This window comes from Octopus sinensis, linkage group LG16 (genome assembly GCF_006345805.1).
Source record: "Octopus sinensis linkage group LG16, ASM634580v1, whole genome shotgun sequence".
NCBI lineage: Eukaryota > Metazoa > Mollusca > Cephalopoda > Octopoda > Octopodidae > Octopus > Octopus sinensis.
In genome coordinates, this window is record NC_043012.1 from 57,023,847 (window position 1) to 57,095,935 (window position 72,089).

Below are 72,089 nucleotides of genomic sequence, written 5' to 3' on the forward strand. Positions count from 1 at the left end.
GACTTATTCTTTTGTAAGCCCAGTACTTATTCTATCAGGCTCTTTTGCCGAACCGCTAAGTAACGGGGACATAAACACACCAGCATCGCTTGTCAAGCAATGCTAGGGGGACAAACACAGACACACAAACACACACACGCATATATATATATATATATATATATATATATATATATATATATATATATATATATACATATATACGATGGGCTTCTTTCAGTTTCCGTCTACCAAATCCACTCACAAGGCTTTGGTTGGCCCGAGGCTATAGTAGAAGAAACTTGCTCAAGGTGCCACGCAGTGGGACTGAACCCGGAACCATGTAGTTGGTAAACAAGTACTTACCACACAGCCACTCCTGCACCTATATATATATATATATATATATATATATATATATGTATATGCACCTTCTGTCTGTTATTTTTTACTTGTTTCAATTATTGAACTGCAATGATACTGGGGCAGTGACCTGAAGGGGTCAGTCAAATAAATCAACCCCATTACTTATTTTCAAGCCTGGGACTTATTCTTTTGTAAGCCTAGTACTTATTCTATCGGTCTCTTTTGCCAAACCGCTAAGTAACGGGGACATAAACACACCAGCATCGATTGTCAAGCAATGCTAGGGGGACAAACACAGACACACAAACGCACACACATACACACACACACACATATATATACATATATATATGTATATATATACATATATACGACGAGCCTCTTTCAGTTTCCGTCTACCAAATCCACTCACAAGGCTTTGGCCGGCTTGAGGCTATAGTAGAAGACACTTGCCCAAGGTGCCACGCAGTGGGACTGAACCTGGAACCATGTGGTTGGTTAGCAAGCTACTTACCACACAACCACTCCTGCACCTATATTATATTATATTCATAGTATATTATGTTAGAATGTAAATAGATAATTGGATTGTCCTTTGTACAGCTTTCCTCAGCCATTCATAGTACATGACCATACTTTACTTGGTATTATACTAGGCTACACAGGTTTCTTATTTCTTTATTGCCCACAAGGGGCTAAACATAGAGGGGACAAACAAGGACAGACAAACGGATTAAGTCGATTACATTGACTCCAGTGCGTAACTGGTACTTAATTTATCGACCCCGAAAGGATGAAAGGCAAAGTCGACCTCGGCAGAATTTGAACTCAGTACGTAATGACAGATGAAATACCGCTAAGCATTTTGTGTGGCGCGCTAACATTTCTGCTAGCTTGCCACCTTGCTAAACAGTCATCTCACAGGTACAATTTAGGCTGTGAAGCTCTTAAATTTTGTTACTAATCAGCATATATTCACTGAAAATTAAATTAAAAGTGTGTATTTTTATTAATATAAAAACATTTAAGATCAACACTAATTAAATTTCAAATAAAATGCCTAAGAACATAACTAAGAAAATCACAAAATTCACTGAGCAAAATATCAACACAATCTTTCAGTATTTGATCTAACTTAGGTTTTGTTTTTGACTTCTAAAAGTGTATTATTAGTTTGAAAAAAAAAATTAAGATCACAGTTATATGATGATATGTGGAGGCACAATGGCCCAGTAGTTAGGGCAGTGGAGTCGCAGTTTCGATTCCCAGACCGGGCGTTGTGTGTGTTTATTGAGCAAAAACATCTAAAGCTCCACGAGGTTCCAGCAGGGGGTGGCGGCGACCCCTGTTGTACTCTTTTGCCCCAACTTTCTCTCACTCTCTCTTCCTGTTTCTTGAGTAATGCTGCGATGGACTGGCATCCTGTCCAGCAGGGGGGGGGGGGGACACATATGCCATAGAAACCGGGAAACTGGCTAGGCTTGAAAAGGGTATATAAATAAAATAAATAGAATATATGATGATATAGTAAGGATAAAATACCTGTAAGAAAAATTAGCTTTAGTTTAGGAATTTTAAATTAATTTAAACATACAACTTCTCACAACAAAAATGAACACGTGACTGTGCTGTCAAAGCTGTCACACACCCATTGTTATTAATTTTTTGCCTTTTCCCCATTATTCTATGATATGCCTGGTACTATATTATGATACAATGAGCTGAGTTGCACAGTGCTATTTCAGGATACATGCCAATTTCAAGCAGAGGTATAACAAAAATTTTCCACTATGATTTATGATTAAATTAATAAGTAAGATCAATGTTCATAATGAATTTACCATTTTCGATGATGGTGCAGCGCACACCTAGAACATCCAGGATATACACCCCTGCTCAGTACGTTCTTTCTACCAACCATGGCCAGATGTTTCCCTCATGCATGTTTGGATGCTGAAGAATTTAACAAAGTTTTCATTCCAACTTCTGCATAATCTTTCATTTCATTTCTTCTGTATGTGGTGTCCACTCTGTCAATTTGCTATTCCATTTATTGTCCTTTCTTTAAAACACATATCATCATCATTGTTTAATGCCCGCTTTCCATGCTAGCATGGGTTGGACGATTTTGACTGTGGGCTGGCGAACCAGATTGCTGCCCCAGGCTCCAGTCTTGATCTGGCAGAGTTTCTACAGCTGCATGCCATTCCTAATGCCAACAACTCCGAGAGTGTAGTGGGTGCTTTTTATGTGCTACCTGCATGGAGGCCAGTCAGGCGGTACTGGCAATGACCCTGCTCAAATCTTGTACACATGCCACCGGCACAGGTGCCAGTAAGGCAACGCTGGTAATGATCACGCACGAATGGTTCCCTCTAGCAATGATCACGCTCGGATGGTGCTCTTGGCATCCTACTAGCACGGGTACAAGTGCCAGTAAGGCGACGTTGGTAACGATCACACTCGAATGGTGCCTTTTATGTACCACTGGCATGGAAGCCGGTTAGCCGCTCTAACATCTGCTTTCCATGCTGGCATGGGTTGGACGATTTGACTGAGGACTGGCGATCCAGATGGCTGCACCAGGTTCCAATCTTGATCTGGTAGAGTTTCTACAGCTGGATGCCCTTCCTAATGCCAACCACTTTGAGACTGTAGTGTGTGCTTTTACGTGCCACCAGCACGAGGGCCAGTCAGGCGGTACTAGCAATGGCCACACTCAAATGGCGTTTTTTTCATGCCACCTGCACAGGAGCCAGTCCAGCGGCACTGGCAACGACCTCACTCAAATGTTTTTTCATATGCCACCGGCACAAGTGCCAGTAAGGGGACGCTGGTAACAATCACACTCGAATGGTGCTTTTTACGTCCCTACCAAAAAAACCATTTCAGAATTTTTTTTTTTCCAGGTAATATCTGTTAAATCTGTTGCTGCTCTTATCCTGTTGATTCTCCACTTATCCATTTTTGTTAATCTTTAGCGTTCTCCTTTCCATGGTTCTTTGTGTTGATCTTAATTTATTTTCAAAACTTTTGCTGGTAGTCTATGTTACCATAAGCAAAACACACTGGCTGAAGACCTTTCCTTTTGAGCATAGCAAAATTACTGCTTATGATTTGATTCAATGTACCAAAAGCTGCACATCCCCATAGTATTTGTTGTCCACTTTCTTTAGGTATGAGACTAAACTGCATTCTGCTGCCAAGTCATGTCAAGTTATTGTAGCAGAGTAGACTCATCAAACCAGTGTGGTCTTGAACCTGAAGTCAAGGCCTCCAGTTCTCAGCAGCACTTTTGATATAAACCATCAAATTAGGAATTTTTAATGACCAAAGTGGCATAGATGCTGTCTTCAGATCGAGATTGGTACTTTGTTTTAAAAATAAACAAAATTTAATATGAAGAAGTGATTAGGCACATCTGTGGTTATAGGTGCAGGTGTTGCTGTGGGGTTGACTATGTGGTCTCAGGTTCAATCCCACAGGGTGTCGCATTGTGCAAGTGTCTTGTACTTTGGTCCTGGGCCAACCAAAACCTTGTGAGTGGATTTGGTTAACAGAAACTGAAAGAAACCTGCGTATCTACCTACCTGTCTGCCCCCCCCACCCGACCTACTTGCTTATCAACGTACCTGCCTGCGCACATATGGTTGTGATGCATGTGCCCAGTGTATCCTTATCAGACGGATAGTCATGATGGGTATACTGGGCTTTGTATATTTTACCCCAGTGTTACTTTGATGGCATGCACCACTATCTCACTCAATAATAATAATAATAATAATAATAATCCTTTCTACAATAGGCGCAAGATATCAGATTTGTTGGGAGGGACCAGTCGATTACATCAACCCCATTACTTGAGTAGTACTTAATTTATCAACGTTAACAGGATGAAAGGCAAAGTGAACCTTGGTGGAGTTTGAACTCGGAATGTAGCGATGGGTGAAATCAATGAACAGTAATGACATGTTTGCAGGGTGAAAGCAAAAGATTGCCGATAAACGTTAGAAAAGCAATTCCTTCCTTTTCGCGTGCTGTGTTCAGCTCTAACTTGTTCTTTGTAAGCCTAGTACATCATCGTCGTTTAACGTCCGCTTTCCATGCTAGCATGGACGATTTTGACTGAGGGCTGGCAAACCAGATGGTCTTACCAGTCTCCAATCATGATATGGCAGAGTTTCTACAGCTGGATGCCCTTCCTAACACCAACCACTCCGAGAGTGTAGTGGAAGCTTTTTATGTGACACCGGCATGGGGGCCAGTCAGGCAGTTCTGGCAACGACCTCGCTTGAGTCTTTTTACACATGCCACCAGCACAGGTGCCAGTAAGGTGGCATTGGTAACGATCATGCTTGAATGGTGCCCTTTTACGTGCCACTGGCATGGAAGTCAGTTGGCTGCTCTGGCAACGATCACACTTGGATGGTGCTCTTGGCACCCTACTAGCATGGGCACAAGTGCCAGTAAGGCGACGCTGGTAACGATCACACTCGTATGGTGCTCTTTGCACCCTGCCAGCATGGACGCCAGTCATCAAATTTGATTTTGATTTTGCTTTTGATTGGTTTGATTTGATTTTACTTGCCTCAACACGTCTTCACAAGCAGAGTTTTAGTGACCAAAGAAGGAAAGGTTATGCACAAGTGGGCTGGTTACGCCCCTGGCATAGGCCATGAGATTATGGTTTCATTTGGTTTGCCAAGTCTTCTCATGCACGGCATATTTCCAAGGGTCTCGGTCACTAGTCATTTCCTTGGTGAGGCCTGAAGTTCGAAGGTCGTGCTTATATATATATATATATATATATATACACATATATATGTGTGTGTGTGTGTGTGTGTGTGACTGCGTGTGTATTGTTGGCGATTTTCTTTTTCTGTCTTCCCTTCCTTGGACCTTTCCTCTTTCTGCTTCTGATGAAGAGCTCCACTCGAAACTTTAAATCCTCCTCCTTTCTTTCCTTCCAAATAACACTATACTTGTTCCCCGTCCTTGCGTTGTTGTGTTTTCTCTTTGTTCATGTTCGGATTAACTATATATATACATATATATATATATATATATATATATATATATATACATACATATATATATATATATATATATATATACTAGCAGTATAGCCCAGTGTTGCTTGAGCTAGTTTTCTTTTCGACCCTTTAGAATTGGAATTTTTGAAAAGTAAAAATTTTGCATTATGTAGCTTGTTATTCTCTTTAAGTGAACATTTTTCTGGTTGAAATACCCCGAAAAATGACGACACAGCAGTCAAATAATCGTAAAAAATAGGGATTTTCATAGAAAATATAGCACCTTTTTGATGTAAACAAGCTTTGGTGTTAACAAGGTCCGATTTGAATTTTTTCTTCCACAGACGGAAGAGCAAGCCTTATTCTATCATACACTCAATTTTGGTCAACTTGTGCCGCAGGGTCTCGGAGGAGATAGTGTTAGTTGAAGGCTACCAAACCTGCCACACACAGACAACTTCAGCTTTATATATATAGAGATACACACACACATAAATGTGTGTGTGTTTTTGTATGTACGTTTTTGTATATATTTATACATTTGTGTGTCTAGATAGCTAGCTATCTATAGACACACACACACACACACATACACGTATGTATATGTATTCTTTTATTCATTTCAGTTATTTGACTACGTCCATGCTGGAGTACCGTCTTAAGTCGAACAAATCAACTCCAGGTCTTATTCCTTGTATGCCTACTACTTATTCTATTGGTCTCTTTTGCCGACTGTTAGGTTATGAGGATGTAAACACACCAACATTGGTTGTCAAGTGATGGTGGGGGATACAAACACAGACACACACAAATATACACTCGCAGAGATACCCGGCCTTCGTGGGATTAAAATGGCATAGATTTTTATTGTTTTACTTGTTTCAGTCATCTGACTGCGGCCATGCTGGAGCACCGCCATTGGTCAAGAAATCAACCACAGGATTTATTCTTTGTAAGCCGAGTACTCATTCTGTCGGTGTCTTATACCAAACTTATTTCTTTACTACCCACAAGGGGCTAAACACAGAGGGGACAAACAAGGACAGACAAATGGATTAAGTCGATTATATTGACCCCAGTGCGTAACTGGTACTTATTTAATCAACCCCGAAAGGATGAAAGGCAAAGTCGACCTCGACAGAATTTGAACCCAGAACGTAACGGCAGATGAAATACGGCTACGCATTTCGCCCAGTGTGCTAACAACTCTGCCAGCTTGCCGCCTTTGCTAAGTTACAGGAATGTAAACACAGCAACACCAGTTAGCAAGCAATTGTTGGGCTACAAACACAAAACATGCACACACATACACATATACACGACAGTCTTCTTTCAGTTTCCGAGTACGAAATCCACTTACAAGGTTTTGGTTGACCTGAGGCTATAATAAGCATATATATATTATATATATAGTAGCTGACATACCCCATAATTTCCAGGAAAGCGGGCTTATCCCTTAGTTCTGTTCTCATAATTGTTTTGCTAATTCAGTAACAACAATACAAAGTATGTAGCCCTTAAAGTATGTAGCCTTGAGAATACCGAACTGTCTTACAAAGGATCTTGTTTTTTGGAATTCCCAATAAGTTATGAATACTCAAATTGTGAAGTCAGTTATGTAATAACATGAAATTTATTACCCTATAGTAAGAATTCAAATAATGTAGCCCCGAAAAGGGCTTTAATATGTTCCCAGAGTATATAGATTTTAGGAGGAAATACTAATAAGGTATGTATACTAAAATCGTGAAACATGTTACGTAATAACAGGCTAATCAGATATGAGATAATAAGAATTCAGAGTAATTAACTGTGAAAAAATGCTTTTGTGCGTTCCCAGAGAATATTCCCCTCAGCAGCGCTAGTGTTGCTATATTTGTGAATAAGTCACTAACCGAAATAAGTGGATCTATTGTTTAGGAGAATACTATTTACTTGTTTAAGTGTTGTCTTGGATAAAGTGAGAAAATAACTAAAACACTTCAAATACTAAGAAATAAGCATAATGAAAATGAATGGGTTATTTCCCTTGATGGTTATTTCCAGGGGGGAATGGGTTATTTCCCTTGGAAGCTTAAAATAATTACTCACACCGTTCACTCATGCCCAAATGTTATTCCTCTTGCTGTTTACCCGAACATTTTTTCGAAATCAATTAATACTTAAAACCTCCCCAGATACATAAGGAATGTACGTTTGAAGTTTAAGAAAAATTGGTCAAGCCATTTTGATGCATAAACGAGAACATACCGATACACACACACACGCACAAACACTTTCAGTTTTAATATATAAGATTACAGGCTTCTTTCAGTTTCTGTCTACCAAATCCACCCACAAGGTTTTAGTTGTCCCAAGGCTGTAATAGAAGACACTCGCCCATGATGCCACGCAGTGAGACTGAACCTGGAACCATGTGGTTGGGAAGCAGGCTTCTTACCACACAGCCATGCTGTGACTTACATATATATGTGTGGATATATGTACACATATATACAAAAAAGATGTATGCATATGAATTTATGTATGTATGTGTATATGAAATATAATGAGTGTATGTGTGTGCTTGCGTGACCAACTAGAAGTACATAGAACTGAATAAGGCATGCAAAAAGTAAATAAAAAAAATTTTGTACGTAAATTAATGAACAATCAAATTTTGACAGTTCTGAGGGATATACCGAAAGAATGTCCGTTTAACTTTTATATTTTTCTTTGTTTCAGTTATTAAGACTGTGGCCATGCTGGGACATCGTCTTGAAGAATGTTTTTACTTGTATGAATTGATCCCAGAACTATTTTCTTTTTTCTTTATGTCTGGAACTTATTCATTAGTTTCTTTAGCCAAACCGCTAAGTTACAGAGATGAAAACACCAACACTGGTTGTCAAATGGTGGCGGGGGGGGGGACAAACACTGACACACACACACACACCTGACAGGCTTCTTCTAGTTTCCATCTACCAAATCCACTCACAGGGCTTTGGTCGGTCCAAGGCTCTCGTAGATAATGCATACCCAAGGTGCCATGCAGTGGGACTGAACCCGAAACTATGTGGTTGGGAAGCAAGCTTCCTACCACACAGTCCTCTTACAATGAATAGATATGTAGCAGACTCTCTCTCTCTCTCTCTCTCTGTTATATATACATGAGTACGGACGTAGTAGATAACAGCTAGCCTTTGGCCGCTGTTTTGCACCCTGTTGTGTCCACTACTTTGATTGGTTGGTATTGGCGCACTTTTGTCTCTTGCTCTGTTACACACCAATGTGCAACCCAACCAATCGAAGCCTTCTATCAACCGTGTAGTGTACTAAAGGGGTCTTTCTCGTCACCTCTCCTTCGCATGGTCGTTTACAGATAATACAGCTGACATCCTGTCTGACATGTACGGGACTTAAATAGGAAGATCGCATCGGTTTTATTTAAGTTCTATCTTTATGCCATCTTTATTACCTCTGGCATTTTAAAAGCTTTATATAATACAAAGCTCTCTCTCTCTCTCTCTCACACACACACACAGTATGTGAATTCGAAACGTCTGTGAGAGAGTGTGCATGTGAGAGGAAGAGAGTAAAAGTGAGAGGAAATGTGTGTGTGTGAGGCAGAGAGAAAGAGAGAGAGAGAGAGAAATGGGGAGAATGTGTGTGTGTGTGAGTGTGTGTTTGAAGGCGCGGAAGAGACAGATTGAATGCGTTTATGTATGAAAGAGAAAGAGAAGTATTTCAGTGAAAACGAAGCAGCTCCTTAGAAGTTGCTCAATTTGCACGAAATAGCAGCCAATTCTTTTGAAATCTCATCCTACCGTCTTAAATAAAGAAATACACGCAGGACTATGTTATCCTGTATATATGAAAAGGCGCATGCATGGAGCAGGTTTGATCATAGGTGTCGCTCGATCAGTGTTGTCATGGAGTTGAGAGAATATAAACAGATGAAAAGCAACTGAGAAATTATAGGCACAAATCAATTAGATAAGAAAAACAGTGATTTGGTCACTCGACAACAGTTATCGCAGTTCAATAAAAACACATTTTAACAACTTCCTATAGCAAAGAAAATGTAATTTCACTGACCCGAAAGAGTTAAATATGTAAGGGAAAAAAAGGATAAAGAAAGGTTGAAAATCAATGAAAATGGATTAATTTGGGGGGAAACCGTTGAATAAAACAAAACGATTTATCATAGTCGAAGTAGATATCTAACAATTTTTTATGTATTTATCGAAGTTAAAGTAGATATCTAACAACTTCTTGAGGCAAAAGAGGCGTGACTGTGTGGTAAAAAGCTTGCTTTCCAATCACATTGTCACGGATTCGGTTCAACTGCGTAGCACCTTGGACAGGTGTTTTGCACTGTAGCCTTCGACCTACCAAAGCCTTCTGAGTTTGTTTTTTTAGAATGGAGGATATGAGGAGTGGGTACTATTTAAAAAGAGTGGTCCCGGTGCGCGCACTCGTGTACTCGCGCAACAGCGCTAGCTAGTCGTGACTAGTCGATCCTAAAACGACTACCTAGCAAAGTAAATAAAACACAAAATAGGAGTGGCTGTGTGGTAAGTAGCTTGCTAACCAACCACATGGTTCCGGGTTCAGTCCCACTGCGTGGCATGTTGGGCAAGTGTCTTCTGCTATAGCCCCGGGCCTTGTGAGTGGATTTGGTAGACGGAAACTGAAAGAAGCCTGTCGTATATATATATATATATATATATATATATATATATATATATATATATATAAAGTGTGTGTGTGTATATGTTTGTGTGTTTCTGTTTGTCCCCCTAGCATTGCTTGACAACCGATGCTGGTGTGTTTACGTCCCCGTTACTTAGCGGTTCGGCAAAACAGACCGATAGAATAAGTACTAGGCTTACAATGAATAAGTCCCGGGGTAGAATTGCTCGACTAAAGGCGGTGCTCCAGCATGGCGGCAGTCAAATAACTGAAACAAGTAGAAGAGTAAAAAGAGTAAGAGTATATGTGAAGCGAGTGTCCTACTCATCTCTTTCCAAAAGCATAAAAGTCCGTACGTTTTACGCATGCGTAGATTTCACCTGAAACAGCAGACGACAAAATATGAAGCCCTCACCAGAAAACTCGATATGCTAGAAATAACAGCTAAACGTCCGAAAAATATCTTTTCCTCAGCTTAACGCCCTTTTTTCTTTCTTTTTTTCTTTTCTCTAAATCTTAACTCTCCGTATCTATTTGAATCTTGTTGCCATGCTACAAATTATCTTCGTGTTGTGTTTATAAAGAAATAGTAAATAATTCGTACCGAAAATTTTGTTAAATATGCGTATTTGTATCAAGTTGAACTGCAACGAACCTGTGTGTGCTGCTACAGCCAATGCCACCATATTTCAAGCAGGGGTATTAGAAAAGTTTTCCATTACAATTTGTGATTAAATTAATAAGTAAGATTAATATTTATAATGAATTTGCCATTTTCGATGGGTGTGCACCGCACACCAAGCACATCCAGAATATACGCCCAGCGTGTGTGTGTGTTTCCTAAGAAAATTTGAAATGAAAAATTCTTTTTGGATCTTTTCTTCTTGATGGACGGAATTTTCTAGTTAACTAAAAAATTTGAAACTTCGTATACTAGTAGAATGTGTCAAAAGAAAACATTATTGGATCCTTTTTTTTTTCCATATTCATAATCACCGTATGTTTCCAGGAGGATTAACCAGAAAAAAATATGTTTTAAAACTGAAAAATTTTAAAATTGGGGTGGAGAAGGGGGGGGGGTTTAAAATTTTGAAAACGTGTTTTTATTTAAGCAAAGTCGCTCGTAATCTCCGATTTCGAAAACGTAGGAATCCAAAGAAAGTTATGAAAAATAAATAAAAAAAAGCTTGCACTTTACCCCCACCAAGAAACCGATAAAATATGTGCTAGGTTTTAAAAATATGTCCTGGGGTCGATTTGTTCGACTAAAACACATCAAGGCGGTGCTCCAGCATGACCGCAGTCAAATGCCTGAAACAAGTAAAAGATAAAAGGTACCCATCACACAAGTGCGTCTCCCACCCGACATCGACGGAAGCTGTATAGTGACCAAAATTACTTTGTCGATTCATTCGACTAAGATTCCTTAAGGCGGTGCCCCAGCATGACCGCAATCAAATCACTGGAACAAATAAATGATAAAAGAAAGGTAACAACTGGCCCCATGGCAAAATAACGGGTTAACATGCAGTTTACAGATGAAAAAAGAAAATAGTGTCAATATAAAAGTGAAAGCGAATTGCAATGAAAATTAGAGGCGTCAATATCGCCATCCTATAATTTCAAGTGGAAAATATATTTTCGTAGACAAGGGCGGAAAATAAGTCCGAATTTAAAAATTAAAAAGCATTTCCCAAATAATGAATATAAATCATTTATAGAGAAAATAAATATTGATTATGTCACTTGTCAATGATGATCGAAGTCCAATATAGATGTTTTAGCAACTTTTTACAGAAAAGTAAAAGCAATATCACCAACTTCGAGGAAATAGATTTCAAAAAGGGGTAAAAATACGTTTAAAAGCAATAGAAAAACTAATGAGCACAAACCAATTATAAGAAAAGACAGTTGGGTACTTGTCTATTGTCGTGGTCCCGGTTTCTCACACGCGAATTCGCGCGCGCGCCAGACACAGGGACTCGATACTCGAGATCCTACGAGGTGACTTGCGCATGCGCAGTGCAGAATTCGCGCATGCGCGTTACCCCCCCCCTAAAAAAAAAAGGTGTTGGATTTCACTAAAAATATATGTGTGTGTGTGTGTGTGTGTATATAACATTTTCAATTTTACACAAAAAAATTACATAGTCGCTTTCCTCGCGGATTTACAGATAAATGAATTAATTACTATTTTACAGAATAAAATTAATGAATTAATTATATAAATTAAATAATTCTTGAAAATTAATTAATATTAATAATATTTTTTGAACAAAGTAAATAATTTATAAAACTTGGTTAATAATTTTTTTTACACAAACGCGAACGTATATAATTTGTGAAACTTTTTTTTTTTTACAGACGTATATAATTTGGTAAACTTAATGAATTAATTTCTTCTCATCATCATCATCGTTTAACGTCCGTTCTCCATGCCAGCATGGGTTGGACGGTTCGACCGGGGATCTGGGAAGCCAGAAGGCTGCACCAGACTCCAGTCTTATCTGGCAATGTTTCTACAGCTGGATGCCCTTCCTAACGCCAACCACTCCGAGAGTGTAGTGGGTGCTTTTTACATGCCACCCGCACAGGTGCCAGGAGACTGGCAACGGCCACGGTCGGATTGGTGCCAGTCGAGGCGGCTCTGGCATCGGCCACGATTCGGATAGTGCTTTTTACGTACCACCAGTCCAGGGGTCCTGGCATTTGCCGGGTGCCACACTTGCCCCAACATGTCTTCGCAAGCAAAGGGGGTTGGCGTGGGTGCCTGTCGTGGGATGAGGTTCGATATCAACTTCGCTTGCCTCAACAGGTCTTTGTGTATAAATGTATAAATTTTTCGCACTAAATTCTTTCCGTAGAATTTATCAAAAAACGCGCAAAATTATTCCGTAGAATTTATCAAATTAAAAAACGCAAAATTAATATAATTTTTGAAATTGCAAATTATTTAGAATATAAAACAAATGAAGTTAAATTTTAAAAATAAATGTCATATACTTATACTCTGTAAGGTGCTGTGTTCACACTTCAATTTACTATTTTCTAGAAATGTTGCTTTTCTAATTGAAACAATTTTTCTCAATCTCCATTTAAAAGTCCATAATGCCTCTTGACCATTATGAGAAACCGGGACCACGACAATAGACAAGTACCGACCGTTGTTTAGATTAAGTCATTTGTCAATTATCACGGTCCATGAAGAAGCTTTAAAATTATCGCAGTAAGTTGTTACTTACCTGTTGAGAGAAATAAAAGGTGAAATATGTCTCGTTGATAAGTTTAAAGTTTATAATTCAAGAGGATAAAATAAACAACGAGTATATATCCGGGTTTCTTTTCTGCCAAAAGAAATTGTACGAAACGGAACTGCGTATATATGAAGTGGAAAGTAATCTTACAGATTGGTTGAATATCTTAATAGCTTAGAAGTTCTGTTCTCCACGTAAAATGCATCAACAGAAAAGTACGAGCAACCCGGTTAAGCAAGAAACGTAAATTTATTAATAAAACAAATTTTAAGTATAATACCAAAGCAGATGATGAACCAGATTATATAATGGTGCGCCACCAACAACAAATTAGACGGAGAAGGGGAGGACGAAGAGAGAGAGAGAGAAAGAGAGAGGAGGCGTGGGAGAGGCCAGCAACGCCCATCAATGCATTTATATTGACAATTACGAAAACCTCTTTCTACAACCACTTGGGACCTCTTGGTGTTCAATTGATATTTTTCTTACTTTTTATTTCCTTTTTTCTCCTCTTCGCTCCTGTTTGTGTTCGGTTTGGATTTGTATTTTAATGTGGTTTTATGTCATATATATATATATATATATATATATATATATATATATATATATATATATAAATAAATAAATAACGTGAAATACACGAAGAGACGAACAAAAAGACAAATAAGTCATTCAAGCCTTTATTCTTCAGTCAGAAACTGATCCCTCATCGCAGATTTCGGCTGTTTAATTCTGAGATCCGCTCTGAATCAGCCAGCCACAGAAGGAAAGAATGAAACGCAACAGAGACGAACAGGAAACAAAAAAATCTTTTTTGGGGACAGTAACGATTGAAAACATGAATGACACAGGCGCCCTACGGCTTTGAGACAAACAGAGAGACACAAAAATAATAATAATATGTATATATATATATTCCTCTTTATATATATAGTGATATACTACAATAAACATATTTCGATTGGAAAAACAACAAAAAATGAGGAATGTAAAAACTAATTGCGAAACGAAATAGTTTCATTTGGTGTAAACGGATGCAATATGTATCCTTGTGTAAATAATATTATCATAGTTAAACCAAGCTCTGAATAAGCCAAAGATTTGGTGTTGGTGTTGATAGCTAATCGTATATCTCTTGTGTGCCATGTTTGTCATTGTAGATTCTGTGATCAAATCCTGGAGGGGGTTTCCTCAATGCAAGGGGTCTATCCTGCATACATTGTAACGTATAGTCTGTTATTCAATTACTTTGTAACGTGAAAGGATCTATCATCGAAGCACTGGCAGGGTGTCGATGATAGATCCTTTCACGTTACAATTGGTGACCCTCTCTGTTGAGGCAGTGACAGCCTTTGAGTCCATTAAGAAGGAGCTGGCTTCTGTTTCTTTGCTTGCACATCCAGTTCCTGGTGCTTCTCTCTCTTTGACTGTGGACGCATCGGACACTGCGATTGGCGCTGTGTTACAACACACAGTGGATGACCATGTTCGACCTCTAGCCTTCTTTTCCCGTCAACTGCAACCAGCTGAACGACGATACAGCACCTTTGATCGTGAGCTCCTAGCGATCTACCTATCGGTTCGTCATTTCCAGCATCAACTTGAAGGGCGAGATTTTGTGATCTATACGGATCACAAGCCCCTTACGTTTGCCCTGTTTTCAAAAACGGACAAACTCTCACCCCGTGCTTTTCGGCACCTGGATTTTATCTCTCAATTTACTAGCAACATTCGACACATACCTGGAAAAGAGAACGTTCCTGCTGACGCTCTCTCTCGCCTTCCAGTTTGCGCCCTTTCGTCTCCTGCTGCTATCGACTTAGCTGCCATATCGCAGGAGCAGCCACCTTTGGCGTCGTTAGATTTAACTTCTCCCAAGTTCTCCTGTTGCCAGTTTTCCTACCTTCCGCTTCCGTCAGCCGAAGGCACCATTCTTTGTGACACTTCAACTGGATCTCCCAGGCCACTGGTGCCTGAGACCCATCAACGCTCAGTGTTTGAAGCACTGCACTCCTTATCACATCCTGGCATCGCTGCCACCCTCAAACTAATCACTGCTCGGTTTTTCTGGCCGAATATGCGTCGCACAATTACTTGTTGGACACGCACCTGCTCCAAGTGTCAACGATCCAAGATTCAACGGCACGTTCGTGCCCCGCTTGGACAATTTCCCCCCACGGAGGCCCGTTTTCGCCATGTCCACATCGATCTGGTTGGACCATGGCCTGTGAGTCGCGGGTTCTCTTATCTATTAACTTGTGTCGATCGTTTCTCCCGCTGGCCAGAAGCCATTCCGATAGCAGACATTTCTGCTGAGACTGTTGCGCGAGCTTTCGTTTCAAACTGGATTTCTCGCTTCGGAGTCCCGTCCCGATTGACAACTGATCGTGGACGACAGTTTGAGGCCTCGCTATTTCGCGAATTGTCGCGAATTTTGGGTATGCACCATATCCACACCACAAGCTACCATCCAGCGTCTAATGGATTGGTTGAGCGGTTCCATAGACAGCTCAAGGCCGCTCTTCGTGCCTCTTCGGACCCACAGTCCTGGATCGAATTTCTGCCCATTGTGCTTCTCGGCTGTCGGACTGCTGTCAAGGCAGACCTGGGGTTTTCTGCTGCAGAGCTGCTGTATGGTACCACACTGGCATTGCCCGGTACGATGTTGGTGCCAGACACTTCCCCGCCCCATGATCCGGCGACCTATGTCACCAGACTGCGGGAATATTTTTCAAACCTTCCGCCCATGCTTCCCAGAAAGCAATCTCCACCGTCCCATCTTCCACCGGATATGAACACCTGGTCGCATGTTTTTGTTCGGGACGATTCTGTGAAGGGCCCACTTGTTTCTCCCTATAAAGGACCTTTTCGTGTGCTTTCTCGCACACCAAAGGTTTTCACGATTGAGATAAATGATCGTTCGGAGACCGTTTCCGTGGACCGTTTAAAAAAGGCACATTTTGAGACGTCTTCATCTTTTGATGACAACCTTGACACACCCACCTATGCACCTTTAACAACACTTTCACCTGCACAAACGCCTTCACCTGCACAAACGCCTTCACCTGCACAAACGCCTTCACCTGCACAAACACCTTCACCGGCTCCTACAACACCACCCTCGCCGTCAACGGGTGCCCCGAGCACACCGTATGTTACAAAATCGGGCAGAACAGTGCATTGGCCCAAGAAACTTTCAAAAACAATTTACATTTAACTTTAAAATGTTTCTTATTGTATAATAGTATGTACCAAGTCTTCTGGGGGATCGGCAAGCCTTCTGTTTTCTGCAGCACCACCACAATATTCTGGTTGCCGTACTTCGCACTCGGAGGGGAGCCCTGTAGTGATGCTACAGTGTAGGGTTCGGCGCGCATGCGCAGAATGGGACTACTTCCGGGTGGCCACCGGAAGTCTTCCCCATGCGCATGTGCGGGAAAACATCTCTCGAGCCCGCGAACCTCAAATCGCTCTCTTCGGCTCAAGACAGCACTGCGATCGGTCACGGTTTTCCTGGCTCTGACAGCCACACACCAACTTCAACCAACTTCAACCAACCTCAACGACCAACACCAGCAGTATATCAGAGGCTGTCTATTCCCCCATCAGACAACGTACAACCATGAATCAATAAACCAAGTTGTCTGTTCACCTTTAACCTGAGTTTCGTCTGTTTGTTTTCTACAAGAATTTTTGTATGTGACTAGAAAGGATCTCGACACCCTGCCAGTGCTTCGATGATAGATCCTTTCACGTTACAACTTGTTTTAATTATTGGACATCTGCCATGTTGGGGCACTGTTTTCAGAGGTTTAGTTATCTTTTCGCTTTGACCGGCAGATTTTAAAAATAATTTCTTTGTAACTAAACACTTTTAAACTTCGTATACCGGTAGAATGTGTTTATAAAACATCTTTTTCTCTTGGCTTTCTTCAGAGAATTATGTAGTTTGTAAGCTATTTGTTGTTTAATTTCTTGCATTTCGGCAATTTCAACCAATCAATGACGTCTATTGAGGTGAATTTTTTTTTAACCCAGAAATACTGTAAATGTGTGTGTTTCTTTTGATGAAAGGGTGTTTTAAGAGAGATTTGCTATATTTGTAGTAGCTCAAGTTACCAGACACACACACACGTGTGTGTGTGTGTGTGTGTGTGTGTGCATGTGTGTTTTGTTGTGGGGAAAAAAATACTTTCCCTCGGAATATTTTGCACGATAATTTTTAAAGAAATCTGGTCATCTTTCTTACTGCCAACCATCCCACTTCAGATTACAATTGTTAATTGTTGGAAGTCAAGTAGACTGAGATGCACATATACTGTTACCGTATAGAGTGGAAGTTCAATACGAAGTCTTGAACTCATTATCCTGTGGTTAGTAACCCATTACCTTAAAGTTGAAACCATTAAGTCTTTAAACATTATTTTGTTTGGTTTTCTTTCGACTGTTGCCATGATGATGTATCGCCTTCAAAAATTTAATTGATCATACTGACCTCAATACGTATTTCAATCTGGCATTTATTTTATAGATCTCTGCTTGATGAACTTCTAACTTGGAGACATAGTGGGACGAATGACTGTGTAGTTGAGAAGTTTGCTTCCCAACCATATGGTTCCATGTTCAGTCGCTTTGCATAGTAGCTTGGGCAAGTGTTTTCTACTATAGCCCCTAGATCAACCACAGATATCTGACTGAATTTGGTAAACGGAAACTGCAGGGTTGTTAATCACAAAATGACCGAAAAGCATGTTCATAAGGTAGAGTTGTTTGCTTCATGTTCCACGTGTGCTAATTCTGCCCGTAAGAAAGAAACAATGTGACTGTAGGTCATTACACCTGGGCAACTATACACCTAAAACCACACTAATAGCTTAGGAGTGAAATTTAGGATTTCACAGTTTTCTGTGAATTGATTTTGATAAAACTTTTCCCAGCTGGTTTGCACACTATAGCAACACTATTGTTTTGTTTTCATTATTTTGCGTAACGTCCTTTCATTTTTTTTTATTTCAGATTCTTCAGTTTTTGGGTGTACCACACTAATAACTTTTAAATGAAAATAGTCTATCTAGACATTTTTCCAGAAAGTGAAGGGGGATCTTTACCTTTTGACTGACAGATTTTAAAAATAATTTTTTGTAACTAAACACTTTCAAACTTCGTATACTGGTAGAATGTGTCACATAAAACATCTATTAATCTTGGCGTTGTTGAGAAAATTCTGTATTTTGGAAGTTACTTCTTGTTAAAGTTGTCGTATTTTGGTAATTTCAACCAATCAATGACGTGTATTCAGCTGAATAAAATTACTGCTGTTGTTTGTTAACTACAACTATTGGCGGTGTTTGTCACTGTTATTTTTGACATTGTTCATGCATTTGTACTGGTTTTAGCTTTAAGGTGTTAGGGTTAGGATTTTAGGGTTAAGGTTTTAGGGTTAGGGTTTTAGAGTTAGGTTTAAGGTTTTAGGGTTAGGGTTGGGGTTTTAGGGTTGGGGTTTTAGGGTTAGGGTTACGGAAAAAAATGAAAAATGAAGCACGAACAATTATGGTGGTGCTATAAAGTAAACATGCTTCAGATACACTCGTTTATTCATACAAACGTAACTGAGATTAAATATGTCATAAATAAAACGACAAACGAAATATACACTGCCGGAAGTTGTTGATAAGAAACAACAGCATTAATTTTATTCATCTGAATACACGTCATTGATTGGTTGAAATTACCGAAATATGACAACTTTAACAAGAAATAACTTCCAAAATTTGAGAATTTTCTGTGACACATTCTTACCAGTATACGAAGTTTGAAAGTGTTTAGTTACAAAAAATTATTTTTGTTACAAAACTTTACAACCATGATATTTAGGGTTCAGTCCCACAAGACAATACCTTCAGCAAGTGTCTTCTATTATAGCCGAGAGCAGACCAATTCCTTGTGAGTGTGTTTGGTACACAGGAACAGGGTGGAGGCCCATTTTGTGTGTGTGTGTGAGTGTGTTTATTATACCTCCTCATAATTTAGCTGTTCTACCATAGAGACTGATGGAATAACTACCCAATTTTAAAATAAATGAGTTTTGGGGTTGATGTGTTTAACTAAAAAATGCCTTTTAGGTTGTGACTTAGAATGGCTGCAGTCCAACGACCAAAATGAGTTGTGGATAAAAGACGGGATATGGTATACACATAGTTACATTAAAATTCCGATTCACAAAACGTGTACAGGGCCAGAAATGTGTGTAGAGTATGTAATTGATTTAATCAATTTTATTTCTTAATTGGCCATTCTTTTATGGACATCAAAAGCATAAAAAGCAAAGCCAAGATTGGTGACTATTGCACCTACAGCTAAAAAAAGAAAAAAATCAAATAATTCAGTTCCATGCAGAGTTAAATGTTCAGTACTCAGTTTGAATGTCTTTAAACTTCATATATTCATATTGCACACAGAAAATAACACAAGTTCAATAAATATAAGGATTATGGTTTTATATTTTATTATATTTTACAGCTGTATAGATATATAAAATATTTGTTTATTGATCTGTTACAGGAATTAGCTGAGTAAAAGTAATGATATACAAGTTAAAATGTTAAGGTATTTTTCTCAGTTATACAGTAGTGAAAGTCTTAAAATATGAAATAAACAGAAATTGTTAGGCAACCATTTTGTTTTTTATGAAGTTTGTAGCTTTTTCTAGTAACTTCTCTGAATACAGTGGTTGTATATTCTGAGATTCCAGCCACACAATTGCTTTCTTTTCAATAAATTCCCATTCACAGTGCTGGGAAGCTAATTTTTCTCTTAGTACAGCAACAACAAGAGCTGTAGCCCATACTTTATCACTAACAGATGGATTCTCATCGTTCAGATCCTTAAGAGAAATATTGAGAGCTTGAGCCAATTGATCATCTAGATTCCAGAAACCAGAGAAAGCTTGTAGATCAACCAAACCTGTTAAAATGTCCTTAATTGTTCCCTTTGAAGAGGTTAAGTCTGAGTGAGGTGACTGTCTTGAATTCTCAGCATTTATACTTAAGGAATTATTTATGGAAGCATACATTCCAGCTATATCTTCTCTCGGACGTACTGGCTTTGGCATAGAGTGTTGTAAAACTCTGTTGTAAAACTTACGGAACATTCTTACTATTGCAGGAACATTCTTACTACGAGAACGCGTGGCTTTAAATGTAAATGCCATAGTGACTGTTTGAATAGCATCTGGAACATGTTCATCCAAACCAACAAAACTTGTGTACTTTGAAACTAAATTAGCCATTGTACCCAAATCGATAATCTCTGATTTTATTTCATCACCTTTACCCAAATCTTCATTTAATTCCAATTCCTGTATTTTCCTTTTCACACAAAGACGGTGTATTGTCATTTCCTTATTATTCTGTCCCAACAACCTTGCTTCAAAATCAAGTGAAAAGTCTGATTCACCAATTTTACCACAAAGATTCAATTTCACATTTTTGCAACTAGTCTCAGCTTCATGCAAAACTAGATAAAGGATTAATTTTTCTTCACTGAAAATACATGGCAGCCTTTCTGGAACTGAAATAAAGGATAATTCTTTATTGTTTTCACCATGTTTAGCAGAGAGACAAACCGAAGATACAAATGGTTGCATTGACAATTTTAATAAACGCATAACTTTTGCCTTAAGGTTGTCGTTTGTCATCACAAACTCTGCTTGTCCCTTCCCTGCGCGGGCAATACCTTTGACCAATTCTGTAGAAGCTCCAGAACCAATACCAATTGTGAAGTATCGTGTGTTGTTTACTTGTGACTTGACCAATTGAATGACATCGTTTGTGCTGTAGACTTCACCATCAGTTATTAAGAATACTTGTCGATGGAAATTTTGAAATGGTTTTTTGTCAGAGAGTGATTTCAGTGCACTAAGAATTTCTGTTCCTCCTGAAGCATATAGATTTTTCTGGAATTTCAATGCTTCATTCAGAGAATCTTCACTATATTCTTGGCTTCCTTCTTTGAACAGAAATTCAAAATCATTATTGAAGCTGATAGCATTAAATGAGCAACCCAAAGGTAAACTTTTTAAGAAAAGTAACAAGGTATCTTTTGCTGCTTCAATTTTCTCTCCACTCATGCTTCCTGAGCAATCAATAACAAAAATATAGTCATTAGCGGCAGATTGTTTTACTTGCGGAAGTTCTGGAAACACATTTATCATCATAATATCTTTAGAAAACATTCCTTTAGAATTCTCATCTCCTTTCTCTAAAATTACTTGTGGTTTTTCTACATCTTCATAGTACACTTGCAGAAGAAGGTCTTTCTCAAAATTGAATTCCTTTGCCATTCTCACAGTAGCATGACACTTGTTATCCTGATATTCCACCTTAACTGGATGTTCTGATTTGATGTCTTTGATTTGTGAATTCCAGTTGACGGAGGCATTGAAACTAAACTCTTTTGGTTTAGGTGCATTTTGATAATTTTCATCTGCAGGTTTAAGACCATATCTGGGATTAAGCACAAATGGCATATGAAATTTCACTGCCCCATCAACTTCACAAGAAAGTTCAGAAACAAGGCATATTTGTAAATGGATCTTTTCATTTGCTGGAATATTACCTAAACTATACTCAAAAATATCACCAGATGTACTTGTCTCTCGCAACAAAATGGCAGACTGACCTTTATCTACAGCTTCTTTGTATTCCTTTTTGGCAACATCTTTGTCTTTAGATTTGGCAACTAAATGGACATCACCAATTTTAGCTTCGAATTTATATACGGCACTGTCTTCTTCCACAGGGAAAACAAACTTAGCTTCTGTTTTGTGTTGGCTTTCATTTATATATTCAGCCTCGATGTTGACGTGTGATGTAAATCCATTAATGGAAATTGTATGTGTGGCATAGAGAAGAGAAACCTTTGTTTTATTTTCACAGATGATTCCAAATACCATTATACAATCCATATTGTATTTAAAATACCTGTATAGAAAAAAAATAAACAAAAATTAATGCAAAAAACCCCCAAAAATGGAATTATTGAGGATCCTGATGATAATTACATGTAAAGATCAAAATAGGAAAAAAATTCATATATAAATATGGCATGTTAGTCATGATTGCCACTTGTAACATGTCACCTAGTACAGTCTGTACCATATCTGAACTGTCAACGACTAAACTGGCAAAAACACCAAGAGTGCTTGGTGGGTAGGATGCTATCTGGATGCATTGAAGGATGTAAAATCTGTCAAAGACCTGCCAAAGGTTTGGTGAAGTGAAGAGAGGCACAGGCCATTCAATTACATAAAATTTATATACATTGATCCCTTGCTACTACGCAGTTCAACTATCGCAGATTTTTAAAATATATATATATGAACACCTAAAATTTTTCATTTAATCCATTAAAATATTAATAATAAATATTATTTACTAGTCTAGGAACAACAAAACAAGCATAAAATAGCAAAAAAGCATATACAGGGGTATTTGAACTTAAGACAGGCTGTGATTGGTGCAATGGAGAGAGATGACGAATTGCAGCTTCCTATTTTGTAATCTGGCCTGTGATTGGTGCTTTGTCTGACGCTCAGATCTGCAGCATCTTCCCTTTCGCGGCCATTTCGCTTCAGGCTTTCTCGCTTAGTGGTTTACTGTACTATTTTACGCTGTGCAGTGTGTAATTCTTTTTGTTTCTTTGTGTTGAATTTTGCATTTTCATCCCCTGCAATGGCTCCCAAGCGTGCTGCTTCTTCCAAGGCTCATACTGAGCCTAAATGCAAACGAAGAATGATGTCGATTGCTGAGAAGGTGAAACTTCTGGATATGTTGAAGGAAGGGAGAACTTTCGCTGCCATAGGCTGCCATTTTAGTGTGAACAGAACCACTGTTCACTACATCAAGAAGGACGAGGCTAACATTAGGAAAATGGCTGCCATCACCTTTAATATGTCAGTGAAGACATTTGACTTTGCTAACACTGAATATGGATTCCATAAGTTTTGTGATAAAACTCTTCCAACATATTCCTGTGTCTTACAACACTACCCAACAAGTTGTACTTTTGGTCTTTAGTGTTTGTTCTATATTATCCCATGATGAAACTAAAATGGATTCATCTTAAGTTATAGATATCCTGTAACCGTTCTTTTCGTGGTGATATTTTCACACTAACAGTATGAGAGGTATCTGTAACATCTTGTATTAATGGTGGCCGTCTGCCTTTCGAACTGGAACATGATTGAGTATGCTCTGTGTGGTCAGAGGTTCACCCTGAGAAGGACTAGAAGCAAAGACGAACTCTGTGGTCAGAGGTTCGCCCTGAGAAGGACTAAATACCTAAGATGAACTTTGTGTGGTCAGAGGTTAGTTCTGAAAAGAACTAAAACCAAAACGAACTCTGTGGTCAGAGGTTTAGCTCTGAAGAGAACTAAAAACCTAAGACGGATATTTGTCTGAGAACACTTCTTTTATAAGGTTTATGTGGCTCAAAACTAACTTCAGAAATAGAAAGCTGTGATTGGCTGCTTGGAACAATGGCGCGAAAATAAGCGGAGGCAAATCGCGTCACGTGACAACCAGCGGTGCGAACGTAGTAGAGACCACGTGTCAGCCAATCGAATTAGAGTTTACAACAATGTTAAACTAGCCGAAGATGTTTGTAATCTCGAACGAGATTATTCTTAATACTCTTCTCAAACAGTGAAGATAGCAATGAGTGTAACGATATCGCTACATATAACCTCTTGCCAGACGTTTTGTTGTAGACAAAACGGCGATAAAATTGATATTATTATATATATATTTTTTTGTTTTTCTTATAAAGTTCCTTCTTCAGCGTTCTCGTGTCAGTTCCGTAACTAATGGTTACCGTTGGCCGCGCAGGATATCAGAATGGCTGCGTATTAAAGGGGGTCACCAGTATAAGAAATAGTGACCAGAGGAATAACAATGGAATTTGGTTCACAGTTCATGTTGTTGGTATCAGCCTAGCAACAGGTAGTAGCAGTAACAATCGCATATCTCTAAGTTGAGCAGCAGGTGGCCTAAGTTCTTAGAAGAACTAGAACTCAAGAACAGATAATTGATTTACCGTTTATGACGTACACGGAGTGTAAGCGTTCCATATCAAGATGTTGCGTGTCGTAGTTGAGATTAATTGAATCACTTGTTGTGTTTTAGCTTTCTCTTGATATGAATGTACTTTCAGATATATCAACTGTAGCCGTTTTTCCCGTGGTGATATTTTCACCTAACCGCTTTAGTTGAATCTGTAGTTGTCTTGTGTACAAATTAAACCTTAGTAGATAGAGACGATGTTTGGCGATGAGTTGTGTCTGTCGCTTGGTTTTTGCTGCGTCTTCATTATATATTCTGTTTGGTTATTTTTCTCTAGTTATAGATATCCTGTAACCGTTCTTTTCGTGGTGATATTTTCACACTAACAGTATGAGAGGTATCTGTAACATCTTGTATTAATGGTGGTCGCCTGCCTTTCGAACTGGAACATGGTCGAGTATGCTCTGTGTGGTTAGAGGTTCGCCCTGAGAAGGACTAGAACCAAAGACGAACTCTGTGGTCAGAGGTTCGCCCTGAGAAGGACTAAATACCTAAGATGAACTTTGTGTGGTCAGAGGTTAGTTCTGAAAAGAACTAAAACCAAAGACGAACTCTGTGGTCAGAGGTTTAGCTCTGAAAAGAACTAAAAACCTAAGACGGATATTTAAAATAATAATAATAATAATAATTGTGTACAGTGCTCAGGTGCACTACAACTCATCTAAAGTGTATATATAATCAGGTGTAGTTTCGGCGGATTTCGGAAAGCATGAGGGCCTTAAAAGATGCAGTGTCATGGCAGTCAACAACTGACGCAGGCAGTTTATTCCATGCTTCAGCAACTCTGAGCGTGAAAAAATGTTTCCGAAAGTCATGGGAGCTGTATTGTTTTCTGACTTTGTAGGCATGTCCACGTGTGTTAGACACATGGAGATCAAAAAGGTGTTCAGTGTTGTTGTTGGTGAGGTGGTTGATAACTTTGTGGGTGTTTACCAAGTCCGTCGCCAAACGCCGGAGCTTCAGTGAATCCATGCCCAGGGAAACAAGGCGCTCAGAATATGGTAGGTGTCTGATGGAGGGTATGCGTTTGGTTGCACGTCTCTGGACAGATTCCAGGAGGTCAATGTTCTGTGCAAGATAGGGGTTCCAAACTGATGATGCGAATTCCAAGTGTGGTCGTACCATAGCTGTATACAGTTTTAAATAGATGGCTGGAGAGCGGCTAACAAAAGACCTGCTGAGTGATGCCAAGACACCCTCGGCCTTCCTGACAATCTTAGAGATATGCTTTGACCAACGCAAATCACTGCTGACAGTGATGCCTAGGTCACGCTCGCAAGAGGATTTCTTGATATCAGTGTTGTGGAGGGAGTAAGTGAACGCAGGGTTTTTTCTCCCAAAATGCATGGTGGTACACTTGTCCACAGCCAGTTTCAGTTGCCAGTCTGTGATCCATTGCTGCATTGTGTCTAGGTCTGATTGCAGGAAAGAGTTGTAGACATCAGGATCTGTCCTCTTGATTTCAAGGTACAGCTTGATGTCGTCTGCATATTTCAATACTGTGGCATTCTTTAAATTGGCATCTATGTCGTTAATGTATGCCACAAACAAGAGGGGACCAAGGACAGATCCCTGTGGTACACCCGATGACATCTCATATGGTGTAGAGTGCTGTCCTAGAACTGTGACTACCTCCTTTCGGCTGAGGATGAAAGATTTCAACCAGTTAAAAAGGTCATCCCCCACACCCATTGCAGAGAGTTTCACCATAAGCCTTTTGTGTGGCACAGAGTTGAAAGCCTTAGCAAAGTCAAGGTAGACAACATCCACCCATGAGCCACTGTCAGTAATCTGAGTAATGTCCTCAAGGAACTCGACAAGCTGGTCACTGCAGCTGGAGTTAGGGACAAATCCATATTGTGAGGGTCGGATGAGACTGTGAGAGCTCCAGAAGTTCCAGAGTGTTTCTCTGACACACGATTCCATCAGTTTTGCAATACAGCTAGTGAGACTGACTGGGTGATAGTTGACAGGTGATGTGCGGTCGCCCTTTTTGAACAGAGGAATGACACTGGCAGTTTTCCACTGCTCCGGAGTAGCACCATTGTTGAGACAGTACCGGAAGAAAATAGAAAGCTGGTGTAAAAGGAAGTGCCTGCCACGTTTGAGAAGCAGGTATGTAACTCCATCGAAACCAGGGGAGGCATAGTTGCGCTTATTTTGAAGGTGACGTCGCAGCATTGCAGGTGTAAATTCCATAGTTGTTATGGAGTTTGCTGTTAGTGATGGTGAAGATGGTACATTTTGACTTTCAACAGTGAATATGTTTGCATAGTACTCGGCAATGAGTTCTGCGCATTCCTTGGGGTCGTCAGTGATCTGGTTTGTGTGAGGGTTGCGAAGAGGGCCCACTGGAGAGTGAGGTCTCTGCTTTGAGTGCACATATTTCCAGAAAACCTTGCTGTCAGGATTGGCTGCTATGCACTGTTCAAATTCAAGCACTGCTTTATTTGTCACTTGCTTGAGATGGTTGGAGGATTTATTCCGCTTCTTCCTGTTGGTGTCTGATTTATGCAACCTGTATTCCCGTTCAGCAGTCCGACGTTCCCTCCTGGCAAGTCGGACCGCTGAAGTATCCCAAATTGCCCTTTTGGGGCGGTTCTTCTTTTTTTGTTTACGTGGCACAGATGCTGCACATGCTGCCCATATTGAGTCCAGGATACTCTGGAGTATAGTATTCACATCTCCAGAGTTGTAGAATTCACGCCAGTTTGGGTGCTGTAGTTCAGTGTGGTACAGGTTCCAATCTGCTCTCTTCCAATCGAAGGAAGCAGATTGTAGATGGTTCAGGTTTTCGTTGCCCGCAAGAGCCAGATTGGCGATGATCATAGCATGATCAGAGTCACCTAGTGGTTCCTCCGTAGTGCAATTGATAACCGCTTCAGGAGTTGTGGTGAAGAGCAGGTCCAAGGTGTTGTCGCCTCTTGTTGGAGAGGTGACTACTTGTGACCAGTTTGAGTCCAGCACAAGCTCAACAAAATCGTTTGCACTCTGTGGCCAATGGAAGGTCTCCCAATCGATCTCAGGATGATTGAAATCGCCTGCAATAAACACATAAGTGGCTGTTTTCCTGGCAGCAGCTCGGAGGACATTGCAAAGCTGTGTGTCCCGATGGTAACTTGGGGGACGATAAACAACGCCAAGCAGGAGTGTTGACATGGTCATACGCACGTCACAGAAAAAAACTTCTTCTTGTGATTCGTTCAAATCGGCACAAGGAATTACCAAAAAATTTGAACGAACGTAGACCATCACACCACCACCACGGCGGTTAGTGCGGTCCTTATGGAAGAGGTTGTACCCCGTAATGTTGAAAACCCCATCACAGAGTAAGGAATGCGCCCATGTTTCCGTGACAGTGATGAAGTCAGGGTCAACACTTCTGACGTAGGCGTTGAACAAATGTATTTTGTTGCATAAACTGCGAGCATTTAAGGACAACAATTTGTACCCTGCTCGCAGTTTATGATGGTGTGTAGAGGATGGCAGGTTGTTCTGGCTTAGTTTCCCTGAGTTGCTGTAGTCTTTTTAGTTATTGTGGGTAGAGAGCACTCAGACCAGCTGGTATCTCTCTTCCACGTTTCAGCAGTCTTGACAAATCTCCAGATTTGTCCATCTTCCCGAAGACTGAAGCTTTCCTGTAGAGCTGAGTTCCTATTCAGGGAAGCCACTACACGTAGCTTCGGACGTACATCGGACGGTAAGCCTGGGCGTGTTCGGAAGGTGGTCCGATTTTCCCGCCCAGCTTTAACTGAGGCCAGATGGTAAGAGGTTGCCTCAGTGGGGTCCGTAAAAGACAACTTGATGAGCCTAGGTTTTGGGCCAGGTCGTCCAAGGCGGATAGCACCCGTTGGGGGAACGCAGCCTAGGTCTTTGGCTGAGTTGGCAGCAAAAGCCTGAAGATCAGCCATGTCTTCTGGTACCCCAATGGCAATGACTTCATGGGTGGCAGAATCCGCGGTCTTAAATGCGACAAGAGGTACAGGTACAGGGAGGTTCTTTAGCAGAGCATTCCGATAAGACCCCTCATTGTGGAGTCCAACCTGAATGGTTGCTTTTATTCCTGCTACTTCCCCTTTTAAAGCACAGATCGATTGTTGCAGTTCTGCAAGAACCGCACTGGTCAATTGGTGTTGTTGTTGTTGCTGCTGTTGCTCTGGTTGTGGTTGATTTTGTTGTTGCTGTTGTTGTTGTTGATGTTGTTGTTGCTGCTGCTCTGGTTGTGGTTGATTTTGTTGTTGCTGCTGCTCTGGTTGTGGTTGATTTTGTTGTTGCTGCTGTTGCTGTTCCGCCTCCTCCACGGGAGTGGCAGGGGGAGACACAATCGTCGGTTGTGGAGGCACGCAGGCCTGACACTGAAAAGTCCAAGATTTAAGCTGAACCATCTTCCAGAGTCTATCCATCATAGCATTATGATGGCTCTTTTTTTGGCCTGGGATCTTCTGAAAGTCCGTGGCACATTGGAGGCAGACAGAGATGAGACATGTCCCACATTCGACCCAGCGATTACGGAACGTATTTTCGGGTTCCGTACAGATGTGGCAGGTGTGATTTTCTGGGCAGTGTTCTATTTTAGAGCAGCGACCAGTCTTATCGCACGCCGCTATGGATTTCACCATGGCGATTCTGTTGGTTCTGGTCATCCGTAGAGACAGAAAATGTAAACAACAATACGATAAAAGTAAAATATAAAATATTTGTTTTTGATTCGTTCTTTTTTGTGTATATTCCTTGTTCTTAAATATTGTGTGTGTATATACACATGTTTCGTTCTTTTTGTGTATATTCCTTTTTTCTTAAATATTGCGTGTGTATACATAAAAGTATTTGTGCGTATAGACACGGAGAAAGTTTGTAAACAGAAATGAAATTTTTGATTTTTTTGCAGTGTAGTCCGTCACATTAAATAGTGTGATTTATTTTCACTCTGCACGTATATACATGTGTGCTACAAGTATCTATGTATGTATGTATGTCACTGCTTTATAAATTTTGGACGTACTTACTGTCGTTCAACGATTTCTTTTACCCTCAACTACACGTGGTGAATTCTTCCATTGTAGATCTGTGGTGGTCATCGTCGTAATATTTTCTCTTTAGTTTCCTCGCCAAATTGATTATACCCTAATCAAACCATTTGTTTGTCTACTTGTGAATGTGTCTTTGTTTTAGTAACATTGTATTTTCCTCCTGAGAACACTTCTTTTATAAGGTTTATGTGGCTCAAAACTAACTTCAGAAATGGAAAGCTGTGATTGGCTGCTTGGAACAATGGCGCGAAAATAAGCGGAGACAAATCGCGTCACGTGACAACCAGCGGTGCGAACGTAGTAGAGACCACGTGTCAGCCAATCGAATTAGAGTTTACAACAATGTTAAACTAGCCGAAGATGTTTGTAATCTCGAACGAGATTATTCTTAATACTCTTCTCAAACAGTGAAGATAGCAATGAGTGTAACGATATCGCTACAGTATCAAGTTGTGTGTGCTGCTACAGCCAATGCTACCATATTTCAAGCAGGGGTATTAAAAAAGTTTTCCATTACAATTTGTGATTAAATTAATAAGTAAGATTAATATTTATAATGAATTTGCTATTTTCGATGGGTATGCACTGCACACCAAGCACAACCAGAATATACGCCCAGAGTGTGTGTGTGTTTCCTAAGAAAATTTGAAATGAAAAATTCTTTTGGGATTTTTTCTTTTTGATGGACGGAATTTTCTAGTTAACTAAAAAATTTGAAACTTCGTATACTGGTAGAATGTGTCAAAAGAAAACATTATTGGATCCTTTTTTTTTCCCATATTCATAATCACCGTATGTTTCCAGGAGGATTAAACAGAAAAAAAAATTTTTTTTAAATCAGTGAAAAATTTAAAAATTGGGTGGTGGGGAATTAAAATTTTGAAAACATATTTTTATTTAAGCAAAGTCGCTCGTAATCTCCGATTTCGAAAACGTAGGAATCCAAAGAAAGTTATGAAAAAAAAAAAAAAAAAAAAAACAGAAGGGGTGCTTGCACTTTACCCCCACCAAGAAACCGATAGAATATGTGCTAGGTTTTAAAAATATGTCCTGGGGTCGATTTGTTTGACTAAAACACATCAAGGCGGTGCTCCAGCATGACCACAGTCAAATGTCTGAAACAAGTAAAAGATAAAAGAAAGGTAACAACTGGCCCCATGGCAAAACAACGGGTTAACATGCAGTTTACAGATGAAAAAAGAAAATACTGTCAATATAAAAGTGAAAGCGAATTGCAATGAAATTAGAAGCGTCATCCTATAATTTCAAGTGGAAAATATATCTTCATAGACAAGGGCGGAAAATAAGTCCGAATTAAAAAATTAAAAAGCATTTCCCAAATAATGAATATAAATCATTTATAGAGAAAATAAATATTGATTATGTCACTTGTCAATGATGATCGAAGTCCAATATAGATGTTTTAGCAACTTTTTACAGAAAAGTAAAAGCAATATCACCAACTTCGAGGAAATAGATTTCAAAAAGGGGTAAAAATACGTTTAAAAGCAATAGAAAAACTAATGAGCACAAACTAATTATAAGAAAAGACTGTTGTTTAGATTAAGTCATTTGTCAATTATCACGGTCCATGAAGAAGCTTTAAAATTATCGCAGTAAGTTGTTACTTACCTGTTGAGAGAAATAAAAGGTGAAATATGTCTCGTTGATAAGTTTAAAGTTTATAATTCAAGAGGATAAAATAAACAACGGGTATATATCCGGGTTTCTTTTCTGCCAAAAGAAATTGTACGAAACGGAACTGCGTATATATGAAGTGGAAAGTAATCTTACAGATTGGTTGAATATCTTAATAGCTTAGAAGTTCTGTTCTCCACGTAAAATGCATCAACAGAAAAGTACGAGCAACCCGGTTAAGCGAGAAACGTAAATTTATTAATAAAACAAATTTTAAGTATAATACCAAAGCAGATGATGAACCAGATTATATAATGGTGCGCCACCAACAACAAATTAGACGGAGAAGGGGAGGACGAAGAGAGAGAGAGAGAAAGAGAGAGGAGGCGTGGGAGAGGCCAACAATGCCCATCAATACATTTATATTGACAATTACGAAAACCTCTTTCTACAACCACTTGGGACCTCTTAGATAAACTTAGATAAACTTAGATATGTTTCGACCAAAGATTGGTCCAGGCCATGTCTAACTTAATAGCATCACATGATAGGATTATTCGAATCCTGTTTAAGTCAAGTTTTGTTTAAGTCAAGTTTTGTTCAAGTAGTGAGTTCTTGTTGGGTGTGTTGTATCCAGTTTTGTTCAAGTAGTGAGTTCTTGTTGGGTGAGTTGTATCCAGTTTTGTTCAAGTAGTGAGTTCTTGTTGGGTGAGTTGTATCCAGTTTTGTTCAAGTAGTGAGTTCTTGTTGGGTGAGCTGTATCCAGTTTTGTTCAAGTAGTGAGTTCTTGTTGGGTGAGCTGTATCCAGTTTTGTTCAAGTAGTGAGTTCTTGTTGGGTGAGTTGTATCCAGTTTTGTTCAAGTAGTGAGTTCTTGTTCGGTGAGTTGTATCCAGTTTTGTTCAAGTAGTGAGTTCTTGTTGGGTGAGCTGTATCCAGTTTTGTTCAAGTAGTGAGTTCTTGTTGGGTGAGTTGTATCCAGTTTTGTTCAAGTAGTGAGTTCTTGTTGGGTGTGTTGTATCCAGTTTTGTTCAAGTAGTGAGTTCTTGTTGGGTGAGTTGTATCCAGTTTTGTTCAAGTAGTGAGTTCTTGTTGGGTGAGTTGTATCCAGTTTTGTTCAAGTAGTGAGTTCTTGTTGGGTGAGCTGTATCCAGTTTTGTTCAAGTAGTGAGTTCTTGTTGGGTGAGTTGTATCCAGTTTTGTTCAAGTAGTGAGTTCTTGTTGGGTGAGCTGTATCCAGTTTTGTTCAAGTTGTGAGTTCTTGTTGGGTGAGTTGTATCCAGTTTTGTTCAAGTAGTGAGTTCTTGTTGGGTGTGTTGTATCCAGTTTTGTTCAAGTAGTGAGTTCTTGTTGGGTGAGTTGTATCCAATTATGGGTGGCTCATCTGGTATTCTTTGAAGGAATCTATCCAGACTCTGTTTAAAGTTGATGGGATCCTTTTCCTCTTTGATCTCCCTCGGGACAATGTTATATAGGGCAGGGCCTGTTGAGGAAAAGAAATTATGTTGCAGTGTACATGTATGTTGTGATCTTGAATTGGGCAGGGGACGTATAGCTTTGGTGCTCAATTGATATTTTTCTTACTTTTTATTTCCTTTTTTCTCCTCTTCGCTCCTGTTTGCGTTAGGTTTGGATTTGGATTTTAATGTGGTTTTATGTCATATATATATATATATAAAATAATAGTTATCGCCATACTAATATGGCATTCTTATTTTTATAAGAATGCCATATTAGTATGGCGATAACTATTATTTTCCGGGAACGCTGCCGCTGTTCTCTTTTAGAGAGACTTAGTTATTTTAATATTTCTATTATTGAAAACAAGTGGATGTATTCCACCGAAACTAGGTAAATAAAACCATCGAACAGAGATTGTCGGAAGTGACACCTACTGGCTGGCTACGCTGCATTGAAAAGGGGCAATACTCCGAAACGCGTCTGTAGCTGCCGGTCAAGTAGTGTGGAGCGACTGACCTCCCTTGTTCGAAGGTTATATGGATACAGTTTGTGTATCAAATAGCTAACTTAGGGCGATGGCCTCATGGAGCTAATAAGCGGACAGCTTTTTTCTTATTTTTATAAGAATGCCATATTAGTATGGCGATAACTATTATTTTCCGGGAACGCTGCCGCTGTTCTCTTTTAGAGAGACTTAGTTATTTTAATATTTCTATTATATATATATATATATATATATATATATATATATATATACATATATATATATATATATATATATATATATATATATATATATATCCTCATTATATATAGTGAGATACTACAATAAACATATTTCGATTGGAAAAACAACAAAAAATGAGGAATGTAAAAACTAATTGCGAAACGAAATAGTTTCATTTGGTGTAAACGGATGCAATATGTATCCTTGTGTAAATAATATTATCATAGTTAAACCAAGCTCTGAATAAGCCAAAGATTTGGTGTTGGTGTTGATAGCTAATCGTATATCTCTTGTGTGCCATGTTTGTCATTGTAGATTCTGTGATCAAATCCTGGAGGGGGTTTCCTCAATGCAAGGGGTCTATCCTGCATACATTGTAATGTATAGTCTGTTATTCAATTACTTGTTTTAATTATTGGACATCTGCCATGTTGGGGCACTGTTTTCAGAGGTTTAGTTATCTTTTCGCTTTGACCGGCAGATTTTAAAAATAATTTCTTTGTAACTAAACACTTTTAAACTTCGTATACCGGTAGAATGTGTTTATAAAACATCTTTTTCTCTTGGCTTTCTGTAGTTTGTAAGCTATTTGTTGTTTAATTTCTTGCATTTCAGCAATTTCAACCAATCAATGACGTGTATTGAGGTGAATTTTTTTTAAACCCTGAAATACTGTAAATGTGTGTGTTTCTTTTGATGAAAGGGTGTTTTAAGAGAGATTTGCTACTATTTGTAGTAGCTCAAGTTACCAGACACACACACACGTGTGTGTGTGTGTGTGTGTGCATGTGTGTTTTGTTGTGGGGAAAAAAAATACTTTCTCTCGGAATATTTTGCACAATAATTTTTAAAGAAATCTGGTCATCTTTCTTACTGCCAACCATCCCACTTCAGATTACAATTGTTAATTGTTGGAAGTCAAGTAGACTGAAATGCACATATAGTGTTATCGTTTAGAGTGGAAGTTCAATACGAAGTCTTGAACTCATTATCCTGTGGTTAGTAATCCATTACCTTAAATTTGAAACCATTAAGTCGTTAAACATTATTTTGTTTGGTTTTCTTTCGACTGTTGCCATGATGATGTATCGCCTTCAAAAATTTAATTGGTCATACTGACCGCAATCATCATCATCATCATCATCATCATCATCATTTAACGTCCGCTTTCCATGCTAGCATGGGTTGGACGGTTCAACTGGGGTCTGGGGAGCCCGAAGGCTGCACCAGGCCAGTCAGATCTGGCAGTGTTTCTACAGCTGGATGCCCTTCCTAACGCCAACCACTCCGAGAGTGTAGTGGGTGATTTTATGTGCCACTGACACAGGTGCCAGACGAGACTGGCGAACGGCCATGCTCGGATGGTGTTTTTTATGTGCCACCGACACAGGTGCCAGACGAGGCTGGCAGACGGCCACGCTCAGATGGTGTTTTTTATGTGCCACCGACACAGGTGCCAGACAAGGCTGGCGAACGGCCACGCTCGGATGGTGTTTTTTATGTGCCACCGACACAGGTGCCAGACGAGGCTGCAGACGGCCACGCTCAGATGGTGTTTTTTATGTGCCACCGACACAGGTGCCAGATGAGGGTGGCGAACGGCCACGATCGGATGGTGTTTGTTACGTGCCCACAGCACGGAGGCCAGTCGATGCGGTACTGGCTACGGCCACGTTCAGATGGTTTTCTTGTGTGCCACCGGCACTGGTACCACAAAGATACAAATTCCATTGATGTTCATCTATTTTGATTTGTTTTGATTTTGATTTTCACTTGCCTCAACAGGCCTTCACAAGTGTCACAAGAAGGAAGGTATGCCCAGGTGGACTGACTACGTCCCAGGTAGGGGCCACGGGTTATGGCCTGACTAGTCTTGCCGGGTCTTCGGATGGTGTTTTTATGTGCCACCGACACAGGTGCCTAGTCTTGCCGGGTCTTCGGATGGTGTTTTTATGTGCCACCGACACAGGTGCCAGATGAGGCTGGCGAACGGCCACGATCGGATGGTGTTTGTTACGTGCCCACAGCACGGAGGCCAGTCGATGCGGTACTGGCTACGGCCACGTTCGGATGGTTTTCTTGTGTGCCAACGGCACTGGTACCACAAAGATACAAATTCCATTGATGTTCATCTATTTTGATTTGTTTTGATTTTGGTATTTCAATCTGGCATTTATTTTATAGATCTCTGCTTGATGAACTTCTAACTTGGAGACATAGTGGGACGAATGATTGTGTAGTTGAGAAGTTTGCTTCCCAACCATATGGTTCCATGTTCAGTCCCTTTGCATGGTAGCTTGGACAAGTGTTTTCTACTATAGCCCCTAGATCAACCGTAGATATCTGACCGAATTTGGTAAACGGAAACTGCAGGGTTGTTAATCACAAAATGACCGGAAAGCATGTTCATAAGGTAGAGTTGTTTGCTTCATGTTCCACGTGTGCTAATTCTGCCCGTAAGAAAGAAACAATGTGACTGTAGGTCATTACACCTTGGCAACGCCGGGGTGCATTGCTACTATACACCTAAAACCACACTAATAGCTTAGGAGTGAAATTTAGGATTTCACAGTTTTCTGTGAATCGATTTTGATAAAACTTTTCCCAGCTGGTTTGCATACTATAGCAACACTATTGTTTTGTTGTCATTATTTTGCGTAACGTCCTTTCGTTTTTTTTTATTTCAGATTCTTCAGTTTTTGGGTGTACCACACTAATAACTTTTAAATGAAAATAGTCTATCTAGACATTTTTCCAGAAAATGAAGGGGGATCTTTACCTTTTGACTGACAGATTTAAAAAATAATTTTTTGTAACTAAACACTTTCAAACTTCGTATACTGGTAGAATGTGTCACATAAAACATCTTTTAATCTTGGCGTTGTTGAGAAAATTCTGTATTTTGGAAGTTATTTCTTGTTAAAGTTGTCGTATTTTGGTAATTTCAACCAATCAATGACGTGTATTCAGCTGAATAAAATTACTGCTGTTGTTTGTTAACTACAACTATTGGCGGTGTTTGTCACTGTTATTTTTGACATTGTTCATGCATTTGTACTGGTTTTAGCTTTAAGGTGTTAGGGTTAGGATTTTAGGGTTAAGGTTTTAGGGTTAGGGTTTTAGAGTTAGGTTTAAGGTTTTAGGGTTAGGGTTACGGAAAAAAATGAAAAATGAAGCACGAACAATTATGGTGGTGCTATAAAGTAAACATGCTTCAGATACACTCGTTTATTCATACAAACGTAACTGAGATTAAATATGTCATAAATAAAACGACAAACGAAATATACACTGCCGGAAGTTGTTAACAAACAACAGCATTAATTTTATTCATCTGAATACACATCATTGATTGGTTGAAATTACCGAAATATGACAACTTTAACAAGAAATAACTTCCAAAATTTGAGAATTTTCTGTGACACATTCTTACCAGTATACGAAGTTTGAAAGTGTTTAGTTACAAAAAATTATTTTTGTTACAAAACTTTACAACCATGATATTTAGGGTTCAGTCCCACAAGACAATACCTTCAGCAAGTGTCTTCTATTATAGCCGAGAGCAGACCAATTCCTTGTGAGTGTGTTTGGTACACAGGAACAGGGTGGAGGCCCATTTTGTGTGTGTGTGTGAGTGTGTTTATTATACCTCCTCATAATTTAGCTGTTCTACCATAGAGACTGATGGAATAACTACCCAATTTTAAAATAAATGAGTTTTGGGGTTGATGTGTTTAACTAAAAAATGCCTTTTAGGTTGTGACTTAGAATGGCTGCAGTCCAACGACCAAAATGAGTTGTGGATAAAAGACGGGATATGGTATACACATAGTTACATTAAAATTCCGATTCACAAAACGTGTACAGGGCCAGAAATGTGTGTAGAGTATGTAATTGATTTAATCAATTTTATTTCTTAATTGGCCATTCTTTTATGGACATCAAAAGCATAAAAAGCAAAGCCAAGATTGGTGACTATTGCACCTACAGCTAAAAAAAGAAAAAAATCAAATAATTCAGTTCCATGCAGAGTTAAATGTTCAGTACTCAGTTTGAATGTCTTTAAACTTCATATATTCATATTGCACACAGAAAATAACACAAGTTCAATAAATATAAGGATTATGGTTTTATATTTTATTATATTTTACAGCTGTATAGATATATAAAATATTTGTTTATTGATCTGTTACAGGAATTAGCTGAGTAAAAGTAATGATATACAAGTTAAAATGTTAAGGTATTTTTCTCAGTTATACAGTAGTGAAAGTCTTAAAATATGAAATAAACAGAAATCGTTAGGCAACCATTTTGTTTTTTATGAAGTTTGTAGCTTTTTCTAGTAACTTCTCTGAATACAGTGGTTGTATATTCTGAGATTCCAGCCACACAATTGCTTTCTTTTCAATAAATTCCCATTCACAGTGCTGGGAAGCTAATTTTTCTCTTAGTACAGCAACAACAAGAGCTGTAGCCCATACTTTATCACTAACAGATGGATTCTCATCGTTCAGATCCTTAAGAGAAATATTGAGAGCTTGAGCCAATTGATCGTCTAGATTCCAGAAACCAGAGAAAGCTTGTAGGTCAACCAAACATGTTAAAATGTCCTCATTTGTTGTCTTAGAAGACATAAAGGATTCTACATCACTCACATTTAATGATCTTCTAAATGCCCAAGACAAGCAGCGAGAATCTACAAAATCAAAACCAGAATCCACAAAATCAGTACTAGAATCTACAGAATCAAAACTCATGCATTCAAACTCTTCTTCTAAATACTGTGGTGGTGGTGATCCTGGCACTGAACAAGAAGCCCTTTGAGACATTGGCTTACATTCCGGAATAAGCTTCTTCAAACCAACAAAACCTGTGTACTTTGAAACCAAATTAGCCACTGTACCCAAATTGACAATCTCTGATTTTATTTCATCGCCTTTACCCAAATCTTCATTTATTTCCAGTTCTTGTATTTTCCTTTTCACACAAAGACGGTGTATTGTCATTTCTTTATCATTCTGTCTGAACAACCTTGCTTCAAAATCAAGTGAAAAGTCTGATTCACCAATTTTACCACAAAGATTCAATTTCACATTTTTGCAACTAGTCTCAGTTTCATGCAAAACTAGATAAAGGATTAATTTTTCTTCACTGAAAATACATGGCAGCCTTTCTGGAACTGAAATAAAGGATAATTCTTTATTGTTTTCACCATGTTTAGCAGAGAGACAAACCGAAGATACAAATGGTTGCATTGACAATTTTAATAAACGCATAACTTTTGCCTTAAGGTTGTCGTTTGTCATCACAAACTCTGCTTGTCCCTTCCCTGCGCAGGCAATACCTTTGACCAATTCTGTAGAAGCTCCAGAACCAATACCAATTGTGAAGTATCGTGTGTTGTTTACTTGTGACTTGACCAATTGAATGACATCGTTTGTGTTGTAGACTTCACCATCAGTTATTAAGAATACTTGTCGATGGAAATTTTGAAATGGTTTTTTGTCAGAGAGTGATTTCAGTGCATCAAGAATTTCTGTCCCTCCTGAAGCATATAGATTTTTCTGGAATTTCAATGCTTCATTCAGAGAATCTTCACTATATTCTCGGCTTCCTTCTTTGAACAGAAATTCAAAATCATTATTGAAACTGATAACATTAAATGAGCAATCCAAAGGTAAACTTTTTAAGAAAAGTAACAAAGTATCTTTTGCTGCTTCAATTTTCTCTCCACTCATGCTTCCTGAGCGATCAATAACAAAAATATAGTCATTAGCGGCAGATTGTTTCACTTGCGGGAGTTTTGGAAATACATTTATCATCATAATATCTTTAGAAAACATTCCTTTAGAATTCTCATCTCCTTTCTCTAAAATTACTTGTGGTTTTTCTACATCTTCATAGTACACTTGCAGAAGAAGGTCTTTCTCAAAACTGAATTCCTTTGCCATTCTCACAGTTGCATGACACTTGTTATCCTGATATTCCACCTTAACTGGATGTTCTGATTTGATGTCTTTGATTTGTGAATTCCAGTTGACGGAGGCATTGAAACTAAACTCTTTTGGTTTAGGTGCATTTTGATAATTTTCATCTGCAGGTTTAAGACCATATCTGGGATTAAGCACAAATGGCATATGAAATTTCACTGCCCCATCAACTTCACAAGAAAGTTCAGAAACAAGGCATATTTGTAAAAGGATCTTTTCATTTGCTGGAATATTACCTAAACTATACTCAAAAATATCGCCAGATGTACTTGTCTCTCGCAACAAAATGGCAGACTGACCTTTATCTACAGCTTCTTTGTATTCCTTTTTGGCAACATCTTTGTCTTTAGATTTGGCAACTAAATGGACATCACCAATTTTAGCTTCGAATTTATATACGGCACTGTCTTCTTCCACAGGGAAAACAAACTTAGCTTCTGTCTTGTGTTGGCTTTCATTTATATATTCAGCCTCGATGTTGACGTGTGACGTAAAACCATTAATGGAAATCGTGTGTGTGGCATAGAGAAGAGAAACCTTTGTTTTATTTTCACAGATGATTCCAAATACCATTAGTCTATTCATGTTTGCAATGAAAGTGCTAGATAAAATAGAAGGAGAAACATCATATTTAGAAATGATATATACATGTTGCATTTAAAAGGTTATTTTATTTTTGGCGAGAGATGATAGTGCTAAGTAAATATGACTTCTAATTGCCAGGTCCATTGACAGCAGTTATCCTGATAATGTTCTTGGAGGCATGTGGATGAGGGGAATCTAGTGCCCCTGCTTCTGCTGTTGCTACCCATACCACCACCACTTGAACATGACAGGGGTCGAAAGAGACCAATTTAAAACTTCTTGTTTGGCTTGCAGTAGGGCCTGTGTGTACTGGAACCAAAGTCTAGAGTGACATCTAGGAAATCTACGGTGGTGAGATTAATCTTGATAGTGATTTTGTATCCCATAGAGCCTAGGGTGATAATCAGGTCCTTTCTGAGCCTATTGTGTGCCCATTGGTTCCTTTAGAGATGGCCGGACTGTCATCTCTGTAGAGACCGAAGTAGACTTACGGGAACATCTTCCTTAAGGTAGTCATGATGTACAGTCCTATGAGATCACATATGTGAGCGCTGTCATGGGGTCCCATTACCCCATCAAAGGAAATCTAAGGGTTGGATTGCTTGACCCATGTCAAATCTTTACTGAACAGCACTGTTCTCCTGGCATGTATGATAACATCTATGTCTCCACTGTTAATATCTATGAAGCCCTTAGTTAAGGAAAGTGCCTTGACCAGCAGCCCTTTTGATATAAATAGATAAAAGTTGACTATATTGAATTGTGTAAACCTTGCTTCACCTCTTCCCCCGGTTGGCATTAAAACCAGAGGGCCACCTCTTTGGTGCTATGCCATAGAGAGGAGCTGGATGCCCTCCCTAGAAAGAAACTCATGAATCTCTCTCTCTCCCTGTCACTCTCTCGTACACACACTATGCATGAACTCAGAATGTCTGTGTGAGAAGGAGGGAGAAAAAGAAACAGAGTGAATGAATTTACGTGTGAAAGAGAGACATGGAGATTGAGGGAGAGAGAGGGGAGGGAGACAGAGAGAGAGAGAGAGAGAGAGAGGGAAGAAGTATTTCAGCATAAACAAGGCAGCTCCTTCGCAGTTGCTCGACCTGCTCGAAATAGCAGCCAGTTCTTCTGAAATTTCACCCTACAGTCTTAAATAAATTCACATCGGACAACATAATCCTGTGTGAGGATGAGGTGAACCAGAAAGAAAGGGCAGGGCAGTGACGTCAATGGCTGAAGGGCCCTACTGGAAGAGGAAAAGACCAGTGTGGGTCTCTTTGACCTTGGGCAGCAATAGTGGACGGAAGCATGTAGACATGCGAGTGAGACAGGGCATTAGTGGTAGGTTCTAGTGGTAGGTCAGAAGAATTTTTCCGAGGGATTGGGAAGAGGAGTTTCGGAAAATTCACATAACCTGGCTTTTTCCCCTCAAAACTTTCAGGAAAATGGGTATCTTTTAATGAAAGTTTTTACAAATCCCTTTCAAACAGCATAGATTACGATTGTAAAGAAATTTGTGAGGAAAATTTTTTCCCAGAGGAGTTTTGGATCAATAAGACCACATAAGTTGGAATTTCTCTGTTTTGGTTGGGACTTTTCCAATTTGTTTTTCACCACAGCTTCAAAATGATGGCGGGTGAAGGTGAGAGGGTCATCATTTTATGGAAAAAAGTTTTGAAAATTTTTTATACAACCCCCTTCCCCTCATCATCTCACTCTGGACCGATTTTGGCCAGTTCATTTTTGCACTTAAAAACCATGGAAGGAGCCTTTTCAGTAAAAATAAAGAAAACTTATAAATATATTCAGAGGAAAAGGTGTGCAATTCAAGGGAGAGTTGGCTGTTGTTTCTAGGGGATTTTCAGAAAATTCACAAGGTCCGATTTTTCTGTCATAAATTCGGGTAAAATAGATATATATTGATTTTTTTTACGGAATCCCACATTTTTAGTTATGGAGGATCCGATTCTGAAAAAACAAAAATTTCAAAAATCACATTTCTGAAATTTCATTATGTTTTGTGAGATTTGGTTATTATTTCTAGCATGTGGATAGCTGGCTTGAAAGCCTGAGAGTATATTATATATTTTTTTTTTGCTTGTTGAAAAACTGAAATTTTACAAACGATTTTTTTCCAAAATCGTAATCTTTGTATTTTTCTACGTATTTTGCAAAAAAAAGAAAAAGGTTCTTGAAAAATGCAAAATGAAGAGTGGAGGATTGAAATTTTGAAAATGCGATTTTGAAATTTTTTTTTCAGAATTGGATCCTCCATAACCAAAAAAATCAATATATATCCATTTTTACCTGAAGTTATGACGGAAAAATCGGATCTTGTGAATTTTCCGAAAATCTCCTCCCCCCACCACCCCAGGGTCATCAGTGTGCATTTTTTATTTTCATATTTGTTTTCCACTCACTTGTTAACACTCCCCAGGCTGGTTATTTTTTTTCTTTCTTTTGTTCTTGGGTGAAGGTCATTATATTGGCCAAAATATTTTCATTGCTTTGAGACTGCGACCTGTTCACTGACAAAATTCTGTGCTGCACGTTTTCAAAATTTTACTTTACCCCTACCTATTCCTTGCTTTCCAAAAGCATAATAGTCCATACAAAAATGCGCACAAAGGAACAGTGTGGGGTGGGGAGAGGACTTTCGGAAAATTCACAAGATCCGAGTTTTTCCCTCATAACTTTTAGGAAAATCGGTTTCACTTTTTTAATGAAATTTTATATAAATAGTGAGCTGGCGGCAAGCTGGCAGAAACATTAGCGCGCCGGGTGAAATGCTTAGCGCTATTTCGTCTGCCGTTACATTCTGAGTTCAAATTCCGCCAGAGTCGACTTTGCTTTTCATCCTTTCGGGATCGATAAATTAAGTACCAGTTACGCACTGGGGTTGATGTAATCAACTTGATCCCTTTGTCTGTCCTTGTTTATCCCCTCTATGTTTAGCCTCTTGTGGGCAATAAAGAAAGAAGAAATTTTATATAAATAGCTTGCAAACGGAATAGATTACGATAATATTGAAATTTGTGGGGAAAATCTTTTAAAAGAGGTTGGAGAGAGGACATTCAGAAAATTCACAAGGTCCAATTTTTTCCCCATAACTTTGAGGAAAACTGATAGCTTTCAATGAAATTTTATATAAATATGCTCAGTGTTTTGAGTGTGAATAGAAAGGCATGCCATTTGAAAGGTATTAATATAGGATCACTCCATTGGTTACAACAACGAAGATCCCAGCTGATACAATCAACGGAACAGCCTGCTCGTGAAATTAACGTGCAAGTGACTGAGCAATCCACAGACACATGTACCCCTAACGTAGTTCTCAGGGAGATTCAGCGTGACACAGAGTGTGACAAGGCCAGCCCTTTGAAATACAGGTACAACTAATTTTTGCCAGCTGAGTTGACTGGAGCAACGTGAAATAAGGTGTCTTGCTCAAGGACACAACGCATCATCAGGAATTGAACTCATGACCTTAAAATCGTGAGCCGATTGCCCTAACCACTAAGCTATGCGCCTTCATATTAATATAAAATTTCATTAGAAGATATCCATTTCACCCGTTGCTCTATTTTCTTTGTTTTTGTTTCCAGGTAACATTGTAAACATTAACCCCTATCATTTATAGAAAAAATAAATATTGATCAGGTCACCTGTCAATGATGATTGATGTCCAATATAGATGTTTTAGCAACTTTTTACAGAAAGGTAAAAGCAATATCACCAACTTCGAGGAAATAGATTTCAAAAGGGGTAAAAATACGTTTAAAAGCAATAGAAAAACTAATGAGCACAAACTAATTATAAGAAAAGACCGTTGTTTAGATTAAGTCATTTGTCAATTATCACGGTCCATGAAGAAGCTTTAAAATTATCGCAGTAAGTTGTTACTTACCTGTTGAGAGAAGTAAAAGGTGAAATATGTCTCGTTGATAAGTTTAAAGTTCTTTGCTGATAATAATGAGTTTATAATTCAAGAGGATAAAATAAACAATGGGTATATAGCCTGGTTTTTTTTTTTTTGTCTCTTTTCTTCTATCCAAATAAATTGTACGAAATGAAACTGGGAATATATTAAGTTCTGGGTGGAAAGAGTTAAGAAATGTTATTTTTTTTAAAGCAGTGTTATTGTATTATTGTTATTGGTATTGTAGTGGCTCCTAATGGCTTAAAGGTTCTGTTTTCGGTGTACGATGTGTCAGAGGAGATGTATGAACAACTGGGGTTGGAGAAAATAGTAAATGTTTTGAATAAAACATATTTTAAACACAACACAAAAACAGTTAATGAACCGGATTACATAATTGTCCATCAATAACAACAATGTATATATTCATATAGATTTTAAGGAGTACTCAAGCAGCTGCAGTCAAATGACTGAAACAAACAAAAGAATATATATATATGTATGTATAAATAAATAGATAAATGTATATATATATAGGAGTGGCTATGTGGTAAGTAGCTTGCTTACCAACCACATGGTTCCAGGTTCAGTCCCACTGTGTGGCACCATGGGCAAGTGTCTTCTACTATAGCCTCGGGCCGACCAAAGCCTTGTGAGTGGATTTGGTGGGTGGAAACTGAAAGAAGCCTGTCGTATACATGCATATATGTTTGTGTGTGTATATGTTTGTGTGTCTGTGTTTGTCCCTCCAACATCACTTGACAAATGATGCTGTTGTGTCTACGTCCCTGTAACTTAGTGGTTTGGCAAAAGAGACCAATAGAATAAGTACTAGGCTTGAAAAATGAAAAAGTCCTGGGAGTAGATTTGCTTGACTAAAAGCGGTGCTCCAGGATGGCCACAGTCAAATGACTGAAACAAGTAAAAGAGTAAAAGAGAGTATATATATATATATATATATATATATATATATATATAGGGAGAGAGAGAGGGACAGAGAGAGAGAGAGAGAGAGAGAGAGAGAGAGGTGGGAGGAAAAGCCGAGAGGCTAGCAAAGCCCATCAATGTTTATACTGACCATTACCAAAACAGCATCCTTCAACCACTAAGGACCAGTTGAAGCACTTAAGTATTGAATTGATGTTTTTTTTACTTTTTATTTCCTTTTTTTCTCCTCTGACATACTTTTGTTTTCCTGATAGTTAAATCAAGCAGTGACTAACTGAATCAAAGGTTTAGTGTTTGAGTTGATAGCTAATCGTATATCTATCTTTTGTGTGTCATGTTTGTCACAGTAGATTCCGCAATCATATCCTGGAGTGGTTTCCTAAATACAAGGGGTCTGTTCTGCGTGTATTGTTATATATATTCTGTTATTCAGTTACTTGTTTGAATCATTGGGCTGTGGCCATGCTGGGGTACTGCCTTCAGACATTCAGTTGAATATATCTGTTAAAACCACATTTCATTTTCCTGGCTGAGATTTGAAACTGAATCTAACAATTCTTGCTCGCCGGATCCACCCGCTACTTGCTTACCAAGCGAGAAAATCTTTTTGTCCTCTCAAAGTGATTGATGAGTTTCCACTTGACCTCTGACCTGGTTGTGTCACTGGGAAATTCAAATGGACAACAAGTGACCACACTGAACATAAAGTACTCTTATAAATGATATATCCATCCTTCTTGCTAGAACGGGCCATAATAAAATACCAGTTCTGTAGGCAGACACGAACAGTGGGCCGAGAGAAACTAGAGAGATAGCTACAGAGCAGAGAAGGTAGAGAGACAACATAGCAAAAGTGATGGGCAAATGCACACACAGACATGAAATATGTCTTGTCCCATTAACATTCTCTTTCCCCCATTTTACTTCTCACAGTTCTCTGTGTACACAGCTTCACCAACTCGAAGTAGTTGGCTGCATTAAGTACTCTTTACTCTTTACTTGTTTCAGTCATTTGACTGTGGCCATGCTGGAGCACTGCCTTTAGTTGAACAAATCAACCCTAAGACTTCTTCTTTGTAAGCCTAGTACTTATTTTATCGGTCTCTTTTGCTGAACCACTAAGTTACGGGGGACGTAAACACAACAGCATCAGTTGTCATGCGATGTTGGGGGGGGGGGGGCAAACACAGGCACACAAACACACACACACAAGCACATGCACACACACACACACACACACGCACATACATATATACGACAGGCTTCTTTCAGTTTCCGTCTACCAAATCCACTCACAAGGCTTTGGTCAGCCCGAGGCTATAGTAGAAGACACTTGACCAAGGTGCCAAACAGTGGGACTCAACCCAGAACCATGTGGTTGGTAAGCAAGCTACTTACCACACAGCCACTCCTGCGCCTCCTGCACTACCTGAACTTTTCCCATCCTATTCTTTTTCTAGCAGTTACACTTTCAGAGTATGCATCTCTGGTACTAAGTAGGTGATTCAGGTAACAGAAACTATCCATCATTCCAGGAAGCTTCCTGGATTTTTTGAGGGTGTATTTTCCATGTACATTTTCCATGCTACATATGAACATTACTTTCTCCATTAGCCTTCCTGTGATTTCACTGCACTTCGTGTGTGTCCGTAGTTTGCTCTATATACACCATATGGAATTCTTGCTTCCACCTTTTCCACACATCAAGCATAGCGATTTCTCTGAAGGAAATAGAATTCTGTCTGTTTTCCTGCTTACTAAGACTTTGGTTTTTGCAAAGTTAACTTTAAGATCTTTTGATTTCAGGTTTTGTTTCTACACCAGGAAATCTTTTCTGATTCTCTTACAGATTCCACTATGAGGATGAGATCATCTGTATACAGTAGTTCCCAGGGACTAACTGTCTTGAACCTTTTGTTTTTATGGCCTGGGAGGCAATAATAAAAAGGAGGGGACTGAGAACAGAGTTCTGGTGAGATCCTACCTATACTATAAATTTGTCACTGTAGACTCTTCCCGAGTCATATAGAGTTTCTTGGCTTCTGTGTCATAAATAGTGACACAAACATTCCTCACCTGAGTAAGATTTTAGTCCACCACAGGTTTACTTAGTTTTGCCACTTGAGTGGATTGGATTGGAGCAATGTGAAATGAAGCGTTATGTTCCAGAACTCAATGCATTGCCCAGTCTAAGAATTGAAACCACAGTCTGACAATCATGAGTCCAACATCCTAACCACTAAGCCATGTGCCTCCGCAGTTTGTCACTGTACTCATAGCTAACTTTCATCTTACTGGCAGCGACTATATACATGGCTTTTATAACTCTCAAAAGTCATTCCTCCAAGACCACCAGATCACAAAGGATCCTGTCAAAGGCTTTCTCCAAGTCGACGAATGCCAAGTATAATGTCTGACCTTTAGCTAAATACTTTTGCAGTTGTCTTACCAGAAAGAAAGCATCAGTAATACTCCTCACTGGTACAAAACCAAACTGCGTCTGATCTAGACTAATTTTCTTCCTAATTAATTACACTATGACTCTTTCTGTAACTTTCATGATCTGATCCAACAATAAGATATCTCTGTAATTATATTTGTCTAAAGCGTCTCCTATACCCATGTACAGTTGGCTGTAATTATGAACCAATTTAATTGTGTGTAAATGGATGCAATATGTATCCTGGTGTAAATAATATCATCATAGTTAAATCAAGCTGTGAATAACTGAATCAAAGGTTTACTACTGGTGTTGATAGTTAATCACATATCTCTCATGTACAATATTTATCATAGTAAGTCGGTGAACTGGCAGAAACGTTAGCTCACCGGGCGAAATGCTTAGCGGTATTTCATCTTTACATTCTGAGTTCAAATTCTGCTGAGGTCAACTTTGCCTTTCATCCTTTTGGGGTCAATAAATTAAGTACCTGTTGAGTACTGGGGTCGATCTAATCGACAGCCGCCCGCAAAAAAAAATTTTGGGCCTTGTGCCTTGAGTAGAAAAAAATATTTATCACAGTAGATTCAGTGATCAAATCCTGGAGGAGTTTCCTCAATACAAAGGGTCTGTTCCACATGTATTGTTATGCATATTCTGTTATTCTTTGACTCGCTTTAATCATTGGACTGTGGCCATGCTGGGGCACTGCCTGTAGAGATTTAGTCAAATATATCGACCCCATGAGTTGTTAAAATATTTTTTGTTTGATATATCCTTACACACACACACATTGAAAAGACATGCCAAGCTAGGTAAAAGTGTGGCTGCCCCTGCATACAGGCTCTTCTCCTGCAACCCTCTCCAGCTGAGCATCCCTAATCTTGTGGGCTCATAGGTGATGGTGCCATGTAAAAAGCTGTGTAGAAGCACCCAGTACACTCTGTAAAGTGGTTGGCATTAGGAAGGGTATCCAGCCATAGCAGCTATGCCAAAACAGACATGAACCCTGAACAGCCCTTCAGCTGGTCACCTCCTATCAAACCACCCAACCCTTGCCAGCTTGAAAAATGGGAATTAAATGATAATGATGACGATGATGATATATACACATACGCACACACACACACATATATATCATCATCAATATATATATATATATATATAAACACACACAGGCATAGGTATGGCTGTGTGGTAAGAAGCTTGGTTTCCATCCACATGGTTCTGGGTTCAGTCTCACTGTGTGGCATCTTGGGTAAGTGTCTTCCACTATAACCTTGGATCTACCAAAGCCTTGTGAGTAGATTTGGTAGACTGAAACTGAAAGAAGCCTGTCATATATACATATATGTGTGTGTATGTGTGTGCATGCTTGCATGCGTATGTGTGTCTGTTCCTATATTTGTCCTCCTCCATCACCTCACATCTGGTGTTGGTGTGGTTATGTCCTCGTAATTTAGTCATTTGGCAAAAGAATATAACATACTTTTCTTTTATAAGACTAGCATTAAAACATAGTGCATATGCACAGCAGAGTTCAAAGTCAATCTTTGTCAAGCAACTTCACTGTTTATGTGCTTGAACTTTGTTACTAGTGCAACAATCTGGATACTTACGTTATTTTTTTGTTTTTTGTTTTTTTGCCTTTGGTCAGGAAATGTTATTCCCTATTTGCTTCTATCTTGAAATCACTACTATTCCCTTCAAACTTTGCTTATGTCACCTGGACATCAATGTTTTGAAACTGACCTATTTCGCCATTACGTTTCAGACAGATTCAGTGTCTGAGTTGCTGAAGCAGAAATATTGTTACAGCAAATACTCTGATCAATACCTCAGATTGGCTTCTCAGTTGATTGACCGTAACCACTTGAGCATGTCCTTTGGTGGCTGACAATATGTACACCTTTGCTGATGAGCAGGAGTTGTGGGAGAACACCACAGCCATGTATTGAGAGGGATTCTTTCAGGTTTGAATAAATGTAACAAAAGCAAAGTTTGAAGGAAATAGTGTCCATTTTTCATGGTTTCTAGGGGTAAGCAAAAAGGAAATATCAGTTGCTACCCTAGGACACATTGTTATTATTATTATATTGAGCTGGTAGAAACGTTAGCATGCCGGGTGAAATGCGTAGCCGTATTTCGTCTGCCGTTACATTCTGAGTTCAAATTCCGCCGAGGTCGACTTTGCCTTTTATCCTTTCAGGGTCGATAAATTAAGTACCAGTTGCATACTGCGGTCCATCTAATCGACTGGCCGCCTCTCCCAACATTTCAGGCCTTGTGCCTAGAGTAGAAAAGAATATTATATCTGTTTAAGGCATTGAGCTGGCAGAATTGTTAGCATACTGGTAAAATGCTTAGTGGTATTTCATCGATTCTGAGATCAAATTCCGCTGAAGTCGACTTTGACTTTTATCCTTTCGGGGTCGATAAATTAAGTACCAGTTGCATATTGGGGTCAATCTAATCGACTGGCTACCTCCCCCAAAATTTTGGGCCTTGTGCCTAGAGTAGAAAAGAATATTATTATTTCTGTTAAAGGCATTGAGCTGGCAGAATTGTTAGCACACTGGCAAAATGCTTAGTGGTATTTCATCCATTCTGAGATCAAATTCTGCCATGGTTGACTTTGCTTTCATTCTTTTCAGGGTCAATAAAACAAATACCAGGTGAGTATTGGGGTTGATGTAATCAATTATACCCCTCCCACAAAATTTCAGATCCCATGCCTATCATAAAAAGGGTTAACATATTTATTTGTTTTGCTGTTAAGATTGAAAACAGTCGACTTTGTCTGTAAAAAAATTTGGACCTGGGTCCAAAGAATATAACATACTTTTCTTTTATAAGACTGGTACTTGTGTACCAGTCTTATAAAAGAAAAGTACAGGGGTCGATTCATTTGACTAAAAGCTTTTCATGCGGTGCTCCAGCATGGCCTCAGTCTAGTGACTGAAACAAATAAAAGAGTGAAAAAGAATATACACTGACATACATATAAAAAGACAAAGCCTTGATTGCTTATGCATTATTATCACTTAGGACAGAAACTTCCATTGTGTTTTTTATGGAGGACCATAAACAAGCCGTGGTTCATTTTGACATGACCTGAATGTATACAATACACCTACATACATCCATACATACATATATGAATAGTGTCAGGTTTCTATTCTTTCATGAATATATCAATTGAGTGAACAATAAGCAACAAAAATCCAGTGGTGGGAGAATGAAGTTTGCTTGACTCCAAACCCAGGTCCAAATTTTTTTACAGACAAAGTCGACTGTTTTCAATCTTAACAGCAAAACAAATAAATATGTTAACCCTTTTTATGATAGGCATGGGGTCTGAAATTTTGTGGGAAGGGTATAATTGATTACATCAACCCCAATACTCACCTGGTACTTGTTTTATTGACCCTGAAAAGAATGAAAGCAAAGTCAACCTTGGCAGAATTTGATCTCAGAATGGATGAAATACCACTAAGCATTTTGCCAGTGTGCTAACAATTCTGCCAGCTCAATGCCTTTAACAGAAATAATAATATTCTTTTCTACTCTAGGCACAAGGCCCAAAATTTTGGGGGAGGTAGCCAGTCGATTAGATTGACCCCAATATGCAACTGGTACTTAATTTATCGACCCCGAAAGGATAAAAGTCAAAGTCGACTTCAGCGGAATTTGATCTCAGAATCGATGAAATACCACTAAGCATTTTACCAGTATGCTAACAATTCTGCCAGCTCAATGCCTTAAACAGATATAATATTCTTTTCTACTCAAGGCACATGGCCCAAAATTTTAGGGGAGGTAGCCAGTCGATTAGATGGACCGCAGTATGCAACTGGTACTTAATTTATCGACACTGAAAGGATAAAAGGCAAAGTCGACCTCGGCAGAATTTGAACTCAGAATGTAACGGCAGACGAAATACGGCTACGCATTTCACCTGGCGGGCTAATGTTTCTACCAGCTCAATATAATAATAATAACAGTGTGTCCTAGGGTAGCAACTGATATTTCCTTTTTGCTTACCCCTAGAAACCATGAAAAATGGACACTATTTCCTTCAAACTTTGCTTTTGTTACATTTATTCAAACCTGAAAGAATCCCTCTCAATACATGACTGTGGTGTTCTCCCACAACTCCTGCTCATCAACAAAGGTGTACATATTGTCAGCCACCAAGGGACATGCTCAAGTGGTTAAGGTCAATCAACTGAGAAGCCAATCTGAGGTATTGATCAGAGTATTTGCTGTAACAATATTTCTGCTTCAGCAACTCAGACACTGAATTTGTCTGAAACGTAATGGCGAAATAGGTCAGTTTCAAAACATTGATGTTCAGGTGATATAAGCAAAGTTTGAAGGGAATAATAGTGATTTCCTTTGATTTCAAGATAGAAAATAGGGATAACATTTACTGACCAAAGGCAAAAAACAAAACAAAAAAAGACATAAGTATCCAGGCTGTCGCACTAGTAACAAAGTTAAAGCACACACAGTGAAGTTGCTTGACAAAGATTGACTTTGAACTCTGCTGTGCATATGCACTATGTTTTAATGTTCTAGATCACTTCTGCTGCTTACAGCAGTGCTTGGGAGGAACGTGTATAGTGTATTATTGTCGCATTAATCATAACAGAGAAAGTTGAGCAGGAAGTCTGCATCAAATTTTTCCAAAAGCTCGGTGATATCTGCTTAGAGGTCTGCACAAAGTTTTCAAAAAATATTCATCGTTCTCAACACAATCAAGATCCTGTGCAACCGAAACCCGAGTGTCTTTTTGGTCAGCTGAAAGCAGTTTTGGCATAAACTTGGCAGACATGCATCTCATACCCAAATCTTCTGTGATAATGGACTGAACTGAACTGTAACTAATCTGCACATCTTCTGATAACTCACAGATGGTGATTCGACAATTTCCCCTCACAGTTGCATGCATATCTGCAATGTTTTTCTCAGTTCTGCTGTTTGCAGGTCTCCCTGGACATTCATCAATATTGACATTTTTTCAGCCATCTTGAAAATATCTGAACCACTTGTATACTTGTGTGCGGCTCATACATTCTTCTCCATACACTTCCTGCAACTTTGCATAGGCCTCTGAGTAGGTATTGCCATGACAACTTTCTCCATCATGACCAATGTGATGATCACACGCTACACACCTTCCTTCCAAGCACTGCTGCAAAAAGCAGAAGTGAGCTAGAATGTTAAAATTTAGTGTGCACAAACAGCAGAGATCAAGGTCAATTTGTGCCCAGCATCTTCACTCTGTGTGCTTTAGCTTCATTACTTTGGCAACAGGCCGGATACTTATTGATCAGACCGCGTATATATACTAAACAATTTTTACTTAAAACACTTTGTAGAAGAACTTTGTGTACTAGAACTAAAATTGGTGAACTCCTTCATGCACTATGACAGAAACTGTAGAAAAAGCTTTTTCTTTCTCTCCATTTTTCTCTTTTCTCTTTTTCTTTCTCCTTTATTTTTCATAAAAATTTAATATGACTGGGCTTTCAATCATGTATATTTGTTATGATCTTCATCAAACATTCAAACTCAATGAGATTTCTATGAACATTTGATTGTTTAAACATATTTTTCTGAAGTTTACCTTGTAATTTCAGACTCTCCTAAATCCCTTATGTATTTACTTTCCATCACTGATAAAAAAAAAAATTGTTGAAACCGGTTTGGTATTTGAATAAATCTAAAACAAAATTTTTAAATGACTAGATGTTTTGAGATTCAGGTTCATTTTCCAACCCAAAACGAATTCTCCTATATTATTTTCTGTGTGGAAATACACTTCTTTCTATATATATATATATATATATATATATGTGTGTGTGTGTGTGTGTGTGTGATGATATATATATACTATCATAAGCATAATCATCATCATTGTTTAACATCTATTTTACATGCTGGCATGGGTCAGACGGTTTAACATGAAGCTGGCCAGCTGGAGAGCTGTCCAGACTACAACTGCTGTAGCATGGTTTCTATAGCTAGATGCTCTTCCTAACGCCAACCACTTAACAGTGTGTTGGGTGCTTTTTACCAGCCACAGGCATGGGTGCGTTTATGCAGCACTGTCATGGGTGCATTTTATGTGGCACAAGCACCTGAAAGGACAAGCCAGTATGTGTGACAGATTGTGATTTTATTGGGTTGTCCGGAAAGTTCGTGACGATTTATAGTAGCTTACCTTTCGACCTAATTTAGAACATGGTTGAGTCCATAAAATAGGATTTGACTACACCTCCATTTGTCTTAAAGCATTCAGACAAGAAAATTCAGATGTAGCACATGGGGTATTATTCCATACGAATATCCACATATTTATATTCAGAGTTTCATGATAAAAACATAGAAATATTGGGTTGTCCGGAAAGTTCGTGCCGATTTATAGTAGCATATCTTGCGACTTATTTTAGAACATGGTTGAGTCCATGAAATAGGATTTGACTACACCTCCATTTAGAACTCAGTTTAAGCTATCTTTTCATAGAAGAAGGTTCATGTTCCTATAACCTGTGTTAATTCTGTAACCCTTTAAAATGGAAGATAAGAAAGTTCATTTTCGGCACTTGATGCTTTGGGAACCAAACAAAAATTGCTGCAGCTCGGCTGGGATGTGTTACCTCACCCTCCACATTCACCAGATATTGCTCCTTCGGATTTCCACTTATTCAGGTCTCTGCAGAATAGTCTTAATGGTAAAAATTTCAATTTCTTAGATGACGTAAAAAGATACCTTGATGAATTCTTTGCCATGAAACAATCTCAATTCTGGAAAGAGGTTATTTTCAAGTTAAAGGAAAGATGGAGAGGCATTGTGCAACAAAATGGTTCATATTTGGTTGATTAAAAATGTAATGGCAAGTATTTATTGACCTTTTTCTTTCCTTTAAAAATCAGCACGAACTTTCTGGACAACCTAATACTTAGCTTGACACATCTTTTCAGGTACAGCAAATTTCCACAATTCCTAGTCCCTTGTCAGCATCAACTGGAATTTTTATGTATCTCTAATTGACTGAGGATTCCTTTAGTTTCCATAGCTTCTTTCTCCAGATTGTATTGATATTTTGTTTCTGAAACTGTCACTAAAAACACTAATACATGCTGGGTGATGGCATTCACCAATCAAAAAATGATTAATACTTACAAACATCTGTCTCTCCCATTTCATGGTGAGAATAAAATCTATCTGACTTGTGCATTTGTCTAATTAGGAAGGGGATCAGATGGTTGGCTGATTTCTTGAAGTTTGTGTAGCAGATGGATATAGGGTTGGGAACAGGAGATGCAAAGGTAACTCCTAAAATTTTTTTTGGAGGAGCAATTAAAATGTTTTGGACATCTTGGGTTTGCACCCACTAATCATATTTTAGTTCCTGCACTTATGCAGCTGGACAGTACGTGCTTTTCAAAGTACTCTGATAACCTTCATCATACATCATTTCTCATACTAAAACCAATGCCACCAGGTCTATCAGAGAAGCCCTCATGGTTTTGTCCAGTATGTCTATTAAAATCTTCAACCACAATAATGAGGTTGCTGTTAATTATAGTTAACAAAGTCAATTGGTAACAGCTATCCTTCTGGTCAGTGGATGTATAGAGATAAATGTTGTTAGAAAATTGGCTATAATTAGTCTAAGCTTAATCAATTACCTTACCCTAACTTCCTCAACTATTTTAACTACTGTTAAAATACACATGTACACACACATTTCCCAAAGATATTCACAGTAAAAAAAAAGCGAAATTAGAATAGAAAATATATAAAAACAAAGAAACCTAACAAAATAAAAAGAAAAGTTGTAAACATCATTTAAATGTTAAAAGGACTTCTTAATTACATTCATCATCATCATTTAACATGCAGGTTCTGTGCTAGCATGGTTTGGACAGTTTGACAGGATCCAATGGGCCCCAGGACAGTATCATGCTCCAGTGTCTCCTTTGGCATGATTTCTTCAGTTGGAATGTGTCTGTGTGTGTGTGTGTGTATGTTTGTGCTTGTGTACATATCATCATCATTCTTTAACATCAGTTTTCCATGCTGGCATGGGTTGCACTATAAATATCTTTATATATATAAAGCAGGATGTGTGTATGTACGTAATTGTAATTTATGCATGTCCACAAATTAGCATGCATGTCGCTCCAATTTTAGGAGGACATTCGTCAACATCCTACCTGGGTTTTGTCAACTTATTTTTTTCCCAAGGCACCCACGGATACAGGTAAAAATCTATTTTCAGCCATAGTTTTTACCTATTTTGAAGGTTGTTAACATAAGTTAAGTCCCTTCTAGCCATAGTCAAGTGAAAGTGCGTGTGTGAGGGAGAGAGAGAAGTTGTGTGTTAATGTATGTGTGTGTGTGTGTGTGAGGGAGAGAGAGTGTTTCGAAACGTCTAACAAAAATAGTAAAGTAAAAGTATGTGTAATGAAGAGTGGGAGATAGTTTGATAGTGATCTAACAAAAAAAAAGGTAAAGACAAAGTGAGAGAGAGAGAGGGGGGAGGGAGAATAAGTCACAGCGTTCATAAAAAATAAAATGTTTTGTTTTTTCTTAAACACAAGATATAGTGTTCAAATTTAGGATGTTTTTGAAAAACACTATATTTTATAATCAGAGTATATAAATTTTCTCACACAACAATTACAATATATTTATCTTAAATCCTTCATCTTTCTCCACTCCCCTCTCTCACACATATATTACTTTGGGTGTGAAAGAGTTTTGTTTTTATTTTACGCTGAGTAAAAAAGTGTTTTGTTGAGAATCCATTTATTTAACATATCAGCACTGCCTTTCAAATATCTCATGAACATTACAAACACCTGACAGCAGAGCCGTCAAGCATATAACAGAAGTTATCTTTATTTCCTTAAATAACCCTACCAATTTCAACGGATTTCGCCCAAATTTGACGTCGATATTACTTAGTTTGGCTTGAAATAAAGAACTTGATTAGCTAAATAATCGTAACTTAATCCCGGGCAAGACCGAGTTAAACTGCTAGTAATATATATGTGTGTGTGTGTGTGATTATTATTATTATTGTTGTTTTAACACATTTCTGGACTGGAAACAAGGAAAAAGTGAAATATGGGAGAAATCAGTAAATTAGAAAAACCAATTTATGCATTTTATAATATATGTATGTGTTTGCAGCTATATATATATCTATGAAGGTGGTGAGCTGGCAGAAACGTTAGCACGCCGGGCGAAATGCTTAGCTGCATTTCGTCTGCCGTTACGCTCTGAGTTCAAATTCCGCAGAAGTCAAATTTGCCTTTCATCCTTTCGGGGTTGATTAAATAAGTTGGCAGAAACGTTAGCACGCCGGGCGAAATGCTTAGCTGCATTTCGTCTGCCGTTACGCTCTGAGTTCAAATTCCGCAGAAGTCAAATTTGCCTTTCATCCTTTCGGGGTTGATTAAATAAGTTGGCAGAAACGTTAGCACGCCGGGCGAAATGCTTAGCTGCATTTCGTCTGCCGTTACGCTCTGAGTTCAAATTCCGCAGAAGTCAAATTTGCCTTTCATCCTTTCGGGGTTGATTAAATAAGTACCAGTTACGCACTGGGGTCGATATAATCGACTTAATCTGTTTGTTTGTCCTCCCTGTGTTTAGCCCCTTGTGGGTAGTAAAGAAATAGGTATTTTGTCTGTCTTTACATTCTGAGTTCAAATTCCTCCAAGGCTGACTTTTTCCTTTCATCCTTTCGGGGTCAATAAATTAAGTATCAGTTGTGTATTGGAGTTGGTCTAATCGACTGGTCCCCTCCTGGAAAATTTCAGGCCTTGTGCCTAGAGTAGAAAAGTATATATGTATGTATATAACTATATATGTAAGTATGAATTTTTGCTGAGCTGAATTTCTTCTTGAGAGAGTCCAAGCCAGTCACTAACAAGGCAAGAAAATTTTTTGAGTTGAGTTGTGATACCCGTGTTGATGGCACGTAAAAAGCACCATCCAAACGTGGCCGATACCAGTGCCGCCTTGACTGGCGTCCATGCCGGTGGCATGTAAAAAGCACCATCCAAATGTGGCCATTGCCAGCCTCCTCTGGCTCCTAAGCCAGTGGCACGTAAAAAGCACACACTACACTCACAGTGGTTGGCGCTAGGAAGGGCATCCAGCTGTAGAAATACTGCAAGATCAGACTGGAGCCTGGTGCAGCCTCCTGGCTTCCCAAACACCGGTCAAACTGTCCAACCCATGCTAGCATGGAAAACGGACGTTAAATGATGATGATGATGATGAGAAAGTTCTCTGTGTCTGTCGGTGTGTTGGTTGAACTGTTGCTGTATACACCCAAGTGTGTGCGTCAATTTACATAAGAATCTCAGTTGGAGAATTTGGGGAATATTTTACAAATCTTTCACTATTTCAATAACAAATTGGATTTGGAGAAACCATGTCAGTTTCTTTTGCTCTTTCTCTGTGAAACCAAATAATTCTAGGTTTTTGTGCAAATTTGTTGGTACATAACCTGATGCACCTATGATGATAGACACAAATTTATGCATGAATGTCTGTATGTATAGGTGCTGGCATGGTTGTGTGGTTAAGAAGTTTGCTTTTTAACCACATGATTTTGAGTTCAATCTCACTGCACAGCACCTTCAGAAAGTGTTTTCTGCAATAGCTCCTTGTGATCGATTTAGCAGATGGAAACAAAAAGAAACCTATCATTTATATATTCTTGCATATCTCTGTGTGTGTGTGTGCATATGCATTTGCACAGGCATATATGCATGTATCCATATGTGTATGTTTATGTCTGTGCTCGCTCATTTGGAACTTATCACATTCAGGCTGTGTTGTTGATGCTCTGGTCAATGACTTTCTACTTGCTCTGAAAGAATGAAGGATCCTTTACTTGAAGAACTAGTAAGGATTAGCAACAGGGAGGGCATTTGGCTGTGAAACAGCACCTCAATACCTACACTAGCACTGCAAAAAAATGGATATAAAACATATGAATGAATATATATTATTAGAAGATAGAGAAAGAGAAACAAGTTGTGCTAAAGACCATTTGAGCTAGCAGTGCATTATATATATATATATATATATAGACATACAGACATTCATGCATATATACATAGTATATATATATATATATATATATATATATATGTATATATGTGTATACATATATATATTATATGTGTATATATATATATATACACACATATATACATATAAATATATATATGTATATATACATACATACATAAATACATATATATATATATACACACACACACATATATATGTCAGGTCATCCCATAAGTTCTGTCCAATTTTACCTTTTTTAAAATTAAATGAAATTTAATAGTATTTTAGAATGTCTAATGGAATTAAAAATTATTTTTATGCATTTGTGTACATTTAAACTAATTAAATATTATTTTACAGAATAATAGAATTAGAATTTCTTTGATTAAAACCCTTTCTGACATGGAAGTATCCAAAGAGCATTTGAGGCACATAATGCTTTATGAGTACAAAAAAGGAAACTCTGTAGCCAAAGTTACCCGAAACATACACTCAGTTTATGGGAAAGAATGCTTGAATGAAAGAACTTGCAGAAGATTGTTTGCAAAATTCAGAAGTGGAAATTTCAGCCTTGAAGATGAAGATCGAACAGGACGTCCAGTTGAGTTTGATGATAAGCTCCTTGAAGCATTACTTGAAGAAAATCCTGCATTATCAGTTGAAGAATTGGCAATAAAGCTTAGTTCAAACTATACAACTGTTCATTATCATCTTCAACAACTTGGAAAATGGGTGCCTCATGAATTGTCCAAAAGCAACTGCAAATCCTGAGTTGACATCTGCTCTTCTCTGCATTCTCATGAACTCATTTCACCCTTTTTGGATAGACTTGTGACTGGTGACAAAAAATGGATCTTCTATCGAAATGTTAAATGTTGTAAACAGTGGCTTGGTGAGAAGGGAACTTCATAGGAAAAAGGTTCTTCTCTCTATCTGGTGGGATTTCAAAGGAGTAATTCACTTTGAATTGTTACTACCTAATGCAACAATCAATGCTCAAGTCTACTGTAAGCAATTAGAGCATTTGAACCAAGCTTTGAAGAAAAAAAGACCTGCTTTAGTGAATCAAAAAGGAGTGATGTTTCATCAGGACAATGAGTGACCCCACACTTCAAAGATCACAACACAGAAGATTGAAGAGCTTGGTTGATAAAAAATTCCTCATCCACCCTATTCTCCTGACCTTGCTCTTTCAGACTACCATTTGTTTCGTAGTTTACAAAACCATTTGGGGGACATAACTTATGCAAACCAGGAGGAGGTCGAAACTGACATTTTCAAATTCTTCACTTTGAAACCAAAAGAGTTTTAAAATAATAATAAGGAAACTTACATTGATGGGATTAAAAAGCTTGTAAATAGATGGAAGGAAGTCATAAATAATCACAGAAAGTACATTGATTTAAAATTTCAATTAAATATAACTTTTGATCACTTGTTTTCTTTATTCAAAATTCGGACAGAACTTATGGGATGACCTGATATATAAAATATAAAGGAATAAGGATTTGGAATTTGGGTAGGTACTTAGCTCTCTGATATAATCCATGTTCTGGCTAACCACATCAAATGATATGGAACACATAAAATTGTTTGAGATAAACAATTACAAGGTATTTCACTTGGTAGGTAAATCTTGAGTTTGCCTCATTGGATTTTATATAAAGCATACAAATTATATAATTAAGACATCATATGAAAGAATGAGGAATTATACATCCTCAAAATTTGTTTTCTTCATTCTTTTTATGGAGTCTTATTTGTATGTATGTATGTATATATATGTATGTATATATATATGTGTGTGTGTGTGTGTATGTGTTTATATGTACATATATATATACATACATATATATATATATATATATATATATATATATATATATATATATATATATATATATGCACTGCACACATACACATTTATATTCTATTAGAGAGAGAGAGAGAGCAATAATGAAAATGGTTGTAGAATTCACTAGTTAGAGCCAGTCATCAGGATATCTCTGATAAAGAATATTTAATAAAAGGCGAAGGAATGAGCAAACATAGTGGAATCAATTCTAGTATCTCAAGAAAACCATGTAACTGTCCTAACACAGATTTGTGTCTGGTTGACCGGCAATGCCAAATGAATGACATTGCTTTCAAAATACATTGGTCTACAAGTACCACCATATGAGCATTTATCAGTAATAACCTCAAACTCCTTCAAAATGTGGTGCTACTTTCATACACACGTATTTAAAAATCCCAATAAATCCAAATGGACATCACTGGTTGCATACATTTTTGGGTAGTTATGATTGAACTGCTATCATTCCAACTCTATTGGAAACTCCTAAAGATAATGAATTTCCCTGTAAAAACAAGGAATATTGTAACCTGGAGATCTCAGAAATCTATCACTCTTACACAAAGTCACTGAACTCTTTTTTTTTTATCATCATGTATTCACAGTATTTTTAAGGTATATACACACATTAAACCAATTGACTAATTAGTGAATTAATGAATTCTGGATGTTTTCTTTTTATTTATTTTTTTTTCATATATTCATTTTACCTTTCCCATATTGCTTATCACACCGGGATGACTTAGGATCACTTTCCAATATATTTCATGCTGCCATGGTGCTTTTGCCATCAGTTTTGCATGAAGTATTTAGAATTCGATCAGCGTTTAACATGTGCATGGGTATTTGACTGGAACTTAATTGTTGTTGCCACTTATAGTTGCTTACAGAGTAAGAGGTGGAGTAGGAAGAGGAAGAGGAGAGAGACAGATTACTGAGAGATTAGAGAGAGGGTGGATATTCTTCTTAAGGGAAAATACATCTTACTTTTTAAAATATATATTTCTATTAATTTTCTCCACATTTATCTTATTCCTTCAGCTTTTATTATAATTATATATACATAGGAGCGGCTGTGTGGTAAGTAGCTTGCTTACAAACCACATGGTTCCAGGTTCAATCCCACTGTGTGGCACCTTGGGCAAGTGTCTGCTACTAAAGCCTTGGGCCAACCAAAGCCTTGTGAGTGGATTTGGTAGATGGAAACTGAAAGAAGTCCATCGTATATATGCATATATATATATATATATATATATATGTATGTATGTATGTATGTGTGTGTGTATATATGTTTGTGTGTCAGTCTTTGTCCCCCCTCCCCAACGTCGCTTGACAACCGATGCTGGTGTGTTCACGTCCCAGTAACTCGGCAAAAGAGACCAATAGAATAAGTGCTAGGCTTACAAAGAATAATTCCTGGGGTTGATTTGCTTGACTAAAGGCGGTGCTCCAGCATGGCCACAATCAAATGACTGAAACAAATAAAAGAGTAAAAGAGATACATATACATACACGCACACACATGTATATTACACACATCATTATGGCTTTGTAACAGCAGAGTAGCATCAAAACAAGAGATTGCACCACAATTTTTTTTTATCTTGTTGACAATTTCATATTTTATTTATTTTATTTTTATTTAATATTCAATTTGTTTTTGATTTTTTTTTCATCTTTGTTTTATATTGTTTTTGTTAATATTTTGTTTTATTTATATATATATTTTTTTTGTGTTTCCGCTTTATTTCACATATACACACACCAAATGTTTGCCGTTTACCTTGTTTTCTTCTTTTTTTTAATCCTTTTTGTGTGTTTGCTCTTTTTTTTTCCCTTTCTTTCTTCAAATAGAACCATTGCAATTTATCTAATGCAAGTGAGTGTTTTTTGATGTTTTTTTTTCTTTTCTTTTTTCAAAATTTGATTTGATCTTCCTTTCTATTTTCTTCTTGTTTTATATTTGTTTGTCTGTTTTGTTTGTTTTGTTTTCGTACACTTACAAAAACCCCACACACAAATAATATATACACACACGTACACTCACTCACACATACGTACATATATGAATCCAACGAGATTGCATATGTTGACTGTGAATGTCGGATAGTAATTAAAACCTTTTTTTCTTCTTTCTTTTTTTTGTGAGTTTATTTATTGAAAAAAAACATAAACAAACAACAACAACAAAAAAAACTCACTATCGTTGTTTTGTTTCACCCATTTTTCTTTCTTTCTTTTCTTTTCTTTTCTTTAGTCAGTTTTAAGAAAAAATATATAATTTAAAATTTCTTAATTTTATTATTATTATTATCATTATTATTATTATTAATATTATTATTATCATCTTGGGGGTTCTTATTTATTTTTTTTTCAAATGGGTACATAACAGATCATCGGTGCTGTGTCATTCATTTACTAGCCAACATTTTGTTTCGTTTGCTCTTTGTTCATACACACTGTCCATTGTGGAACAAAAAAAAAAAAATTGGTAAAAAAAAAAAAGAACGTAAATACATCATTTCTTCTCCCGCTCACAAATATGCCATTTTTGGTTGACCTTCTATCATAGCAATGACTTGTCCTAATTTGTGTGACAACTGTTGTTTGTGTGTTAAAACCTCATTGTCTAATGCAAGTAGAATCTGGAAAATAAAATAAAATAAAAATTAATAATAATAATAATGATAATGATAATAATAATAAGATCTTAACTGATTGGAAGTGTTATCATGTACATTGTTTTGTCTTGGTATAAAAGATGGGCTACAGCAAATATTCTGCTCAATACCACAGATTTGCTTGTCAGTTGTTTGACCGTAACCAGTTGAGCATGTCCCTTAGTGGCTGACGATATCTGCATCTCTGATCATGATCAGAAATAGTGGGGAGCATCATGGCCATGTGTTGAGAGGGATTCTTTGGGGTTTGAATAATTCACCTCTGGAAACATAGGTGTTTTGTTCAATATCCTTAAACAACTCTTATTCAGGGACCTTTTGAGTGGGATGGGTTACTTGACCAGAAGAAAATTCTAACTAGGTCCCACCTGTGGTCATGTGCTGTTTATCTTGATATGAGATCACCATGTTGCACACATATGGTTGTGAAGCATGTGCCTGGTGTACCCTTATCAGATGGGTAGTCATGATGGGTATACTGAGCTTCATATATTTTACCCCAGTGTCACTTTGATGGCATGCACTGCTCTCTCTCTCAATCATAATAAATAATAGAAATAATCCTTGCTACTATAGGCACAAGGCCTGAAATTTTGAAGAAGGGGACTTGTCGATCACATCAACCTCAGTACACAACTGGTACTTAATTTATCGACCCTGAAAGAATGAAAGGCAAAGTCGACCTTGGTGGCATTTGAACTCAGACCATAGTGACAGGTGAAATACCACAAAGCATTTCATCCAGTGTACTAACAATTCTGCCATCTGGATGGAGCACTTGCAGAAAACAGCAATGCTTGGAACTGCTCGAATACTCCGGAAGGTGCTTGAAAAATAAGAGGTGTTACCTTAGTTCACTGATAGTGAACAGCTGACACCGTAGTACATCTCCAGCGTTAGAAGCTGTGCAAAGGCAATGATGATAATAATAATAATACAAAGATATAGAAGCCAAAATATAGACAAATGGCTAAAGTAGACTGAAACAGAATGCCCAGTAGAGCCCAGTAGAAAGATAATTCTTGCTATCCTCTTAGGGATAGCAAGAATTATCAAGAGGGTTCTAAACACTTGAAAGACTGCTGAAAGCTTGTTGGATACCTAAGGTTATAGGTAGTAACCTGCTACCAATATAAATCTTTCCAGGAATAGGACCAAACCTGAGCTAAACCAAAATAATAGTACAAACATTAAGGACAAGTTACATGAAGTTCAGAATTGATAATACATTTTGAGAGTGACAAATGCAGAATGTGAGTTGAGAGGAGTGAAACAGTATGGCACATGAAATGTAAAAGATGACATGATAATGTGGCAATGATGATCCATTGGAAGTTCTGTGGAAATTATGGTCTAGAAAGATCAAAAGACGTGGTATGATTCAATCCCAGAGGGAATTACTGAAAATGAAGATTGGAAAAACCTGTGAGATGCACTGATTCAGTGAAACCAATCAGATTAGACATCAGAAACTTGATATTGTTGTGGTGATCAGAAAAAAAACAAAACATGCCTGATAGTTGACTTATGTCCTGGTGACAACAAGATTGAAAAGAAAGAAGAAGATAAAAAAATGAACAGCAATGATAAATTGAAGTGGGAAATATGCAGGTTGTGGGCAATGAATGTGATACCAATAGTAACTGGCTCACTTGGAAGCATTGGCATTCAACTACCAATGTGACTCAAAAAGATTGGTACGAATATGAAGTTAGAATGCCTACAAAAATTAACATAGTGGAAGATGAAATACCTATGTCTTTACTACCCACAAAGGGCTAAACACACAGGGGACAAACAAGGACAGACAAACGGATTAAGTCAATTTTATTGACCCCAGTGTGTAACTGGTACTTATTTAATCGACCCCGAAAGGATGCAAGGCAAAGTCGACCTTGGCGGAATTTGAACTCAGAATGTAGCGGCAGACGAAATACCGCTAAGCATTTTGCCTGGCATGCTAATGAATCTGCCAGCTTGCCATCTTAACGATAATAATAATGGTAATGGTTTCAAATTTTGCCACAAGGGCAGCCATTTTGGGGGGAGGGGACAAGTCGATTACATCAACCCCCAAAAAGATGAAAGGCAAAGTTGACCTCGGCGGAATTTGAACTCAGAATGTAGCAACGGGTGAAATACTGCTAAGCATTTCATCCAGTGTGCTAATGATTCTGCCAAGCTTGCCACCTTAACAATAATAATAATAATAATAATAATAATAATAATAATAATAACAATAATTATAATAATGATAATAATACTTTCTACTATAAGCACAAGGCCTGAAATTTGGTGGAAGGGGACAAGTCGATTACATCAACCCCAGTGTTTCACTGGTACTTAGTTTATTGACCATGAAAGGATGAAAGGCAAAGTCGACCTCAGCAGAATTTGAACTCAGAATGTAGCAATGGGCAAAATACCACTATTCATTTCGTCCAGCATGCTAACGATTCTGCCTGCAATAATAGCAACTCATTGACAACAACAGCTTCCCTTTTGAATAAAAAGGATGTAAACGTGTGTCTTGTGGATGAAAGGATCAACTGTTAATTAACAAAATGATTTTTTAAAGGAAAAAAAGGAAAAAGAAAATCATCCCTCAGTCTCCAACTCTTATGGAAGAAAGGATCAACTGTTGATTAACAAAAGGACTTTTGAAGATTTTCACAACAGGAAAAAACATCTCTAGACTACAAGAAGGCCTTTCATAGTCTTCTCAGAGAAAGAAGTGTTTGTTCAAAATTTTACCAGTAATCAGGAATTTTGAATCTCGTGCTATGAAGCTCTGGAATAGAACATCAAATCTCAATACTGCCACTACAAATATTAACACTGGACAACTCAATACACATTGTGGAATCTTTCAAGGAGACTCCTTATCTCCTTTTGTTATTCTGTTTAGCACTGTTTCCTCTAAGCAAAGTCCTGAATTAAATAAATTATGGATATAGGATATATGGAAAAGCAGTTAATTGTCTCCATGATTTATAACTGTTTGCAAAAAATGATCAATAATTGCAAGCACTCTGATATACAAACAGTTTAGTGATAGGATCAAAATGGGATTTGGGCTTGACAAATGTGCCAAAGCTACATTTCTTATTTCTTTATTGCCCACAAGGGGCTGAACATAGAGGGGACAAACAAGGACAGACAAAGGGATTAAGTCGATTACATTGACCCCCAGTGCGTAACTGGTACTTTATTTATCGACCCCGGAAGGACGAAAGGCAAAGTCGACCTCGGCAGAATTTGAACTCAGAATGTAATGGCAGACGAAATACCTATTTCTTTACTACCCACAAGGGGATAAACACAGAGAGGACAAACAAGGACAGACAAATGAATTAAGTCGATTACACTGACCCCAGTGCATAACTGGTACTTTTTTTATCGACCCCGAAAGGATGAAAGGCAAAGTCGACCTTGGCGGAATTTGAATTCAGAACGTAATGGCAGATGAAATACTGCTAAGCATTTCGCCCCGTGTGCTAACATTTCTGCCAGCTTGCCGCCTTTGTGCCAAAGCTACATTTAGGCTGCAGTAAGAGACACTTGTGTAAGGTACCAAGTCATGGAATTGAAACCACATCTTTCAGGTTGCAAAGTAAACTTCTTGGTCACATGATTATACTTTTGTTTACATACAAAATTAATTATTATTATTTCCCATCTGCCCATTAGCTCAACAATTTATTGGAAAATAGAAAAAAAAAATATCCCCAAAATCTAACTAAATAAAAAAGAAGACAACAAAAACCATAATAAACAAAGAATAAAAGTAAACAAAATATTGTGAAAATAGAAATTTATGGGAAGTTTATCATCAATTTCTTATATATTTTTGGGGCAGTTTAAATTTTTACTTTTATGTAGAAAGGTTTAAGGAAAGAGAAAAAAAAACAAACTACTTAATACTTTTATATCATATTACTGATTCAGTGAAAAAGAATAAGAATTACTGTTCATTGGATCAGGCATCCAGAAGAATCTGTGTGTCAACTGGTCTTATGGCAGTCAGTTGAAGGAAGAATCAACAGGGGAAGAAAACATCTAACTTATATGGATGACTGGCTTCAGGGCAGTGGAATGACAAATGTTGATGAGTTAAGCACATGCATGGGGGACCATGATGGATGGTATGCTAGCGTGAAATCATTGAAGCAGCCAGGAGGTCAAACCAAACTAAACAAAACTAATTTCTATTGTAATAAAATGGCTTTATTTCAATTAATTTTGAAAATAACGAAGTATTTAGTTAAGTAACTTTGTCACTGTTAAGTTGATAATTAGAACATAAATTAACATGAAATTTTGAAGCAAAGTTTTAATTTATATCATTTTAACTCTTTTGTATCATATTTCATTAAAATGCACTGGATTTGTTCCAATTAATTTTGGAAATAATGCAATATAAGGAAGCTGCAGGTATGCCTGTGTGGTAGGAAGTTTGTTATTGTATTGAAATGTATTGCCTCATAAATGGTTTGTGTATTGTAAAAAATGTAAGAGGTTTATTGCCTCATAAATGATTTTTGCATAAAACTGTGAAAAATGTAAGGGGTTTGCTGCCTTGTTAAGGAATTTTTATATTGTGAAAAATGTAAGAGGTTTATTGCCTTGAGTATGAAACTTAAAAAGAACAATGTTCTCAGGTAAACAGCAATTGGTGGGCGTTGCTTGTTGCCCTCATTTTCCCCCCATTTCATTTGTCATTCATATCATTATGTTTACGTCCAGCCCGTAACTTCCTTTCTATGTAAGGCCTTTATGGTCAATGTAATGAATAAAAGAAGTTTGCTTCCCAACCACATGGTTCTGGGATTGGTCCTGCTGTGTGGTACCTTGGGCAAGTATCTTCTGCTACAACCTAGGACTGACCAAAGCTTTCTCAGTGGATTTGGTACACAAGAAATGAAAGAAGCTTGTTGTGTGTGTGTGTGTGTCTGTTTGTCTCACACTACAACTTGAAAACCAGTGTTGGTGCATTTACATCCCTGTAACTTAACAATTCAGCAAAATGGACCAACAGAATAAGTACCAGGCTTAAAAAAAAGTATCAGGGTTGATTTGCTTGACTAAAATTCTCCAAGACCCAGCATGGTGGCAGTCTAATGACTGAAACATGTAAAATATAGAAAATATTTAATAAAATAACTTAACCATTATTAAGGTGGTGTTTGGAATGTGAATTATCAAGAACTTTTGATAGAAGAATGTTTTAATTTAGATCATTCCAAAACAGGGTGAGTCGGTCCTGTTAGACCTCAGCACATGATGCGCACCCTTATTTTATTGATACTGGAGGGCTGAAAGGCTGTGACTTGAAAAAACCAGGCTATTATTTCTAGCTACTCAATCAAACACCTTACATTGACACTAGGCCAAGCATTGATTGAAAGAAAACCAAGTTTTTGAGGAAATTTGAGTAGGTCTGCAGTGGAAACAGTATTTTAAAAATGTTCAAGAAAAGTTTCAAGGTGCCCATGAATTTAGTTGTTGCAAAGAGAGGAAACTTTCTGGTGTTTCAAACACAAGGTCTTTGAGGAGTTAAAAAGGGCTGCATCCTTCATTTCAGATACAAGACCATCATCAAAGGACTTATGTCTTAAGACATCGAACTTTATTTATATTCACAGAAATCAAACTTGGGGAATCAAACAAATTCTCCAAAATTGATTGAGCAGACCTCACTTATTGCTATATATTTTATTGACCCAACCTCAGAAGGATGAAGGGTAAAACTGACTTTAGTTAGATTTGAATACAGATTGAACCCAGAATGTAATAAGTTGAAATAAATACAGCAAGGCATTTTGTCTGATGTGCTAACGATTCTACCAGCTTACTGCTTTCATACTATTAATTAATAATGTATTTTAACTTCAGTAATTATGTTATTTTATAATGATTTTGCAGTGATGTTTCATGTGAAGATGAAATATATATAAAGCTAAATGAGGCTTAATGATGATTTTGATATCATTTGATATCTTTATCGAAATGTGGGAGAAAATAAAAAACAAACAAACAAAAGAAAACAGAAAAACAAAACAAAATGGTACTAAATGATCACCTTATCACTAAGTAGTAATTGTTATATATATGGCTTACCTCTTTATTATATTTAGAAATATAATTGTAGAGTTCAACGAGTGCACTTGGAACATAGAACATTCCAGTAGGCATCTAAAAAAATATACATACAAATAAAATCAAATTAAAACAGAAAAAATTTATCAAGAAAGAAAAAAAAAATAATTAAAAAAATTCCTTCCCTTTATTATATACATCAATTTTAAAGAAGCTAGTGAGGGAATTGCTTGACATGGCAGAAAAAGCAGCTAAATTTCCCTAAACCACACTTTATTCCCCCCTCGCCCCCACCTAACCCTTCAGCATTCAGATTACTCTGTCAAATGTAACACTTATTTATTCACACTTTCGAATTAATCATGTATTTTAATCTTGTACTTTTTTTTGAGAATTTGATGATGTGATTGTTTGATTTTAGAATGACATTGTAGTGTAAGTGTGAGAGGACAGATGTGGCCAGTTTGAGTGTAAAACTAGAAGAACATTTGGGCTGGATATGGTCAGATTAAATGCTAAAGGAGACTTGTTAGATATCGGTATCTATTGGATTTAGAGCAGACCTGTTTGGATAATGATGTCTAGGGTATATAGTTTGTCTGGTAAAATAAACAAAACAAAAGGTGGTGGTGGTCAAGTATAGATTGTCTCTGAGTATAATAGGTTTATTTGATTAGAACTGACTTGGAGTTAAATAATATCAGCAACTACTAAATAAAAAATTGTTTTCTGCATCCACCATATTCAGTATCTTATTGATCTATTGTCCATAGCACATATCGATTGATTTTGATTTTCTATACATCAGCAATTTTTGCAAGCAAGATAACAAGGATGAGTAGATTTACTTGAATAAAAACCTACTTGTTGTTGTTTAACCACAGGCCAACCAGAACTGAGTGGGCAAACCTATGATCAAAGTAACTATAACCATAACCGGCCAGTAGGCTTACAACTGTGTCAATCTATAATCAAAGACATTCCAAATGTGACTCTCTTGTCTTTTTCCTGAAGAACACTATCTAATGTGATTTTTTTGGTTCTGATCTGTTAATTCTAAGTGAAGCAACCATGTAGAAAATTAACTATTTCTCAGCAATGATAAAGAGATTAAAGTGTAATTTGAGGGAAATTTGGCTGCTATTTCTACCCAACTGAACAATCATTTACATGCTGTTATTTCTTGTAAGGTGAACATGTTATAAAGGTTTGTTGTGTTTACATGTCATGTGACCATGAGCATGTAATTGTGACCACAGGACTGACCAGGCTATCAGATGTTGTTATACATCACTGGTCACAATGTGCTTTTGCATTGTTTTAGCCTTCAAATGATGCCACCCTGCTGGCCAGGTGAGCAGGTCGTGTTTATATATACCAAAGGAAAATATCATTTAAATCAAGTGTTCTCAACCAATTTTTACCTTTGTACCCCTTCGATTCCTATTTTGCTCTACTGGACCCCATTATCTATTCAATATTTTAAAAAAAATCCCATTATATTTTTGAAATTAAATATTATTAGGAATTGAGTTAAGAAACTTGTTGAAATATATCTTGTATTCTAGAAATATAATCAGTTTATTGCACAAGAATATTAGCAACAAAACCTTATGTCGCCCCCACCCCCAATGGGTTATGTGGATCTCCAAAAGTCATGAGAACCCTCAATAGTCATATAAACCTCTGAGGGTCATGTGGACCCTAAGAATCATGTGGACCTTGGTTGGGAACCAGTTTTAAATAAATATCAGTTAATGATATTCATTGCCAGCACTGCCAGACTGGCCCTTGTGCCGGTGGCATGTAAAAGCACCCACTACACTCTCAGAGTGGTTGGCGTTAGGAAGGCCATCCAGCTGTAGAAACTCTGCCAGATCAGATTAGAGCCTGGTGCAGCCATCTGGTTCACCAGTCCTCAGTCAAATCGTCCAATCCATGCCAGCATGGAAAGCAGACGTTAAACGATGATGATGATGAAACTGTTGTGCAGGGAGTCCACAAAAGCACAGTTGAAGACATAACCTCCTTCCTCCATCTGTCTTGGTTATCAACCAATAGGCCCTGATTGCTCCAGTATGGTATTTGAGTTTCATCATGTAATCATAGAGTGTTTCAACAGTCAGATGACCAGATGTCATCCATTTATGCCCCAGGTACAGTTCGTCACTAACTGGCTTCTCTATAATAGGTTTGAATATATAAATATATAAGTATGTGTCGTTAGAAAAGCGATTATAGCAGCGACTCCATCTAAGAATATCTGAAGAAGGAATATAGCCTATTGTTTGTATTATAGTGCATTGTTGTACCATTCAAAACTTCTTTATTCTTTACAAACAATACACAATGCTTCATGCAAACTACAATAGTCTCATACATATACATATATATACATATCATCATCATCATCGTTGTTGTTTAACATCTGTTCTCCATGCTGATTTGGCATGGTTTCTAGAGCTGGATGCCATCCTAATGCCAACCACTTGAAGAGTGTAGTGCATACATTTTACCTGCCACCAGCACAGGTGCCAGTCAGGTGGCACTGGCATTGTCCAACGTTTGAATGGTGCTTTTTACATGCCACCAATATATATATATATATATATATATATATATATATATATGCTCACATATAGAGCAAATGTATTTATGTGTGTGTGTGTATATATATATATATATATACATATATATATAAACAAGAAAAAAGCAACAAAAATGGATCAGTATTTCGGTACAATTGTTTCATACGAAGACCAGCTGTATGAAATCTCTCCTCATATCTCCAGAAATCAAACCTACTTCAATATGGATGGATTTACATTTTCATTTTCTGTGAAACTAACAGGTTTTTTAAAATATTTTTTTAAAACCTGTTATATAACTGTGCAACATTAGAGAACTTTGGAAGTCCGTTTATTATCTAAATCTGATTTTTATAGAACTATCCCTGATGTTTCATGAGTGTAGCCTCACCCCCTTAGATGTTTGGAGAACTCAGATGTGTTTTTGGCTGATGAGTACGGGTCACTTGTATTTGTTGCAATACTTGCAGCCTTAATAAAGCTGGTCTTCGTATGAAACAATTGTACCGAAATACTGATCCATTTTTGTTGCTTTTTTCTTGTTTATAATCACCCCGCATTATCTTATGGTTAATACCATATAGATTTCTGGTGCATCT

At 37.9% G+C, this 72,089-nt stretch overlaps 3 protein-coding genes across 7 annotated transcripts in view; all 3 read right to left on the reverse strand.

Annotated features, from left to right (window-relative positions):
• Nucleotides 1-19,788: 19,788 nt before the first annotated feature.
• LOC115220462 (von Willebrand factor A domain-containing protein 5A-like) lies at nucleotides 19,789-43,985 on the reverse strand. Of its 3 annotated transcripts, none has more exons than XM_036510167.1 (2): nucleotides 43,761-43,985; nucleotides 19,789-22,287 (listed from the first exon to the last, which is right to left on the reverse strand). In XM_036510167.1, the coding sequence occupies exon 2, from the start codon at nucleotides 22,269-22,271 to the stop codon at nucleotides 19,971-19,973; it is 2,301 nt and encodes a 766-aa protein (XP_036366060.1). In that variant the 5' UTR covers nucleotides 22,272-22,287; nucleotides 43,761-43,985; the 3' UTR covers nucleotides 19,789-19,970. The 3 variants fall into 3 exon arrangements, with proteins under 3 accessions (XP_036366060.1, XP_029646449.1, XP_029646450.1); XM_029790589.2 differs by lacking the exon at nucleotides 43,761-43,985 and adding an exon at nucleotides 31,089-31,471; XM_029790590.2 differs by lacking the exon at nucleotides 43,761-43,985 and adding an exon at nucleotides 29,433-29,593.
• On the reverse strand, nucleotides 37,398-43,848 carry LOC115220333 (von Willebrand factor A domain-containing protein 5A-like). Its single transcript, XM_036510168.1, has 2 exons — nucleotides 43,757-43,848; nucleotides 37,398-39,872 (listed from the first exon to the last, which is right to left on the reverse strand). Exon 2 carries the CDS (start codon nucleotides 39,854-39,856, stop codon nucleotides 37,580-37,582), a length of 2,277 nt encoding a protein of 758 aa, XP_036366061.1. The 5' UTR covers nucleotides 39,857-39,872; nucleotides 43,757-43,848; the 3' UTR covers nucleotides 37,398-37,579.
• Nucleotides 43,986-61,940: 17,955 nt separating the features above from the next.
• LOC115220548 (plexin-A2) overlaps nucleotides 61,941-72,089 on the reverse strand; it is a 307,994-nt gene continuing 297,845 nt past the window's right edge. For 2 of the 3 annotated variants that reach the window (XM_029790694.2, XM_029790693.2), the window contains exons 36-37: nucleotides 68,924-68,998; nucleotides 61,941-62,767 (exon numbers count right to left, since the gene is read on the reverse strand). In XM_029790694.2, coding sequence (XP_029646554.2) covers nucleotides 62,657-62,767; nucleotides 68,924-68,998 — 186 coding nt within the window. In that variant the 3' untranslated portion in view covers nucleotides 61,941-62,656. The remainder of the gene's footprint in view (nucleotides 62,768-68,923; nucleotides 68,999-72,089) is intronic. The other variant, XM_036510169.1, reaches the window with a different exon arrangement.

What these genes read in the sequence shown, in the direction of transcription:
- LOC115220462 (XM_036510167.1), bottom strand. Translation starts at nt 22,271, where the DNA reads ATGGATTGTATAATGGTATTTGGAATCATCTGTGAAAATAAAACAAAG.
- LOC115220333 (XM_036510168.1), bottom strand. Translation starts at nt 39,856, where the DNA reads ATGAATAGACTAATGGTATTTGGAATCATCTGTGAAAATAAAACAAAG.